The 60,387-nt window shown below is 41.6% G+C and overlaps 2 protein-coding genes and 1 long non-coding RNA gene across 14 annotated transcripts; 1 reads left to right on the top strand and 2 right to left on the bottom strand.

The window, feature by feature from the left end:
• The first annotated feature begins 2,725 nt into the window (after positions 1–2,725).
• On the top strand, positions 2,726–14,042 carry RNF146 (ring finger protein 146). 3 transcript variants are annotated; one of them, XM_037391196.1, is made up of 3 exons: positions 2,726–2,858; positions 8,529–8,685; positions 12,271–14,042. In XM_037391196.1, the coding sequence occupies exon 3, from the start codon at positions 12,272–12,274 to the stop codon at positions 13,328–13,330; it is 1,059 nt and encodes a 352-aa protein (XP_037247093.1). In that variant the 5' UTR covers positions 2,726–2,858; positions 8,529–8,685; position 12,271; the 3' UTR covers positions 13,331–14,042. The 3 variants fall into 3 exon arrangements, with proteins under 3 accessions (XP_037247093.1, XP_037247095.1, XP_037247094.1); XM_037391197.1 differs by lacking the exon at positions 2,726–2,858 and adding an exon at positions 3,651–3,767; XM_037391198.1 differs by lacking the exon at positions 8,529–8,685 and having other exon boundaries at positions 2,740–2,858.
• LOC119149669 lies at positions 10,061–12,279 on the bottom strand. The gene is made up of 2 exons (XR_005104806.1): positions 12,164–12,279; positions 10,061–12,029 (listed from the first exon to the last, which is right to left on the bottom strand). It is a non-coding gene; the product is annotated as an uncharacterized LOC119149669 (long non-coding RNA).
• A 1,652-nt stretch (positions 14,043–15,694) lies between the features above and the next one.
• On the bottom strand, positions 15,695–57,776 carry ECHDC1 (ethylmalonyl-CoA decarboxylase 1). Of its 10 annotated transcripts, none has more exons than XM_037391199.1 (8): positions 56,988–57,048; positions 54,996–55,098; positions 54,087–54,232; positions 49,308–49,529; positions 44,933–45,075; positions 40,268–40,320; positions 38,241–38,321; positions 15,695–19,445 (listed from the first exon to the last, which is right to left on the bottom strand). In XM_037391199.1, the coding sequence occupies exons 3-8, from the start codon at positions 54,103–54,105 to the stop codon at positions 19,040–19,042; spliced, it is 924 nt and encodes a 307-aa protein (XP_037247096.1). In that variant the 5' UTR covers positions 54,106–54,232; positions 54,996–55,098; positions 56,988–57,048; the 3' UTR covers positions 15,695–19,039. The 10 variants fall into 10 exon arrangements, with proteins under 10 accessions (XP_037247096.1, XP_037247097.1, XP_037247098.1 ...); XM_037391200.1 differs by lacking the exon at positions 56,988–57,048 and adding an exon at positions 56,863–56,968; XM_037391201.1 differs by lacking the exon at positions 54,996–55,098.
• Between the last annotated feature and the right edge of the window lie 2,611 nt (positions 57,777–60,387).

The raw sequence follows: 60,387 nt of genomic DNA on the forward strand, positions 1-60,387 counted from the left end.
GCAAGCAGAGGTAGAAAAGATACAAATGAGGTGGTGTCAACTTTAACAGACAGATATAAACTAATATGCATAAAGGAAGTCATCGTTGAACAAGATGGGTTGTGTTCATGCCAAAAACAGAAACACAAAAAAAGATATGCAAATAATACCCATTCTGACTGAAATAAGAGCTGTTAATAAGGATTGATGATAGTGTAGGCAACATTTTAGAAGGTATAATCTTACTAGAACTTAAGCAGACAATTTCTGATCCCCTTATTCCAATCTATTCAACTAGATATCTTTGTGCTTCTTATTTCTTTAGTCCAGTAAGGTGCAATGCATTTAATTTTTTGGTTACTAGCTTTGGCACTATCTGATATTCCCTTTAACTGCCACACTTGCTCCATAACTCATGGAGCATAAAATAAAATCTTGCATTCACTAGTTCATTTTCTCAGTTGACCTGCAGCTGCAGTCAACAGTCACAAACCTATCCAAACACAGGCATGGATTTCTTTTTTGCTAAGTACAGTTTTCCAAGATGCTGCTTCTCTTATGAAGCTGCATGCATTGAGAGTAACTTCGCTTGAACTCTTTGGATCCCTTAAGAGTCCAGGCCTGCATTCCTGTTTTAGGTCAGATTCTAACCAAACCTGACAGGAATTTGGCCTCAATAGTTTCCACAGGATCAAGGTCTGGTTCAGTAAAGGATTAAGCCTATTGTTGCTTACACATACTGCCAGTAAGGGACCTTTCCTTTTCTCTAATCCCCACTCTTTGACCCAGCCTCACAGACCTTTTCAGATAGCAGTATACGTGGTCATGTAAATGTTTTTCCTTGGATGCAATCATGTCACGTTTGTTAAAACCAGTGCTAATTATGGGTAGGTTCTTCCAGACTTGTAGAAAAACTTAGCAGTTTTACCAAATGTATTTGTTTTATTATTCCTGACTGCATTTAGAATTTAGTGTTCTGTAGATTTTTGATCTTTTATATTCTCTGATGCTTGTGATTTCTGTGTTGTGATGCTGATGATTAAGTGTTAAAATACCAAAAAGAGCAGCCAACAGTACTTCTAGATCCATCAAGCCCTTGGCTAGACAGTTTACACCTCTAGTCATGTTGAAATGCTTAGTTTTCCATTCCTGTGTAACAAGTACCTGGTCTTTCTTCCCTCATCTAAATATCATTCCATCTTAAATGATGTGTGGGTTATTGTTTCCCACTCTGGTTTACTCAAGAATTAATACAGCAGACTTTTCAATTGTTTGACAACAGCGGGCAACATAAGCCTCCCCCGTGCACCCCATCTCAACGGGACTAACTCAGCTTCTGGACTGTCCAGCTCCCTGCAGTTACGCTTGGGTCATGCCCAGGTCCATCTCCACCTGTGGGAGACCACCAAGCGGCCAGACCTCCACCAGCCACCCAAACACAGCTGGGCAACACACAGCACAAATCATTGGCCTGTAGTTGGAGCAGTGGCTTATCAGTGTATACAAATATCTTAAGGGCAAACGTCAAGAGGACGGGTCCAGGCTCTTTCCAGTGGAGCCCAGCGACAGGACAAGGGGCAACGGGCATAAACAGCAACAGAGGAAGTTCCATCTAAACAGAAATAAAAGCTCCTTTACTCTGAGGGTGACAGAGCCCTGGAACAGGCTGCTCGGAGAGGTTGTGGAGTCTCCTGCTCTGGAGATATTCAGAACCTGCCTGGACACGATTCTGTGTAACCTTCTGTAGGTGAACCTCCTTTGTCAGTGGGTTGGACTAGATGATCTCCAGAGGTGCCTTCCAACCCTGACCGTTCTGTGACTCTGCCTGGCTGCCAAGCCATAGAAATTTCCAGGCAAATGAGCTGCAGAATGTGCTCTTGGAAAGGCCAGCAACCCTTCTCACCTCCTGCTGGATCTACTCCCTGGCCTCAGCAGTGGGGACAGGTGCAACTGCAATCAGCCTTCAAGATAATCAAGCATGATAGAGCTGCGCTAGCTCATTTTTCCCCAGTGCTGTCACCAGCCCAGGTCACTGATGCCGTGCCACTTGAACGACAAACCCCAAGGAAGCGTGCCCGTCTACTGTCTGGGCAGAAAGGTCCAGAAACACGCATAGGGAGGCTCCACCACTTCCAGACCTCTGCTGCCTGGAGGGGTGTTTCAGGGCTTGCTGGCAAGCTTTTGGTAGCAGAGGGGATACCCCTACCGCGTCACGATTTACTTTTTATTTCGCATTATCCTGCTCTGACTGGATTGGTAACGAGGTAATTTCTCCAGGTCTAGCCTGTTTTGCTCCTGCCGGTAACCGGTGAGGGAGGGGAGCCCTCCCCGCCCTTATCTCGACCTCTCGCCGTTTTCTCCGCCCCGTCCGGCCGGGGAGGGCGGTGACAGGGCGGCCTCGGCGGGCACCGGGCGTCCGGCCGGGGCCAACGCGCCACACGGCGGCTTCTATCAGAGCAGGGGCCCCGGGAAGGCCGGGCCGGACGCCCCCACCTCCCGCCGCGCTCAGCCGTGCGCCGAGGCCCGCCGAGGCCCCCCGGCGCCCCCCCGCCCGCCGTTAGCCCAGCGGCAGCCGGGCGGCGCAGGCGCTGCAGACCCCGCCGCCATGGCGCGCCCCGCCGGCACCGGGCGAGGCGACGTCACGCCGTGGCGTCACACACGCGCGGGCGCGGCCCTCCCCGCGCCGGTGAGGTCGCCCCACCCTCTCCCGCTGCCCCTCCCCGGCCGGCGCGTCACAGTGGCGCGTTGCCCGCCCTCCCCCCCCCCCCCCCCAAGTCCCGCGCGTGACGTCGGCGCGTCCCGCTGTCCCGGCGGCGGGGCCGGAGGAGGCGGCAGGTGACGGCGGCGAGTTGAGCGGCGCGAGCCGGCCGGCCCGGCGGGTAAGTGCCTGACCGACCGACCGGGCGGGAGGCCGCGGCCCCGGCCCTGGCGCCGCCGCGGGGATGGGGAGAGGCGGCGGCTCCGCCGCCACCGACGGCGGCTCCAGCAGCGCCCCTCCGCCGCGGCCGCCCGGGGCGGCGCTGCCCGCGGCGGGGAGCGGGCGGGCGAGCCGGGGCGGGTGCCGAGGCCTCGCCGCGCGGGCGGGCGCCCTGAACAAAAGGCCGGCGAGCGGGGCGGAGCGGCGCGGGCCTGGCGCGGCTCCCCGGCGGCGCTGAGGGACGGCCGTCCCGGCGGGCAGTCGGGCCCGGTATTGTTTTGGCGGGGGGTGGGGGGAGCACCCGCCCCGCCCGCGGGGTCACGTGACGGGCGCTGGGGCCGCGGCGGCGCAGGGCGCTGCCGGCCGCCCCCGGTGCCCCGCCGGCGGGCCTGCCCCTGCCCCCGCCCCCGCCCCGCGGCGCGGCAGGGCACCCAGCAGGCCCCGGCCCCGCGGCCAGCCTGCTGGTCCGCCCGTAGAGCCTCGCGGGTCCCCTGCGCCGGGCCGGGGCCCGCCTGCGGCCGGCGGTTCGGCCCCGGGGGCGGTTCGGCGGCTCCCCGCGCTCGGCCGGTGCGTGCTGCGGGCCGGGGCCCCGGGGCCCCGGTTTCGTTTTGTTCGTTACTAAAATAGGTCAGGAGCATTAGCTGCGGCGGCGTCACGCGTGGCAGAATCCCCTGACCGACCGAGCTCAGCGCTTTAATTCTTAGACCGATGTGCAGCGCTTTAAATGATGGTGCGCTGGCCGTTGTCACTCGCCTTTCAAAATGTCATTGCCGCGGCTGGCGTGCCCCGCTCGCTGTGAGGAGCTGCGTGAGGCTGGGGTGGGAGTCGCACGAACAGGCGCCGGAGCCCAGCGCAAAGCCTGGAAAACCAAGTAACTGGTGTTTTTCACTGGAAGGGCTTTTGTTTTCTTTGTGGTTGATGGCCTCGGCTCAAGTGTTGGGGTTGCATCCCTTCAGAATGTTAAAATGGGACATGAAAATAGGTCCAGCTTGTGGTGCAATACATGTTGCCACCACTGAGAAATTATTACAAAATACTTAGTAAATACACGTTTTCTTATACAGATGGGAGAATCAATGTGGTAAAATAGTGAAAGCCAAATAAAAGCGTGGGGATTTAAATCTTAGCATGACTTTTCTGTGATACGAATTGAAATACCGTAGATTTTGATAATGCTGGTGAAGTGTGCAAGTGTACATTGAAGAAGTACAAGGAGAAGTAGGGAGTGGAGTTCTGAGATGTTCTGCTTTCATCAGATTTGTAACACTAAAAATACAGCCCTCCTGCTTTGGTATCTGCTGTCTCTGGACAGCAGGGTACTTAAAAATAGTTCCTAAAGCATCTCTAAAAATGCATTACCAAAAATTACAGTTTGTAGTAGTGTTGAAGACACAGTGAAATCTGAACATCGATTTGGTCATTCTGAGTAAATCTTAAATATTGAATGTTTGCAATAACTTACTTGATAGTCTTGTGTGGTTACCACTGTAGTTTCTTTCCAAGTGAATCAACATACCAGTTGTTTAAATTGCTATAATACAGAATATGTATGAGTGAAAGAAAAAGTTCTGTTGTTCTTGTTTCCTTCAAAAAATATTGCGTCAAGTAGATGTAATTGAATTGCCATTTATTTAGAGAGCTGGAACTGCAGTATTTTTAAAGGCTGTTGAATAGTAGATTCCTGGAATTAGTGGGGGAGAATCGTTTTGTTGAAGTTGATGCCCACCCCCGCACCACATATTAATCAAGTCTATATATATCTGAAGAAATGTTCCTGTACTTCCTTTGTTTCTAAAGCATTGATCACTTTAAGATGAACTGGTTTCTAATTAATTTTCCACACAATAGCATTATATTTCAGTGAGAAACTAGTATTTTGCGCTGTTAAATAAATTGAAATAGGCTATATGCTTGAAATGCAAATTCAGTGCTTCAATTGTAGCATAGGAAAACCACCTCATTTTGAATAAATATGTAGCAGTTCAGTACTGAAATGGTTGACTGTTCTGTTCTGCACTTGACTATTCCCCTGTGATTCAGTTCATATTGTGCATATAAGGGTTGGGGTTTTTTTATTGATGTGTAATAGCAAAGGATAAGGTATGACAGGCCTCATCATAATCAGTATTTCCTGAAGATATTCTGAGTTTAAGAAGCATACAGAAAAGTAGATGAGAACAGGAAACAATGAGGTTATTTATCTGTAGTGCTCTCCAGTGCCCAGGGACAGGGTAAAAAATAACTGATAGGCTCAGTACCTTGAGCTGATAGTGTATTGACAGTAGCAGATCTTCAGATGGGAGAGTGATTTATTCCCCCCTCCTGTTTAAAAAAAAACAAACAGCCACCTTCCTTCTTCCCACAGTGTTTGGCTCATAGTGACTTGTAGGGAAGGGCAGAATTCTGGGGTCCTTTTTCCCCTCCTGCCCCCCCAATAATTGAGTTACGAGTTAGGGAGCTTGATGGAAAAATCCAAGTATTTAATTGCAGAAGAGCATTTACTCTTTTTGAAGTAATACTGTAGCTTCTGAGTTTTCTATGGGGGGTGGGGTGATGATGATGAATTTGTGATAGCTATTTTAGAGTAGTCTGTACAGAGTTGCAGAATTTGTGAGAACATCTGTCATTTGCGATAAGACTCAAATAATAGACACTGGGCTGGTTTGGTTAGAAGCTGGTGTTAGCTGAATATAGCAGTGGTTTGTTCTTTTTTGTTTTTAAAAAGCTAAGCTTTTACTTGGAAGATTTCTTAAGACTGTAGGTAGCACTTCATCAACATTTAGGAGCTGGCTTCTTACATATTTACGTTGTTGGGATTATTTTTGTTACTGTTGCTGTTTTTGTAAGGAAATAGGAAAGTGGGAAAAGCTGTGTTGGGTCAGATAGTTTACTTGGGATCCAGTGGGCACATTTGATGGAACTGACAAGAAATGGTTTCATTCCATCTTGGTCTAGTAAAAGCTTGACATTCTTCTTAAGAAGAACCTGAAATCATTGTGGGAGATAGGTCTGGTAGGAAGTCCACAACTTCAAAAGTTTCAGGTTGCGTGGAAGAAGCGGATGTGACTTCTCCCAGCAAGCATTCTGAGAGATTTTCAAAAGGACAAAAAGAACAGTTAAATACTGGCAGAGCCTCCATTTGGGAGGGGATGTTGCCCAGTTTCAACGCTTTCTTCCAATCAGTGGGATTGTCTTTCATCTGTTGCATCTTGAATGAAAGATTTAAAATCAGTGTGTGATGATAGGATACATGGATTGTGAGTGTACACAATGAAGGGATACTTGCAAGTTGTTGTAGATAGCGTAACTCCTCATACTACATGCTTTTCTAGCATAGACAATTAATTGCCAACTATAGGACACAGCTCTTGCCCACTTGGCTTTAAAGGAGCCGTCATTGGCCAGGAAAGGGGGTGTGTGTAACCACAAGTGTCTTTTAGCCCATTTACTAAAATTTTCAGAACTGGCTTATTAAATAAATAACAATGTCATGAAATGTAGAAGTTACCTGAAGTCAGTTTGTGAACTAGCTCTTCTTAAGAGCAGTGCAGCAATTAGAAAGTTGCCTTACCATAATCCTATAATTACGCCCTAAGTGGATTCTTCTAGGTATAATTACATACCTTGGACATGTGCATGCATTTTTATTTCCTAAGAAATCTGTCAGAAGTGACCCAACTTTTTTCTCCCATCACCACCTAACTTTTGATTTTATGATGTGCTACCTCTAATAGTGTATTGGGAGAGGTAGTAGACTGCAAGAGGTAGTAGATAAAAGGCTTCAAGTGATACCTACAGAAATAACAGAAAAGCCAGCTCCTAAAATGAAGGACTGACCACCACACCCACAGCATCCAGTTTGTTGCAACCTTCTCTTTGATCATAGCAAACGTAGTATCTTTTCTGAGTAGATTAGAAGAGCCAAAATTTTAATGGTGATTGCAGCTCTTGGTTTCAGATTGATGTGTGAAGAAAGGGGAAGCTGCTAGAACGATGAGGGGAGAAAAGGTGTGGATAGGCTTGTTAATTTTTGCATTTTTCCTTAGGAACTCTTTCTAAAAATAGCTGCATGGAACGTTACATGGAGCTCAGCTATAAAGAAAATAACACATTTGAGTGATGTGTCTTATACTGAAGTCATCTGAACATTTCACTCTGATGTTAGTAATGAAAAATATTCAATCGTTCGATGAAGGACTATAGCACAGAATACTATGATACGAAATGCTCCATGCTCTTTCAGGGACATACCGCTCCTTGACTTTACTCTTACACGTCTGCTCTGCACTGTATTTATACAGAAATGATTCTTTCCTTGAGCAAATTGAAATCCAAGACCTTACATTCTTGGGTCGGCTTCAGATCATTCCTGTATGTAATGTTTTGCAGCAGCTGGAAATTGTAGTTAAAAATGCTTAAGAATCTTGAAACCTACGGCCCAGAAGGAAGATATAAACTCCGTAGCTTATCAAGTCTTTTTACAGAGGATTCCCAAATACTTCCTGTAACTAAGGGTGGCCCTTTTAGGCCAAGACCTTCATGTTTAGGGTGTGAAAATGGGACAGTTGAAATCTTGATGTTCCCCTTCTCATTGAGATTGCAGATTCATACTTCGCTACGGTAGAGTTATTTAAGTATTTGTTAGACACTTAATTGGTTTCTAGTGATTGCGATGTATTTGTGAAACAGCTTAGATTCTGCTTGATGACATATGCAAAATGTATTGTGACTGATGTTACCTGTTGGCCTGAAGAGGGGTATATTACCTCAGAGGTGTGGAAGCTGGGTTGCATCCTTGTCCACTTTTTCAAAGATCGCATGCATTCATTCCATGAATGAACCTCAGAGCCTTTCAGCACTTTATAAAGAAATAAAGGAAGATCCTAATTATTCCTTTTTTTGTTTACCTTGTAAAATATCAAGTCTAGGTCATAGAGTTTGGTTATAAGCCAGTATGAGGACATACATACGTAGATTTATAAATAAAAGTGCTGAACGCTTCTGAGGTTCGTTCATTAAATGAATGCACGTAATCTCTAAAAAAGAGGACAAGGATGCAAGGCTCGGAGCTACAGGCTGCTTGAAATATGAAGGACCTAGGGGAAATCACCTGTTTGCATGCCGTTTTCTCTTCAAGCATTTGATATTAGTCCCTGTTAAGAGACAAGATGACAAGCCTAGATAGTCCTTTGGAATTATATGATATTGATGATTTTATGAACAGCTTTAGGAAGCCATTGTGACTTTTTAAACTCTCTGAATATAAGGAGTAATTTATTAGAGATTAGATTTGCATAAACGTAACATGCTTTTAAGTTTGGTCTTGTTTCTCTTTTTGTGTACATGGTCATTTTATGGAAATAAGCTATTCACTTAAAGAAAATTGCCTTTTACAATACTTCAGAAAAAGATAATTTGCTTAAGTAAGACATCAAAATAATTGACATCAAAACTGTGGGCCAAAATTGATAAGTGGAAAAAAATAATTCTGATGCTATTTTTGTTGAAGATAGCCTGCAATCAGGTAAATGAAATAATAATTTGTTTTCTGTAACGGGACCATGGCATTGTGTTTTGCTTCCTCATACCTCTGTATGCAATTGTAATGGTGATATTATTTGCTTTCAATTAGCTTGCAGAGAAGCTGAAACACTGTAGTGTACCATTGGGCAGGACAAGTAAGGAATGAGCCAGCCTTGGGGAAGAGGACCTGCCGTCCTAGCTGGAGACATCTGAAGAGAGGACATTTTAGTCTTGTGGCATGCTTCAGTAGAAATTACTCAGAAAAAGTAAGCTGCTTTTTTGTTACTGGGCTTATACTTGTCAACCCCTTGACAAGACTGCTTAGTTGCAGTTAGAATTTGACCTGGAGTTTGAAAAATTACTCCACTTTGAGATTGAGATGGTTTTGTGGGGAATTACTTTTTGTTCCAGTAGAGTCATAGAATGCCTGGGGTCTTTTCATATAGATTTATACTTTACCTCTTCCATATTTTATGTGTTGATGAAGGCGCTCTAGGCTGCGCACCCTAAGCTTACAAATTAAATAGATGTTTTAATATTAAAAGATTAAGAAAATCCACAAAAGGATAATAGAGAGCGTGGATCTGGCAGGGTTGTGGACTAGCACCTTTTCAGTTGGCTTTAGGCTTTATTTATGTTAAAATGCAGTATTCAGATGCTTATTTTTCCCTTATTTATACCTGAATTGAAGATCTAAATACTTCAAATAAATTTATTTTTAGAACTTGTCCTTGAGTTTGATAAATTGTTAGCCTCACTAATCAATAATGTAATTTTCCCTGTTACCAGAATTGACTTAAGGGAAACCAACCCTCCAAGAAACCAGAGCTTTACTCTTTGATATCAGTTCTAATATGCAGCTTATTTTGATTAAACCTTGTTCTAAAATATTACTCCTAATTGGAGGAAAAATATTCTGTGATTGGTTTTTAGTTCTTAATACCATGAAGTTACAGTGAACATAGGCCTAGATGTTTTTCCTCCTTTCTGAAGGATTACCTCTTCAATAAAAGTCTACATACACATCCTCATACCAGCTTATAAACAAACTCTATGACCTACATTCGATACTTAAAAAGGTAAACAGAAAGGGATTAATTAGGATCTTCCTTTAGAAACAAAAAGTGAGACAGCATTGCCTTAGTTGATATGAATCTTCAAGTGCATAATTGTCCTGCATTCTGAGCACATGCAACTGCAGTTGTGCTTATCTTTTTTATGTTTTATGTTGCTGTGTAGCACTAGCTTAGAGATAAGGGTTTACTCCTCCAGCTGTATTCATTTTACACATAACATTTTCATCCGAGTCATTAAAAATCACATAGGAATTTCAAGATAAGGCATTTACTCCTTTCTTTCATTTATTGTCTCACTGTAGTAAGGAATCAAAGAACCCCCAAATTAATGGGTGACCTATTGAGCATAGTTCAAATGTTAACGTTTTTGTGCTTTCAGTGAACAGGTGAGGAGGTTCACTCTGCTTTTAGCTTATGAATAAGTTAGTTTATGGTATCAGAATTTGGTTTGTCAAAATGCATTGCGTTCTTAACCCCAGCGTTGCATTTTAATCCCCTCCAAAATCTTAATTACAATACGCAACTAACTGTATAGAAGTTACTTATCTACAGGTTGTTTTAATCCTTTTTTTTTTTCACTGAAAAGGATAACCTTAAAAAAGTATATTCAGGGAGAAGCAGCTTCTTGTAAAATTGTAGCATGGAAGTAAACATCTCCGCTGCTGTGCCTTTTTGCACAGTAGTATCTCATTATAGGAGCACTTGAAAATTCAGATCCTTTACCTCAGCTGTGGTTAGTGCAAATTAATCAATACATGGATTTCTCTTCTAATTCTTCTGTCGTGAGATACTGGTTGGGTTGTATTCATAGGTATTCTGAAATCTCAGTAGCTTTTCTTCTCCTCTTTTTCTAGCAAGTTTCTTATTATAAACCCCTAGTTTTGGTGTAAAATTCTGTTGCAAAATACAGCCTCAAAGATGCGAGGAAAGAAACGTATTCCAGCATTATTAGCATGGATCTTGTAGATAGATGTTTGTACAGTGAAAAGACTTTTACCAAGTGGTAGGTAATGCTCTGTCTGTATCTGGCATGCTGATTTAAGAGCTAGTATGCAGATTTGTCTTTAATCTCAGAGAAAGAAATTCAGATATGAAACTGAAACATAGGTGGATACAATTAATGTGCTACTTCAGGAAAAAATATTTGAGCAGTAGAGCTTTTACAAGAATGATTTGATAAAAAAGGATTAGAGGCATTGGTCTTTCAGGAGGAAATTGTAGTGATAGAAGGGAACAGACAGCATACAGAAATAAATTTTTAAGTAAACAGCACTTAATACATTATTCTAAAGATAAATACAGATACTGAAGCATAAATATTTTTTTTTGTCAATCCCAGCAATGTATTCATAAGATGTTTAAAGCAGTGGAGGCTTTTACAGTAACCCTTGGCGTTTTCTCTTAAGGTAACACATTCTGCTAGAAATGTGTGCAACACTAGAACAGGCCATCCAAGGAGGCTGTGGTATCTCCATCCTTGCACGCTTCAAAACAAACCTCAGCTAGACAGAGCCACAGCTGATAGTATTGGTGGCACTGTCATGTGGAGGAGACTGGACTACATGACCTCTAAGGGTCCCTTTTGGCCCACATGCACGTGTTACAGTTCTGCACAAACTGTTCCTAGGTGCTTGTACAACAAAAACTACTTTCACTGAAAGGGTATTTTGCCGAAGCCTCCAAGTTCCTTGGGGATTTAAATGAAAAAAGGCACCTCTTTAAGCCCCATACCCCAAATCCCATTCTTCACCCTCATTTGGTATCTGGTGTTTGGTTTTGATTTCTAATAAATAAAAACATGAAAAGAAAACTACCATGAAACAGACTGTGAAAAGATTCCCATGGCAAAAATGTAGTTGAGAAGGCATTTGCAAATTTAGACTAGAATTTTCAGCTACTGAAATCCTACACAACACCAAAGTGACACAGTTTTACATTCCCTGTTCTCTTACAGTTGGTTACAAAACCATCTTTAATGACAGAAATAAGATATGGCCAGAAAAGGTAAAGGCAATGACTTCACAAACTAAGCAAATCAGTTGTGTGTCTTCTGTGATACACTGCTCCTTATGCTGTGCTGCAGCGATTCCTTTTGAGATGCACACGGCTACATCAGGCAGTTCACTTGATGCTTTTGCCTCAGTTCTCAAATCTGGTTCTTTCTGCATTCCTGTGGTTGTTCTGAGCCCAGTTGGAGGGATGGTATACCATGGTGTATGGGGACTAAGAAACAGTGGAAAATACTTCACCCAGGTGCTGCTGCCAGGCATATTTCTTCTGTGGAAGCCTAGACTGAGGTACTGTTTAGGCAGTCCCTTAATCAAACGAGTTACCACCAGTAGTGTGAAGAGAGAGTGTTTTAAGTTCAGTGTTTGCAGCTGTATCACCTCTTGAGGAAAGAACTATAGCTTCTTTAAATTTCCTGAGGAGGCTCTGAAGTAACTGGCTGGCTGGAGGTTCATTAATCAACACTACTTTAGACAAAGAATAGAGGAAATTCCAAAATTTGCTTTCTGACTTGGCATGATAATGGGCTGAAAATTAAACAGATGAAGATTGGTCATTAGCAAAATAAATTCTCCCAGTACCCTATTTAGTCTGTCAGCTCAGGAAACGGAATGTTAACCTGTCAGTTTCTTTGAGTTGAGCTTCATAAATGATAACTTACCTTAAGGTAAGAGTCTCATTCTGTGGATGTGGAGGTCAAAAGTGATGCAAGGTGCCAGTTTAGATTACACAATTAGCTGATTTAAATCTGTCTTTGATCCTTTGCAGGATGGCTGGCTGTGGTGAAATAGATCATTCGATCAACATGCTTCCCACAAATCGGAAGACAAATGAGTCGTGTGCTAATGCAGCACCTTCCCTGACAGTCCCCGAATGTGCTATCTGCCTGCAAACATGTGTCCATCCAGTAAGTCTGCCTTGTAAACATGTTTTCTGCTATCTCTGCGTGAAGGGAGCTTCTTGGCTTGGGAAACGATGTGCACTCTGCCGGCAGGAGATTCCAGAGGATTTTCTTGACAAGCCAACCTTATTGTCACCAGAAGAACTCAAAGCGGCAAGCAGAGGCAATGGAGAATATGCTTGGTACTATGAAGGTAGAAATGGTTGGTGGCAGTATGATGAACGTACCAGCAGAGAGCTGGAAGATGCCTTTTCCAAGGGTAAAAAGAGCACTGAAATGCTAATTGCTGGGTTTTTATACGTAGCAGATCTTGAAAATATGGTTCAGTATAGGAGAAACGAGCATGGACGCCGCAGAAAAATAAAACGGGACATAATAGATATACCAAAGAAGGGAGTGGCTGGGCTGAGGTTGGATTGTGATGCTAACACTGTCAACCTGGCAAGAGAGAGCTCTGCTGATGGTGCAGACAGCACACCGACTCTGGGGGCTGCAGCTCTGCAGCCTCTAGCATCCATTTCTGCTAGGCCCCTGCCGTCACTAGATGGTCAGCTGGTGAGTCCTTCAACGCCATCGCCTGATGCAAGTAATTCTCTAGAGAACTCTTTTGCCCACTTGCAAATAAATGGAGACAGTATGGCTGAAAGGAGTCATAGGGGAGAGGGAGAAGAAGACCATGAATCATCATCTTCTGGTAGGGTGCCAGCCCCCGACACCTCTGTTGAGGAGACCGAATCAGATGCCAGCAGCGATAGCGAGGATGTGTCTGCCCACATTCAGCAACGCCCAACCTCTGTCCAGCAGAGACACTTGAACGCAAATGCAAGCCAGTCAGGAGCAGATAGACCAGTGGGAGGTGCTGGGGTGGTAAACACAAGTGTAAGATCTAGAAGGCCAGATGGACAGTGCACAGTCACTGAAGTGTAAATCTAGAGCCATGTGATTAAAAACTCAGTCCTGTATCTGTAAATTTTCTGTCCACATTGGCATTGCACTTAAACCTAGCAGTGTGTTTGGTGGGAGGGTGGGGTGAAGGGGAGAAACAGATTTGGCCTGTTTAACTTAAGTCTCTTAACATGTCTCAGCTGGAAGACTCTAACTGTAGGAAACTGGGTTGTCCTGTTAGTGGTTTGAAAGCTGCTTAGCAATGCCCAGTTTTCTTGGAAACGTCTTGTGTTTATTTTGTAGCATTTTCCCCTTGGAGATACTCAATCCCTTTTTGGCCAATGTATATCTACTGTACAACTTGAATTGTCTTCATTATCTGACTGTTGCATTAAGTGTCTTACTACTTTCTGCATGGATTGATGTATGAAAAGAACACTAAAGCAATGTGGGAGCAGGCAAGATGTTGGGTGTGAGCAGGATGCTTCATTTAATGTGAGGAAATAGATGTGAGTTTGGAATTAAAATGTGTTTTTACTAGACAAGAGCAATCATTTACCTTCCTTCAATGGAAATGTAAAAATGCTGTTAACTTTTGTTGCAAATCCTTACCTATATACACTCTTCATGGCATTTTCACTGGCTTTGCCATCTAGTCCTTGTAGTTTTGTTTTTGAGGTCTTTCTTGATCTGTCTCGTTTTTGTTACGGAATTTATAATTTAATAAAACTACATTTTATCAGTAATCATCTCAGATAAGTCTCCAGTTTAATTGACCTTCACTGGAGGAACTTTAAAGAAAACTATCATGAAGCAGCTTCCCGTGTTTGCCAAAAGGGAGGACTGGCTCTGGGTGGTATCTTGATGTTCTTGCATCCCTGACTGGCTGTCTCTCAAAACCAACACTGTAGAAATATGTCTTTCTACTGAAAAATCATGAGTTTCAGGCGTCACACTCACACAAGCTTTAACGGTCACTTCTCATCTGAAGAGCTGATCAACGCACTTCAGTGTTACAGCAGGCAGAAGTACCACACACAGCCTTATTTTAACAGCAGAAATGCTGAAATAAAAGAGTGTAAGGAAGTTATCAAACCTAACCCTATAACAAAGAACACTGATGTTAAGGACTGCATTGCTGTTCCTCTGTTCTTCACAGGAAAACTAGTCGCAGCCTAGAAAAGGTAGTTTTGTGCTTGTATTAGCAATCTTCCATAAACTGACTTCTGTGTATTAAAGAAGGTTAGAAGCCAGATCTTGAAAAGCACAGCTTGTCTTTTCTGTGTATAGCAGTTGTTGTATAATTTCTCAATTTGAAAAACAGCATTAGTTGATTTATGGACTCAATCTTTAAAATAAAGCTTATACTCCAATTCTTAGTATATGTATCCCTGAATAGAAAGGGACAGTAGCTGATACATAGGTAGTACACATCTTCAGACAAAAGTTGCTGTAGCAAACAATCATTTGAAGGGAATTAAAAGGGCCGATTTATAAAAATGGTAAGATTTAAACTGTAATGATGGCTGATAGCTCTACTCTTGGGCAAAGCTGTGCCAGCCCTCCAGTTTGTTTCCTCTGCCCACAGATGAGATCAGTCAACACAGAAAAATGCAGAGGAGATTAGGATGGAATAAAGAAGATTTCCTTCTTTCTCAGCTAGGAATGGATGCTCTTGCTCACAGATTTTTACTGTCATCTTCCAGTTCCATAAGGAGCATGGACTTAAAGGAAACAGGATGGAATGGGGTTTTTTTTTGTTATTTGCCAGCTGTCTTATTTCTCTGTTTCGAGTTAGCACACACAGTGACTCTCATCAAAGTCTGACTTCGTGCTGCAAAAGCTTTCAGTAAGAACACTTCTGCTGTGTGCACACATTTTACTTCATGTGAGGGTATCTGCTGTTGAAGAAAGCAAGAAGCAAAATACAAGAATTTGACTTGTTAGATACATCATTTCGTTATTTTCTGCCCAAATAGTCTACAACTACTTTTCAGTGATTATTCTTGGAGGTTCTTGACCAAAGTAGGCAGACCTCTTTAGCTAAACACCCGTGGTGCTGCTTTTGGCTCCTGCTGGCTGACTGCAGCTGTGAAGTACTAAAATTATTAAAGTACTAAAATTAGTTAAAAGTAAGGCTGGTGAGAGCTTAATAGCCAATCAGCAGAGCGGCAAATGCACTCCCCAAATCAAGCTAGCAAAAAGTAGTAATGGGCAATTCTCATATTTAAACCATTACCTTCAGTAGGAGACATCTTCTCCGTCAATTTTAGCTAAGCCACAGCCACATGGCATTATGTGGTTTTCTGTAACGCCATGCATTAAGTAATTTTCAACTTGTACAGCATAGCTAAGAGAAATGCACCGTGGAGCAGAATGGAAAGAAAAAAGGAAATTAAAATGCTATAAAATATACAGCACATCTTCATTTCCGGAACAGATAACCACAGATACAGGAATCCTATGTCATGGTAAAAAAACCCCAAAAACCCATGATGAACCAAGCATTGAGCAAGAACATCCAGCTTACCTAGATTGCCCGTTGGGTAAGTGTACTTCTGTCAGCAGCAAATACGATAAAATATCTATATGGCTAATCACCAGTGATCACCAGTATCCAGCCTTCAGATACTGGGTGCAGAATCCATGCCCCCATCGAGCACTCATGCTGTCCTGGGTCACAGGAAAGGGAGTAAGCCAGGCATTGCACAATGTCATAGGAAATCTAGCTCGCTGAGGGGGGAGCTGGCAAATGAGCCCCTAGGAAATACAAAAGCTAGCACGCCGTTTAATTAGGAGACTGGGAGTATATCAGTTTTGAGGTTTCTAATTTATTTTGTGCATTTAGTGCTTGCTTGTTTTTAGGTCATTTCTGAAAGGGCACAAAAGCTGAGATAAAGCTTACAGTTTTTAACAATTGCAAAGAAAATATAAATGCTTATCAGCTGCTGGTTACAGGTGTTTGTTGCTTTAAGATGATAAGCAAGTATTCTATGAAATAAAGCATTCAGGTTTTAAATTGGTAAAATGGGATTCCATTTCATCTCACTCAGTCTGGATCTCTTGTCCTAGCGCTAATGGTAATTTAGTTAGGCTTGTTTTCATACAAAGGGCTGTACTTTTTGAACAGAAAAGAAACCAGAGAATATGGTGTTAGGCTGCTCACAAAATCCTTGATCAAAACAAACACCTATAATTATCTTCAGAATCTCCTGTAGCTATGTGTGGTATATTTGTGATTCCAACAAAATTAGTTTCTGTAACCTTTTCTGAAACTTTTCCAAAAGTGCCTTACTCAGTGGGAGTTAATTTGTCCTATTCTTAGAAGCAAATGTTGGCCTTTGATACAAACTGATGAGGATGCCTGGGGAATGCACTTGCTGAAAGGAGAAGCAAGCTCATTGTCTACAAGTGAAAATGGAAAGAGGTCCCCAATATGTGTACATGCAGAGTTTCACTTACTGGCAGCACAGGTCTAGTTCAAAACATGCAAGTAAAACAGATTCTGCTTCCCTGCTACAAGCTCCTCCCTTTTAAATATATACCACCCAGCGCACAGAATACACTGAGTCTTACAGCCTGTCACCTGAAAAATAAATAAAATCATTTATGGGTCTTGCTCAGGTTCTAAGCAATTTTCACACCCATTTTAAAAACATAACCACAGTGTTAGTAATGGCAAGTTTATTCTCGTTACTAGCAAAGACATAACCAGTTGCCCTTTAAAGCACAACTTTTTTGACTCACAACAACATGATGTGCTGTTGCTTCAAAAAGTTTGATGAATGTGGACTGGAGTGTGCTTTGTAGGTTCAGTGATGCTGGCAGTCTGGAATCCCTTGTAAGTCTTGGGGAACTTCATGAAAAGCAGAACAACTTCATTAGGAAATGGTCAAATTCTGCCTGGCTATATTAAAACATCTGTACTTCAGAAGTAGTGGGTTTTGAAGTCCTTTAGAGCATGGGACAGAATTCAGCTGCACAGGGGACTAACTGAGCTACTGGAAAAAAAGGGGCTGGGCAGGAGGAAAGAGGCACAAACCAGAGCGCTACTCTCTCCTCGTGTTCCTGTTCCTGACTCTTCTCTAACCTGGAAGTAAAAACTTGAGTTATATTTTTGGGGAACAGAGATTTGAAATCTTCCTCCAGCAGCAGCTTCAGCTGTGTAGGCAAACACGCAGGACCAACAGGGCAGAGTAACCCCCTATTCCTGCCTGAGGTGCCAGCTCAGAACACATCTCTTTCTTCAGCATTTCTTTTGGTTGCTTCAGGCTATACATGCTCCCTGCTGCGAAAGCCATATAGTAAAACATCTCCAGCAGAGCACAGCATCTGCTTGAAAGCTGCAGAATTTTAACAGGCAATTCAGGTCTAATTCCCATCATTGATCTGTCCCAAGATCCTCACAGGTGTGTACAGTTACCTCACTGTCTAAAACTCTGGAATCTTGCCACACTGTAGAAACCATAACATGTATTTCCATCCAAGAACTGCCTCCTTTTCCTAAGGGATTTTGTTCCACATATCTTACGCTTGGTCAGAGTGAGAATGCATGTCAGTGGCACATAGCCCAAAGCTTCCTCCTTAATATGCTCCCCTAGAGTTATTCGGTCCTGGGCTCAGATCTCAGCCCCTTGCTGCATGTAGAGACAAGTGCATCCTAACTACCAGTATAGGAAACTCCCAGTCACGGATATGTCTGCATGTTCTTGCTCTCACAGATATTTCATTTTAAGAATAATCTGCCGAAGCAGGGACGCAGTGTCAGTTCCTCATTTCTAAAGGGAAAGCCCTTCCCACCGAGTTGTCTAATTACTTGCACAGTCACCAGCATGAAGTGCAGACTGAGTTCCAAATCTTCTGGTTTGCCCAAATATGCCCTACCAGTAAAAATACTCTGAAGTAAGACAGATCCACACACAAATCCTTCCAGAATGCTGAAGCACTCAGAGCACCCAGTTGGTCAAGGACATCCCATTTTGGGGCACGATACATCACAGCCTTCCAAGATTTCACGTAATCCAAGACTCTATGTAAAGAATCAGGTCAGCAGCTTTGCACATGCTCAGCAGCATAGGTCCAGGCTATGGGAATGTGTGGATGCATATGTAGGTTGTTGGTTCCTTGAGCAGTGAGAAGATACCTAAATACATTTGAGGACTTTAATCAGTGTCAGTGAACGAGGGCTGCAAGCTTCTCAGTAAAGTAGAAATTGTCCTGTAAAAATCACCATTAAAATTGAAGTATCATTGGATACACTCAGCAATTACACAAAGAACTGACAAGATGAAGAAATAAAACCAGTCATCTCACCATTTATCATCCCTTCCAAGCTGCTTAAAGACACTGGTCTTATGTGGGGGAACTCGGATTTTGCAGCTTTAGATGCACCTGTTTCGCAAATAAATCTCATATATTTCAAGCAATTCATTTCCTTACCAGTTAGAAAAACAAAATTAACTCCGAAGAAAATAATCTTCAGCCTCATTCCAAAAGAATTATTGTTCTATTCTCAGCACAGTATTTACCTTTACATAGTAATTTCACTAATCTCCATTCAGTGGGTAATTAGGAAGTAAAGAATGTGCCAGGGATTTCTCTGTGGTTACACACCAAATATGTCTGCCTGACATGAGCAAGAATGTTAATGCCCATTTAAATGAGCAGGTCCTTAGATGATTCCGTTTAATGCCTGCTTAGTGAAAGCTTTGTCTGCAAAAACATCAAGAACATTTCTTACGCATCTGACCATCATTTATGTTTTGGTCTTTTAAGCAATGCCTGCAAATTAGCAGGCCCACCCCATACAGTTCCAAAAATGTCCTTCTCTGTCCTTAGGGCAGCTTCCACTGGTAGCTCTCTTCCCGCTGACACCACCTTTTTCACAGCCCGAATCACGCTGGCTGGACCCTCTGTGTACTGACTCAGCCAGGCTTGGGCTTCTTCTAACGCTGCGGTTCCGTCTGAAGATGACAGCGTCTCCTCCGAGAGCCCAAGGCGCAAGGCTCCCTCGGGATCCACCCGGGCAGCCCCGCTCAGCAGCCGGAGGGCAGCCCCGCTGCCCACGATCCGCACCAGCCGGGCAGCTCCTCCCCAGCCGGGCACCAGACCCATGTGCTTGTGGACGAATCGAATTTCACTCCCAGGTGTCATCAACCTGTCAATGAAGAACAAACACGCAGAGCTCAACCCATGCACGGCTTCCGCTTTCTGCTCACCGGCACCCGATTTTCTATTTTCTCTTCCCCTCTGCTTCCAAAGGCTGATACAACTTGACAGCACTTCGACTACAGCCAGAGCTGGAGTGCCTCAATTTTTACGTCACCCAGCACCTTAGCCGCAGCTTTTTGGCACTTCTCAAAATCAGATACATAGGCTGCCACAAGTGAAGATGCTTAGTGCCCACACTGATACCTGCAGTCAGTTCTAAACAGCATTTGAAAAGAGAATTGCAAGCGGAGGGTACATTACACTTATTCACAGTGTCAACACTGCCTTGTTAATTCCTGTCTAAACCAAAAAGGGTTTTGGTAAACACCAAGCAAACTAACGCACAAAACTTAGTTCTCAAAGGGGTGGATCATGATCTTAGTACCGATCTGCACCAGGAAGGTTCTGTCAGCACCCTGGTGCTTGATTAGCACAATCGGATTTTTTTGTTGTTTTTTGTTCCGTGCTTTAGAAGGTCCTTGAGAGTTTGATTTCTAACTGCTCACTACAGCAATGCAAGTCAGGAGGAATGCTCGACTTATGGCTCACAATGTACAATAGAATTGCTTTCTATTCATGCTTACAGTGCGTAATAGAATTGCCCCCCTCCAGAAGGTAAAATCACGTTTCTCTTTTCAAACATTTCACATCTTTGCTTCTTCTCTACAGCCTGTCACCTCCCTTATTTAAGAACACACCCTAGGGCTGATTAAGCTATCTCCCCAGAGGAGCTCTGCTGCAGCAGATTGTACTGTCTTCACATAGTGTTCACACAGACACGCATTAGGATAGTAGAAAAAGCCCCTACAAATAGAAACATATAGAAAAGATGTACAGAAATAGAGCAATACTTGCTCTTTCTGAAGATGATGTTCTGTGGTGTGGTTTCATGCTGCTGTTTATAAGGCAAGGGATGTAAATTACACTTGTGAAGTAGATCAGCTTCTACTTCAAGCACTAATTGGCTTTCTGAAGATATATCTTGTAATACTGAGATCTACACACAAGTGTGTTTCCTAATAATGCAGGTTTCCATAATGAAAATACCAAGGTGAACAACTTTAAAAGGGGAAAGAAAAGGAAAACCTTTAAAAATGCAACTACTTCTAGGAACTCACTTCTCAAATCTGCTTAGTTATTGTTAATTGTAAGTTTGCTTGGTTGCTTTTTACTTAACCAGAGCACCATCAGCATTCATGCCGTACTACAAATCACCAGGGCTGAAGAGATTAGGCTGTATCCCAGACCCAACACAATGCACAAAGGCAACAGCTGACATGCCAGATTGCATGAAAGCCTTTTTGTAGAGATAGTGGAGGAAGGTTGTGTGACAAAAGGAGGAGAGCAGAGTACTGCAGGGGAGGAAAGGCTTTTAGCTAACATTATTAGCAAGTGCTTCCCAAACCCAGCAAATCCCAGGGAGCTCAGGCCTCTCCTCTCCAAAAGGGCTCTGCAAGTATTCCAGAACTCCTTTACTGGCTCAGCTCACTTTGCAATTTGCTAATACTCAGTGTCCCACTGGGAAAGCAGTAATGAAAACATTATTAAGGGTTTAATTCTAACTGTGCTGAGCACTGTGAAGCATTAACAAAGGAGCGGTCATACACAGCCAGGTATCCGATGCTAGACAGTCTGTAGGCAGTCTCCTAAGGCAGACGCCAGAGGTTGGTAAGACAATGTTGTGTTTATACATTGAATCTGAGACTGTCCCAGGCACCTGGGTTCAGGCCTTAAGGACGGGCATTTCAGGGAACATCCTGAGGGCAGTCCATGGACTTATAGGGGAAGCTGGGTCAACACAGTCTGAAGTTTGCATGGGAAGTCCAATTTTACGTTAGAAACACAGCCCATCCCTCAGCACCAACATGAAAAAAGTTGAAAACGCGCAGTATGTAGGAAAGGCTCTGTTACCCTAGAATGTCTTCACCTCCCTCTGAGAAAAATGGAACCAAACATGATGAAAGGAGAACAAACGACTGACAGCTAAACCCAGAGAGGCCATGAGACTGTAACTTCTAGAATAGGATCTCATCACGATTCACCCCTCCCTACAATGCTCCTTTGAAAAAGCTCCACAGAAAATACCGAGGTAAGTGGTGATCAGTAGAAGGTATAAAAGTAGTCTTGGACTGCCTTCAGGCTTAAGAAAGGTATCTGTGTTTTTTCAGACTTCTCAACTATGAATCCTCTCCTGAAGTCACACCACACACAGAAACCATCCATCACTGTCTTAGGTATACCACTCACTTCCAGTCCCCATGCCCAAGGAAGCAGTGGAGACCTGAGCTCAGATCTGAAGAGGCATACACTGCTGCCAAGCTAGCCCGGGATCAGCCTCTGAACATCAGCTGCAGCCTTGCATAAATGTTTCCCTTTTCATTTTATGAAATTAATTGAGTCTACCTTCTGAGACATAACAGATCCGATCTCCCATTAGATGAATTTATGTAAGAAAAGTACATAAAGCATTACTAAACCTAAAGAGGCAGACATCAAAAAGCTGAAAAGACCGAACTACTATTCTATTCCTGAGCTGTTTATACCTTATTCACCTTGTACTGGCCCTGCCTGAGACAGAATAGTAGATGAATACAAAATGAACCCCGATTTGACTCAGTATGCCTGTTTTTGTCTTCCAGGTCAAGAGAATTAAAATCTGGGTCTCCTGTATTCCAGAGGAAGGTCATACTCCTAGGCTCCTAGACACATGCCATCCCTGCCCTTAAAAAAAAAATCTGTTGCATGGCAATACTGAAAAAATATGTATTAAATGTAATTAATGTACAAAGTAACTGAAGACTTAACAAGCAGAAAAAATTTAGAAGTTTGAAGGGCAGCAAAATCCTCACAACTTAAATTGGAAATAAGAGGTTAAGGTAGGTAATATAAGCACCAAAGTGTAGCTGAAACCTTAAGAACACTTTATTTCCACGTTACAACCACAACACCACCCCTAGTAAGAAATCACAGCCACCATGGGCCACATCCAATTTTGTGTTAGTCATCCAAAGCAAACAAGAGCTACAGCAAATGTTCTTGCTGTACATTTTAAAATGTTCTCAGATGCACTACATGTTACAAACCCTCCACCTTTGATCAGAGGATTCCTTCGCTCTGTGACATCTCACTGCGCCCACAAACTACCAACTGTCACATCGCATCACATCACCAGCAGCAACGCACATGAGAAGAAAACCTTGTTTGCCATGAACAATGCAACCTAACAAATCCCACCCGTTAAACATGTATGCTTGCTTCCTCAAAGGCAACACTTGCTGTGAGCTAACAGTTACGCTTTCCTTTGCTAGCGTATCTCACAGCTACTTGAAGCTGGAGCAGATACAGTGAAAGCGGAAAATGCAAACAAAAATGTAATTTCTCAGTTTTTCATACCTGGTTTTATAGTACTCATGTTACTGAACTGTTTCAACAGGTATAATCAGTTCCCTGGGCAGAATTAAGAACTGTGCTGGCCCTTACCTCATCATTTCCTGGACTTTGGGGTTTCAATTATATTCAGCATTCTGACAAGGCAAAGGCACTGGTGAAGTTTACTAGGGAGGAACAAATACCATCCTCTATTTTATGCATTTTAAAAGCTCCTACCACTATGCTTCTGAAACCCATGATGGAAAAAAAAGGATGCCTAAAACATTAAACATGCTGTCAGCAACCTGGAGTTTATTCCCATCCCTGTTTGACTCCCAGTGTCACATAAGGACACAGCTCCTGACTTCCAATCTTCTTTTGGCTGGCGTGAGACTGGCACACCACGGAGGGAGGCAGCCGGCATCACACAGTGGTGCAGAACCTGGTTCTCAGCTATAGTTATACTGAGAAAGGGCAGCCAGAACTGCAGATGACTTACCTCCCCAACAAATACTTTGGCCTCCTGTTCTCAAGCCACCAATCAACATAAATAATAAGCAAACCTTCTGCCTTTGGGTCATATAAGTTCCCACACCAAATCTGCTACCTTCTTCTATAAATTTTGGTAAATATGAGGGGATTGAATCAAAGCAAAATAGAAAATTCTCCAAAAACAAGAGCCAAAGGCCTTGGGATACAATTAGAAGACATCCATAATTTTACCACGCTGTAGAGAAAAGTTATAGAAATAATAAGAAATCTTCAAATAGAACTAGACATTCTTGCAAAACATAGATGCAAGACATTCAGACACATGAGAAGCAATGGCCATGGTCAGCCTCATGTGTATTTTGGCCGACTGCCATGTCATTACTTAGTGAAGACAGCAAGAATACAGTATCGATATTAAAGGCTTTCAACCAACCATCCAGACCAAACATGCAATTATTTTAGGCACAGGAAAGAAGAGACGTTAAAGAAAAAAGAAAACCACCAGTAAAATGGTAACAGAAAAAAGGTTGTCAAGGGCCAAACCTTTGTTTTAACCAGCAAAGAAAAGAAGAACAAAGTTGACGTACAATCCCATCATATACTTTCCCAAACATATGTTTTTCTAATATACTCATCAATATGGCATCAGGTTAATTAACTTGTTAAATTAAGAAACAGCCATGCTATGCTGACATGTGGCCAAACCAGCTTTTTAAAACAATCACTGCTGGGGAGTGCAAGTTCAAGAATTTGTTAGAGGTCAGGTATGACACTGCCTGTGGATACGTGTTTTTATCACACACATGAAACTGTCAGCTGGGCATGAAAATTTGATGATCTTGCTTGCAAGTAGCAAAAGCTCAGGTGTAACTAGTTTAGGATTTTAAAACTTTGCTTGGTAAGTTCTGCCAGGACAATCCACAGTGGCAGCAGCTCCCAAATGCATGCTGGATCTTAAGTGAGCAAGAAAGCCAGTCTGTTGTCCACTTCTTCCCTGTCTTCCTACTTTACCTTCTCAACACTCCAAATATAATCCCTGTCCCATCACTTTACCTGCACGTTGCACCTCATTGTCTCACTCCATCTTCCTTACACTTCCCCAGCATCCAAAGGGGCACAGGAGATCCCAGTGTTGGTGGTGGGCTCTTGCAGCAAGTGACTGTGACTCGGGCAGCTGAGAGAGAGTTACACAGGTAATAGCTAGAATCTGATCTCCCTTCTCCTCTTGCAGATGCATGCAAAACCCAACTGAAAAACCAAATGTGCTGCTCTTATACACAAAGTGCTGCTGAGCACATGTAGTAGATGGGATGTTTTCAGTCAACTAAAGTGTTACAAAAAGTTAAAATCAAGCAAGGGAGAGTTGTGATTATTGAATTTATTGCATCAGAGTAAGAGCTACCCATTCCTTTATCTGCACAACAAAAGCCCTGATTTGTGATTAAACAGAAGTCTATTATTTCAGGTTGGTTCAGTGTACCACAAAAATGAAGTAATATTTTCTAGACAGCATACTACATCTCTGGCTTTGGAGCAAAAAAAAACAAACCACAAAAAACAAGCGTGACAGTGTATGGCTGAAACACAGTAATTGTTAACCGTTCAGATGAGGCAGAAGTGGGTAGCTGGATGTGAAAGCATTTCCACAGAAGTGAGAAGTCACCTTGAATCTTTCACTGGAGGCAAAAGTATTGCCATAGGCATCTAGAGTTCAGTACAATTATAGGATCTGAGTAGCTGGGATCCCCTGTATTGTCCATCATGGCACATGAAAATCAAAGTCCATCTGTGCCTGAGGAGATGCAAACCTCTGAAAGCATCTTCAGCCAACAGCAGGATAAAGCTCTTCCTACAGCCACAAAAAGCCTAAGCAAACCTATGATCAGTGGCTGCAGCACATGCTGGGAGCGCCTACCCTGCCCAAGAACCCAAGTCCTGGTGGTGTCCTCTGATGCTTCCAGCACCTGTGCTGCAAATGCAGCCAGCCAATTAATTCTAGGACCTTCAGTTCCTCGGCTCGGGCAGGGGTGCTGAGGGATCATGCCTCAGGCAAGTGGGAGCCCTACAAGCTGGGCCATAAGAGCATTAACTGGGACTCCAGGCGCTGTTAGCCTGCAGCTTGGGCAAGGACCATTGCACAAGTAGTCAAGCACTGCTGCACATGCGTGCTGTCTTCAAAGGTTCTTGCGGCACTCGCTGCTGTTTGGAAGTCTCCAGGCTCACTGCCTTCTCCCCATTTTCTTTAGCATGGCAGGTGGCCCTGCAAGTTTTGAAATGTACTTAATGCTCAATCCAGCTCTGATAGCTGCATTCTGAATCTTAAGAGCCAGAAAGATATACCAGATATCATGTACCTTCCCATTTAATATATCTAAAACGTATCCTCTCCACTATGCACAGACAGATGTTAATGTATGTTTGAGAAACTGCAGAACTTCCTTAGCATTAAGATACAAATTTGTGAGGCCCTTTATATGAATGCTCCTTGGCCATTTGCTGCAAAACTCATCCTTACCTTTTCAAAAATCTTTTAACAACAAAAGTAACTCCTGAGTATAGCCTTGAAAACAAGACCTGAATATGAACCACTGCCCTGACACTGTCACAAAGCCACAGAAAGCCTGAAATTAAGAGTACCGACTAAAATAAAGGCTGCAGTTCATCCCTGCAGAGACCTAACCTGGAAACCTAAATACTGATATTTAATTACATGACAAAATTGTGTTCTAATAGTGACAACTTGTCTTGTGCAAGTATTTAGTCTCTCAAAATATTCTTAGGACCATAAATCTTATTGGAAAGGCTAGGAATACTTTCATTAGTCTTTAACTGCAAAGTGTACAGGGGTTTATTTTAATTAAAAAAAACCCCAGTTCTAGCCTTGTTCAATATTCCAGTACACAAGCCTTCCATGGTTATTACAGAAATTCATCTTGAAACAACTGCATTAACCAGTCATTTTTGCAATAAAAATGAATTTTGAAGCAGCAAGGTACTGTGGGAAGAACGTTCTGCAGAAGAAATATGCGGTACTACACAAAAACAATTTAGCTAGTCAACAAAGCTGCTGATGAGCAGTTCCCAGTCCTTACTTCAATTTTCGTGACAGACACTGTTGGAATTAGACCCTCAAAAATAAGACAGCATCCTCCAAAAAGCAAGTTGGGATTAATTAATCCATCTCTGGCTATCCAGTGCAGTGTCTCATCAGTCTCTTTTTATTGCTATACCATCAAATAATTAACTCTGTAATCCATAAAGGGATTATCTAGACAAAACAGCTAAAGATTTTTCTGAAGTTCAGCTATGTTACTATATCCTCTGTTGCTGAACTCTCTCCCCCGCCCCCAATTCTCTGAAAATATTAACAAGTAGCTTCATCCAGAGAAGAGTTAGTCATCATTTCACTTATCTTTCAATCTCAGATTAATTGTATAGGCCTTAAAGGATCAAAAAACCCGAATTAAACATTTAATTGATAACTCCTTGCTAATTATATTTAGCAGATTTTTGAACTGTAGCAATGCAGCGAATATTGGCCAGCCACAACTGTTCTGCGCTTTCCCAGCACATCTTGCTAGTGTTGATTCCCCCTGATCCTCTCCCGTATCTTCTCTCTCATGGAGAGCTGCTCATGTTTCTGCTCTATGCAGAGAAAGAGTAAGACCTTTAGACATCACAGCAATTGCTGCTTCAGAGCTGTGGCACCATGAAATGAGACCTCCAAATAGAAAATACTGTAAAACCAGTAACACTAAGGATTTGTCCTACATACTTTTGGTGATAGTCTGTGCAGACTGGCATCATAAAAACAAACCCCCAAATCTTTTCTCTTCCTGAAAACCTTTTAGTCAAAGATATTCACTTGACAGATGCTTAAATGGTAACCACTAAAGAATATAAAAATGAAGACAAAATGGTTTAAGTTTCCTGGGGAAACTACGTCCCTTGTCTTAAAATATCCTAGATGCATTGCACAAAGCTGCTCTGCAATCCCAAATTCCAATAGGGTAAGAGAAGACTCTGCACATTAATGTTCTTTCCTATTCATGATCTTTAATTTGTAACCTTTGTGACAGGAACGTAATGCAAAGAAAGTCCAGTTACTATCTTAATAAGCCCATCAGAAATTCACTCCTTTCAAATCTTTTCAGCGATTAAAAAAATACCAAACAAACCAAAACAACATACCTTCTTTACTTGAGGTTTAAATTAATCAAAATTATACTCAAGAACTAAAAATAATAATAAAATCATCCTACCAAGCCTCCCAAGTACAGAGTGTTCTAGGCACACTCTATAACTCTGTGTCAAAGGAGTAGGCTTGATGCCAGCCTTAAAAAATCCCACCAAGAGCTCACTTTTCTCACAGCTCTTTTCAAACTGCCTTACAGATCATATGGATTTTTATTCACAGTTACTTAATTATTTTATAATACTCTTAGTGAATCCATCCCCCCCCCCCATTCCCCCAAAAAGCTAAGAATCAAACTCTACATAAAATAGCATGGACAAATATCTCAAGTCTCCCTTGCACGTCTTGCCTTTACCACCTGTGTTCGCTGCCCTCCAGCCCGATTTACCAACGCATTTTGTGGAACCCTAAAGATCAGGGTCAAAAGCAGATCCAAGAAATAGACTCCTAAGTACAGATGTATTTTCTTTAGCTGGAGTTAAATGTTCTTCTGGGTTGGCTGGGAAGCTCCAGGGCCCCTTCCAGAGGGGAACAGATGGACCTAAACAGTGAGAGATGATCTCTTCAAAGGAAACCTTAAAATAATCACTTATAACACAACTCCATCATGCTTTCTCATATCACCCAGAGTCAAATGAAATGCAGAAGAAAGAACGACAAACTCTTATTTTCATCTAAAGACACAAAACATTTGGCTGATGCTAAAATTCTGAGAAGTGGAGCCCTGAATCAAAAAGGGAAGATGTAGTAAAAAGAGAAGAGTTGGAGGCAGAGATGGAATGCAGGGACATTGGAGCAGAAACCGCTGAACAGACATGAGCCGTTTAAGGAGAAATATGGTCTCCAAAAATAAACAGGAGCTTCAAGTGTGGATAACTTCACCGTGTGTTGCCCAAACACCAGGACATTCAGTGGAAGATGAGCCTCCAAAAGCGACAGTGTCAGTTCAAACAAGCTGCAAGATTATCAGTTTCAAAAGAAGCCACTCCAGGGAAGAAGAACAGAAACAATACTGTTACTAGAAGATCCTTTGGATAACAGGAATTGAATTATAATAGGTACAGAAATCTGCATGCCCCAAGAAACAGCACCTCACCATCAGCAAAGTCTGCACTGAGAAAAATTAAGAAAAGGCCTGTCAGCAGCAAGCAGGAGCACGGTAAAGCAGCAGAGCACACCCTCTGTGATCTGGCCAGGCCCAGACTAAAACTGGTCCAGGCATGACTGTGTAAGAATAACCAGAGAAGTGAAAAAAGGTTTATTTCTTAAGCACTTCCCTGATCAAAGGATAGGAGCTAAAAGAGGGCCAGAAAGACTGTTAGTTTGAGAGAGGGATTATGGAAGGAAAGAAACACAGGGAAAGAAGCTGTTGCTAGTACCCTGCAAGGGGAGCAGGGCAGTCTCAGACAAGACAAGGTAGGTAAGGCCCCCCAAAAGGCTCCTGCAGGTGATGCTTGCTGTCATACTGACTGCCATCCATGCAGATGGCTCTTCCAATCTCATTCTGGACCAGAATCTCCCAGAAGTCAGCTACAGATGGAGGTGCACCCAGCAGACCTGGATTAAGGGTTTTAAATCTAATTTTTTACCTCAGGCTCGACACTTTCCCACTGGTGGCTTCACAGAAGCTGGAGAGAGAAAAGCATGCTATAAAAAGCTACATTTCTTCTAAAAGGGATAAACAAAGCTGAATATTGGAAATTACAAAAAGACTTTTTCTGTAGCAGGAATGAAAAATTGAATTAGACAACAGAACACAGGGAAAGAAACAGGGGCCCAAAACCGCATGACTGCTTAAAACTCCACAAGCAGTATTAAATGGAAGTAAGATGAGCCTGGTTTTTTTTTCCTGGTTATTTTTCAACAGACTGACAGGAAAGAAAATTATTTGGCCAAACCGCAAAGCAAATCTGTCCGTTCCCAGGATGATGCATCCCGAGGTCCACATGTGATGCTCACAGGAGTTCCCGCAGCCAGGGGTACTATCTGCCCCACAGTGGGCTGGGGGTGCATGGGGGTGGGCAGCACAGCACAGGGGGACTGCAGAGATGGGGACAGGATTGGCCGGGGGGCTCATGCAGACCCCCACTGCTGGCACATAAGGCATGCACACACTGCACAGCCCCTTTGCAAGCTGCCAAGCAACATAAAAGCTATGTGAGCCACACACGTTCCCTTGTCCCCATTCCCGTGCCTAAGCATTCCAGTGAGCTGAGAAGACCCAGAGAACAGCAGAAAAAGTAAATTAAAGGCCTTTCCCAAGTGGGAGAGACATGGACTTTTTACAATTACACAGTTTGCAACAGTCCCCAGTCTATGGATGCTGCCTTGGATCCATCTGACAACACCCACTGTGCACACACAAGGAAGGAACAGTATGGCTTTACAAAGGCTAATGAATGCACACAGGGCTCATATCACAATTTAAGAGTACAGAACCAAGAGAATAAAGCAGACAGCTACACCAGGGAGCTGTAATTCCCCTGAAGTGTGTAGTATAAACTCTGAAAACGGCATGAATCACCAGAGCCATAAAGCGGGACTAAAGCCCCATTGTTCAAAATATAGTGCTTGGATCCTCCTTTCTCCCCGCAGTTGTACGACAGCAACCCACAGGGTACCACTCCATTTCTCTTCCCCTGCCAATGACCGATGTCTTTCTTACATCCTCCTCCTCTTCTGACTCCCAGCCATGACTTTATTTTGTATTACCCTAGCACCAATGGGTCCCACGCACACTGCAACCTCCATTACCATACACTTATTTTCAGAGTAGTTCTCCTCTTGACATAGCACTTGGGTCTTACCCATAAAGCAGGTTTTAGCTATTCTTTACAGACTGCCAGATTCTCCATACACGAGTGAGTGAACGCCAAAATAATGCTCACATAAAAATTACTCATGCTGGAAATCTAAAATGTTACATGAGTCCTTCCTTCCAAAAAAGGAACTACAGCTATTTGGATTTCATTCAAGCAAACAGTTTCAACAACAGATATCACTTTTAGACTAAAGCAAAAATTTCCATTAGAAAAGATCAGTGATATTTTACCAGATTATTCAATGAAAAAAGGTAGAGGTTTTTTACCTTGGAGGTAAAGCTGTTTGATAATTGAAATCTTCAGTCAAATCTGAATGCCAGTATTTATCTGGAAATCAAAAAGTACACTGGAGCTTCTTTCAAATGGAAAATAATGTGTTTTTTAAATTATGTGCACACTTGCATGCTGCATATACACCCATGTTTATAACTTCAATTTCCCATATCTTTATTTCCATCACATATGCTTATCAAGACCAAAGAAAACAACAAAATTCTGGACCAAATTCAAGAGTCTCTTAAAGCAGCAACATTTCAGTCATGTTCTCTGCTCATCTCTGCTGCTGATACCGAAAAGGGAAGGGAAGCTTCCCAACACTGTCTCAGAGCTTGGCATCTAAAATGTCAAAAAGGCAAAGATTGCCTCAATCATCTGAACTCAGCCAACTGGAAAGGAACTGCCTTTCCCAACATCAACCCTAAGAGATGCAAGGTTCGAGTTGCTCTAATACTTTATGATGGATTTGATATATCATATTTCTGCAACCCACAGCATTAAAGGATTTTAAATACATCATAACATCACACTACCTAACAACCCTTCACAAGACCTAGGGTAACAAGACACACTTTGAAATTCAGCTGTCTCCGCACGCAGTGCTACTGATGCTGCATTTGCACATCCTACATAACTTCTGACTAAAGCAAAGTGAGATCATACACTTATTTGAAATCACTGGTGATTAAATTATAATGAAATGTTGCCATTTTGTCAGGATACCAGGTTAATAGTTTCAAACAAAACATGCTGAGGGTTGTGGGGGTTTTTTTGTAAATTATCACAGTGGCTGTGACCTAAGGTTTAAGTTTTCCAGATACGATACAAGATTTCAGAACTCAGAGCTTTTTGTTGATTTGGTGTTTTGGGGGGGGGTTGTTGTTGGTTTTGGGGGGGAGAACAATGAAATATCTCAAAAAAAGACATAAATAGGATAGAGAATTTACCATTGAAATTCAACATTTAAATCGTAAGTTAGCTTCTTCACCGCTTTACTTTTTAATACAGCACATTATGTTGACAGGGAACTAAAGCCAGCTTCAAATCACTAACTGATAGTATGTTCAGACAAGCTGGACAAGAAATAGGAACATTTTCATCAAACTGTAACAGATTCTCCATAAATATGCCTAAGAGTGTGACCAGTTATCACCAAAAATATAATTTTCCCTGGTATCTTTTTATTTACAATCTTTCTCTTTCACACACACACACAATTCCACACTATTTGAAGTTATTGTTTTTTCCTCAGTCTATACATTTGCTTTTTGTTTATGAATATGAATGCATCAGCACACAAAACAGAACTGGAGAATAACACCTAGTAACAGACCATAGATACAGTGGAAGTTCTTACACATACAACAGTTTAAGCACAGTAGGAATTTAATGCAAGAATTCATAATTTGATTTATTCTTACTGTGACTGCAGAGTTACAGCAGTAGCAATTCATTTCTTACTAACTACAGAATCCAGGAGGAAGTAGGAAGTTGAAGCCACCAGGGTTTACAGGTTCGAAGTCTGCAGTCTTGTTTCACACAATTATGGCCAAGTCTGGAAGGAAAAGGAACACAAAGATCCAGCCTGCAGGGCTCCAAATACTCACTAAGACATTGAGTTGCTTTGGATTAGACGGCAAAAATGATACAGTGGGTGAAGGAGAAGACTGGAAGTTGCAATTGTGAAGGCAATGCTTACAATGAAAGTAGGTTGAGATCCACAGAGCAATGTCTGCTCACACTTGCAAAAATGCAGGAGAATTAAGTTCTTTGGGCAACATTCAGTCACTTCAGTGAACAGTAACTGACATGGAAGATTACCTACCCTTCAGGTATCTACAATGTTAACTACATTGCTACCTGGAGTGATAAAGAGAGGAAAAGTTCTTTTCGTAGTCTTCAATAGCACGTGACAGGACTGAAAAAGGAGATGGTTAACAGGGACTCTGGAAGACGTTCTCCAGAAGCTGAGCCAATGCAAAGTCAGGCAGTTGAAAGCTGTGGCTTCAGGGGAAACTGATGCTATCAAACAGCTCCCTAGAGCCAAAACGAGAAGACTGTATTCCCATCCCCTCCTGTTATCATCTTCCTCCTTTACTCTAGCTCTAGCCAATACTATATCCCTTTACAAAACACTCTAACCCGCTGTACGAACAAGAAGTATCTGGGCTTGCTGTTGCTTTTTAGTGAGATAATTAACTCATACAGGCACCTTCACTGGTGCTTGGCAAACCAGGGGTAAGCAGTGAGATGGGAATGGGCAGCAGAGACACCCTTCTCCCACATAAAGGTGAGCTGTACGCAGGACAGCCAGCCAGTCTGTCCTTCTCATGAAGCCACAGCACAACATAATCCCACCTCAGAATCAGCAGACTGGAATACACACACCAGCTTGTGGAGCTAGCTGACTATACAGACATACATTTTAAAAAATATTATTTTGGTAGCAAAGATCAGCAATGGAATGTCAAACTCAAATACCTGCAGGCAGGTTACCTAAACTGGGGATTAGTCACTTTACAGATGCAAGCATAAGGGATATTTTCAGTACATTTGTACTCTTCGTAAACAAATTCTCCTGGAACCTTGAATGTTTCCCTACAGTGTAACAACAGCCCACTGTCTCTGCAAGAATCGATGTGGGTCCAGCTTTGCGTTCCCTAAAATCTGTCTTATCTAAGTTTTCCATTATCTGGGCTATCTCTGTTTATTGTTACTGTGTGGTACAGAATCAGCTGCAGACAGGATTGTTCAACAGAAAGGATGTAAGACTACATGGTAGAAGTTGTCCGAAATGTAGACAAATGCTGATAACAAAAATCTCATTCATCCAAGATAAGATGGTTTGGCCTCTCAAAGAAAAAAAATAATTTGGAATTAAGTAAATTCCTACAAAAAGACAAGCTCAGAAGGAAAACATCAACTTAAATTCATGCTTTGCTGCTGTTATTTATATTTCCAGTAAAATCAAACAGTAATAAATTTGAACCATATAAAAAATCCTCTGCTTGGAAGGCTGTAAACACATGAAATTCAAACCCAAATGAAAACTGGTAATTCAGAAAGGAAACAATACTAGTCCATAAATACAAGCCCCAAAATACAAGCTCTCAAGTCCATTTCTAGTAGTGCTGCAATTACTTAACCAGATGTCAAGTGTGCTAGGTCAAAAATGAGAACAGCCTTCTCAAAGGCAGGCAATGGGAAACTTTAAAAACCATAATCCATCTCCCTGAAAAGCTGTCAGAAAATTGTACTAACAAACCTCCCAGGCTCTAAAAATGTGAAGTGATGCATGACTGCAATGAAATTCTAAAATTGCCAGCTGATTTGAAGGTTTTATATACAGGTATATACATACAGACACACACACACATACATATTTTAGAGAGGAAAATTTTATATACTTAAAAAAAAAGTGATCTGTGGCATATAGCAAGCACCTGAAGCTGTGAGAACCCACTCTCAGATCTGGCTGCTGATACTTCTCCTGATGATGTGTAGCAACGTTACGGAGTTGCATCTAATGAAAAGTGCTTTGTCAGCCTGGACATTACACGAACTCACAAATATGTGAATCCCATCCTGTTACATTCATATCATGCTTTGCCCAGTGAAAGGAGCTACTATGTACTGAGGCACCCTTACTTCAAACAGCAGCAGCTCATGTACCAAAAAGCTCCTCCTGATAAAACTAAAAGCCCAAATCCTTGCGTACAGTGAAATATTTCTAAAGAAGCTAGCATGTTGTGCTCTATGTTCTGAAACCTATTCTTGGAAAGCTTACTGTAGAATACTAATATCTTTACAGCTTCGCCCCCCCCCCCCCCTTTCTTTTTGAAAGGAGCAACCAAAAAGTTGGTCACAGTGGGCCTACACCTATGTAGTGGTTATATTATCTTCTGCTCATTTCATTTTATATAAATTACATTTAATGCACTAGACACATACTTGTAAAAGTAAATAAAGACAAGTCATTACAAGAACACACACAATAAGCTCTTGAATAGCAGTGTATTTCATTGTATCTCTTATTAGGCATTTTATGGAACATGCCTAACACCTTAAAATGGAACACTAAGCATGCCTACATATTTCACAAAAATATAGAAAACATCCAAATAAAATGCAGCAAGGCCAATCTGATGAATGCAGTATTAGCAGTACAAGCTTTTTCCCTTGTTAAAAGCTTGATTCTGCCATTCCTACAGATACAGGGTAGAAGTCTCCTCAGAAAGCAAGTACCTCTAAATCAATGGTGCTTTTTATGAGGTAGGATACTGCTCAGCAGCAACAAGAGTAATGAAACTGGCCCTTTGCATTTTAACTCTGCGACATCAACTACAGCTGAAGAAATTATAGTTAATTCATTTTCTGAAAAAGAAAAGGAGCTGCTGCCTTTACCTATAAGCCCATTTTGAGGTCAGTGGTAAGAGAAACAGGTAGCTTTCCATCTTTGCAGTCTCATCCTTTGCCTGGAAACACCACCTTTTAAACTGGATTCACATCGCAGCAACACACACCTGTTTTGACTGCAGCAGCAAAGCTGTAGATGTGTCTAAAGGACCTACACAGACGCTGCTCCAGTGAGATTTCTCAAAGGTATCAACATGAAATAGAAGAAAAGACAGCTCAGAATTCAAAGTTAGTTATTCTGGCTATTGGCTGGTGGCACACTGCAGATACTGCACTCAGAGGTTACTGTGATCTACTAATTGCACAAACAGATTAATTACCAAACCATCTCTGCCCCATATCTAACTGTTAGCTTACTGCCCAACAACCCACTACAATTCTTATCCAAAATCCTTAACCAACCCTGCCAACTCAATTCTACTTAACTTTATGCATTGTGCAAGTACAAGATACACTTCAAGATTCTGCATACAGGAAACTGAGAACAGGTACCTCAATTATTTGTAAAATTGCATCACTGAATCCAACATCACACTCATTTGTGCACTTCATTGAAATGGCTGCAGTGTCATGCAAAACCACAACATGCACTAACATTTGGCAGCAGAACCCACGAGCCATCTTCACAGGCACAGAGAGAATATTCATCTGCAGCACACTGAAAAAAAATATCTAGTTTTCCTGAAACTGTACTAAAAAGTGCAGTTGTCCAAACAAGTTTCATACCCACATGGTTTTACATTACTCAGTTTTACAGAAATAACTGAGATAAATAATTACAGTGTCAGAAGCCTTATCTTCCCAATTTTCATGTCAGAAAAAGTCTGAAAGGATTTTAATCACCTTGCACTTGTCTGGACAATGATTTATTCTGTTTCCACTCAGATGTTTATGATCATTATAAGGATGTTGCTCCTATAGAGACTAATACTGCAACAATCCAACAATCCATAAAGCAGCTAAGATTGAAGATGTTTTAAGACCTCCTCCTCCAGATCCAAGGTCGAGTGACCTAAGATGCTTTCACTTTTCACCACTGCCCTTACGTCAGCAATAAATGTGCAAGAGTTCATGCAAGCCCTCCCTAATCCAATTTTAAATAAACTGGCTTAAAACAAAGTAAGGGACAATTAGCCACAAGAACTGCTATTGGAAGAATAAATACATCAGTATTGTCTTAAATCACCTGTGCTATTTTAAAATCGGATTTCTCCACACCTCTGCTTTAGTAAAGATGCATCATGCTGCCAGAGCACATTTCAAAAAAAGTACGTAAGCCATTTTGGTTTAAGTGAATCACTTCAAGAATATCAATATAGTTAATGCAGTACAAACAGGCAGAGAGAAAAATAAGAGAATCTTTTGTGGCAATACCAAGCAGTTTGGTAGTTTACACAGTAACTGTGAAAAACAGAAGTGGATTTGAAAATCTAGAATTGAAAGCAGCCACAACTCATTCATTTTGTTCTTAAAAAATAAAATAAAATAAAATTTTTCAATAAACAAACAGTTTATTCAAGGAAGAAAACAAACCTCTTTGATTTCTGTTCTCACATTCCTTTTTTAGCATCTAATGACTCCGGACAGAATACCTGTTCCACTAGTATCGACTCGCAGACTTCAAAAAAGCCCAGATTTTGTCCCCCAGTATTAAAATCATCAAATTCAAGAGCAATAGCAGCACAGAGTATGTTTCTGTATCTTGTTGTTGTTATTAATTAAGTCCCATTTGCTGCTCCTGAATTGCAATTATTTAGTTGCACTGGATGGGTGTGTTCGAAAGTAATGGAAGATGGATCAACAGCTGTAGTTATTATGAAAATTATGGCAGTACATCAGAGGAATTGCAGCTGCTCAATTCATGCAAATAAGAGCTACTTGACAATGACTATAATTACACAGTATGTCAAACAGCATAGCTGAAGTAAAAGTAGAGACTACATATTTTAGGAAGCCGAAAGATTTCCGTTTCATTTTGTTCACATTCCCTACACTCCTGTTTAGGGATAACAAGATTCAGTCAACGGACCTGCAGATACAGAAAGGTCTGCTATGTCTCCCAGGTGCATTCCCCTGTCAGCACTGCAGCTGTCAAACAGGGCACCTCTCCGCATGTTTACTAGGCACTTAATAGTACAGCCTGTATTCGGAGGCCATAGTCAGGGCTGAGGTTTCAGCTCACCAGGTGCTGTGTAGATACGAAGAAAGATCTGGCCACATCTAGTTTTGAAGCAAAGGAGGACTGCTTCTGAGTGGCTCAGACAATGCAGATACCCTCTCCTCTATCCAAACCCTGTTCCTGATACCTGGAACAGCACTGTAATAGCCTAGTTTACTTTGCTTAGTATTACTTTTCAATGCAAGTACTTCCAGCCTGCTCTGGACAATTCCCTTCTCACTTCAGATGTTAAGGCCCTCTTAAAGAGCCCATTTTCTTCTCTTAGAGAAAAACTTCACTGAAAACTCCACATTTCCAGAGAGGCTGCGCACAGTGCTTATCCTGTTAACATCTGTAAGCTGTTGGCACATTAGCAACTGTTTAAATAAAGTGATATTTTATTATTTTAGTTTCTTCCAGTTCCTGTTCTGCATTCAGCCTCCTTAATTAAAGCCCTCTGGTTTTTGCTAGTTGTTTCATGCTGGCAAATCCCTGCACCTGCATGGAAAAAAACAGGGAAGAACCCCATTTGCTTTCCTCTGCATCTCAAACTTTTGTTTCAAAAACTGTACAGCATGAAGTTATATCACAAATAATAAACCCAGAACATGAAATACGAGACTAATAGAGAGTTTTATTTATTTGTTTTTACTTACGATGGCCACATAAATAGACATAAGGGAATACACAATTTTGCAGTCCTCCTACTTCTCACTTAGGGGTGAGAAATTGGACCCACCTAGTATATAACAAGGTTGCTAAAGCTCCTTACTGCTCTTGTTTTACACAGTGATTCAAACTGTATAACTGGCAGTAAATAATCTTTCCTCTGTACTTTCAGGAAACCCAAACTTATTTTCCTGTGAAGTCTGCTGACAAAACTCACTTCTAAATGCCTTGGAATTCAGGGACATGACTCCTGGTAGAAGTGGTTCCTCTAGCTTCCCACATTTCATAGGTAAAGTCATTAAATCACCAACCCAGCATGACAGCTACTCAAATCATTGATCTTACCTGAAATCACATGCTGTGGTAAGCTCTGCTCCTCCTCCAATAGCTTTTCCTTGTACTAGTGCAACACTGATCAGAGGCAACCTACACAAGTGAGTTTTGTAAGCAAAATTCATGCTTTTAGTCTTTTAGAAATGACAAAAGAATTCAAGTAAACCACCTCTACAGTAAAAGTTCAGAAAAATATACTGTTCCAATTCATTCAAATAACCACATCTTTGTGGGTAACCAGCACAAAACCAATTTTACTTATGCCAAAATGATTATTCCATAATTGAAATGGAATGCCAAAATGAAACAGCAAGACAGATATGTCAAACAGAATCAAAGTAAAGAAGGTCATGTACTGTGTTATGAAAAATACCTGCTATAGATTATACCTTAAAAAAGACTATCTGCAAGGAGTGACAGGACAGCAACACAAGACTCTACCTTAAGCCAGTACACTACAGAAAGCAGTGGAAAGGGACACAAAGAACTGAAGGGCTGGGTTATCTAAAAATAATGAGATTTAGCAAGACACCTTCAGCAGCTTTGCTACCATGTCAGTCATCAACAGAACTTCTTTTCTTTTTCAGGACAAAAACATCCTTTGAGGATAGCAACAATCCATTACCTTTGATGGTGTGGTATTTAATCATGCTCAAGGTATTTAATCATGTTCAAGGTAATTCAAAGGACAGAGGGAAGGAAGAGTATGTAGGGAGAATCTCTTTCACCACAGCCACTGTGAAATAAATACTCACGAATAGTGACTGACTCAGGATAAACCAAGTTCCCTAAGAAATTAAGACAATTGGTTTGTCCCAGAATCTGCAGGCTGATAACAGCTGTTTTGTCTTTTACTACAAAGAGACATTTAACTCATTGAGCAGTTTTGAAACCGCATTCAGAAGTCAGCTTCCCAATCAGGACCACATGCTTGGTTTAACTTCAACAGAAGCACCAACAATTGCTTATGGCCCAACTTCACTTACCAGCTGCAGCACACTACACACAACACATAGCACAACTGAACCCGCTGGAAGAAGGTAACCTTATTTTTCCTGTGGTCCACGGGGATCTAAAAGATAAGGGTACAAGACCCACACACCCACGCTCTGATCCATTTGAGGCATCTCCTTCAGAATCACAGTCACCTTCCCTCTGAGGGAGGCTGATCCCATCTGCAGTAGACGTTCCCTGACAGAAGTTCAGTGCTCCCCCTGAACCATAGCTTCAACATACTCTTAAGACAGCTGAGGTGATGGCTTAATTTTCATACATCCTCCTTGTCTTTGCTTTGCCCCATCAATTTTGATCATATGGAAACCAACTCCTACAAATGGATACCCATCCTAAGGATTCCTTACAGTATTACTACTATTTCGGTCTCCAATCTCATGAGCAGTTTTACAGAATAATATTAATTCATAATACTTTCTCATATAGATTATATGAAAACAAAGGCTATTTATCTTCAAAGAGCTATGAGCAGGAAAAAAAACAAAGACAGACTCTACCACACATGGATTTAATAGAAATGTGATTTCTTAAGGGAAGCTAAATCTAAAGGAACAGAAAAAATGTTTTTCAGAAGTACCAGATGGTAAAACTGAATACATTCCTCTTATGAAGTGGGAAGATTAAATAAATATATTAAATCAATGTTACCTGCGTAGGCTGCAAAAGCTGGCCCTGCTTGTTTTTTAAGAGCTACCGATTTCCACTGAGTAACAGAAGCCAGCTTCAGACATTTCAAAGGCCTAGATTTCCTTAACTGTATAGGTACCTCCTGGACCTCCACATATAAGCCTTTACATTTTTTTTCTGTTCTAGTTTCTGGAAAGTCTAATAGTTGCAAAATGTCAAGGCCTACCTAACTTAAATCCATAAATACCTAATTAACATGTGCAAACACAAGGTCTGGGATTTAAAATTACATACTTAAAACTATGCATTTAACTTTAAACATCTTGTTAAAGAGTTAGCCAAAACATATTCCAATACTTATAATTACTTCATAAAGAAGGATAAATAAAATATATTACCTCATAAGTCTGGTTAGGGTGTTTTGCATAAACATGCACATATTCATCCCATCCTACAAAGAATAGGAAATTAAAAAATGTTAATTGATCCTAATGAGAAGCAATTAAACACACAGATGGAGTACACAGAAGTATTCATTGTATTTACTCTAGCTGGGGTTTTTCTCTTTGGTTAATCTTGCCTGACTTCCAGCCCAACCCCACTATGCACAAACAGAAAACCTAGTATAAATCAGATTAAAATAAAAAACAACAAACAAACCAAAACACAGAACTCAATCAATTTATATTCATTTCAGTTATAATTAAGCCACTGTTAAAGTAATCGCCATATTGAATTTCTATGATGTGAATTTACATAGATTCCTCCTAATTTCCTCTTCTCACTCCCAGTTAAAACACCCATAAAGCTGAGTTTTAAGAGTCTGTGCAGGACCATAGAGTGCTGCTGGAACTTTTGCTGTTCCAAATCCATAAAGTCTTAGACAAGATACAATTTATCAACTGCATATTTTATTGTTTGGGCCAAAAGCATTTCAGCCAAAAACCACAGCAAGAGCAACAACAACAAACGACCAAAACCTCCTCCCCTCCATAAAAAAAAGAAAGAATATTTTTATTTCTCTCCTCCATGTTTTACATCAGCTTGCAAACAATAGTGAATAGGGTACAATTGTTCCCTTCTCTTCCAGTACAAGAACTAAGGGGCTCCAAATAACATCTGTTGCTGCTAGGTTCAAAACAAGTATTTCTTCCTACATGTCGTTAAGCTCTGGAATGCTTTGCAGCAGGGCATTGCAACCCCTACACAAATTCAAGAACAACTAGATAAACTCATGACATGAGAAAAATCGACACGAGGACTAAGAGAATATTTTAAAGCAAAATCATTCTCTTTCTCAGACATCTAGTATTGCCCAGTTATTTGTTGAGTTCTTGGTCTAAATGACCCAGCACGACCATGTTCATATGCATACTGAACTGCATACACTGAACTACATGTGATGTTTAATCCTGATCAAAAAACAAATTAAATGTTTGGACACCACAGAAATAAAAACCCAATAGGTAACAATTTGAGCAAGTTCAAAAAAAAAACCCAAAACAAAACCACACCAAAAACCAAACCAAACCGAACAAACAAAAAAACCCTCCCAAACAAATGGTAGGAAGAAAAAGAACAAATACCTCTTTATTAGCATTTACTGATTTCTAAAGCACAGTTTTGCAGGGGTTGGCAAGATAAAGAATCTGCCTTAATTAGAAGCTTGGAATAGGACCTTGAAATAATGGTAGGTCAACTTCAGCTAATTTATTGTCTATTTACTCATGCATTCCTAAGACCTGCTCTGCCCAGGCAGATATAAACTGCCATGACAATCACTACACAGGAACCAGTGAACTCAGTTTCATTACATTAAAGGCCTGCTTGAAAATTTCAGTACATCTTGATTTACAATGAGGCTTTTAGTAATCACTGTAGCCCCTTCCGACATCTGTTTAGACCAACAGCAATATTTCCATCCCAAATTAAAGAACATTCAGATCCTCCATGATAGCTGTCTTAGCAGCTAAGTTCAAAACCCACACAAACATACAAGGTATCAGTTCTCAGACCTGGACTTGCACAATTCCCACACTATGATCATCAGGATGAAGCTGCAAAAAAGCTCTTCAGAGAAAGTAATTTTTCACTTCATCACAGCAGAGTCCTTGCATTCAAACAGACTGTCTCTCAATTCACAACAAAATCCAAAATGGTAATTAAAGATTAATGCCAGAACAGACCAGCTTGACAAATACAGTTATGACTAAGCAGACCAAAAAAAAAAAAAAAAAAAAAGGTGTATATATTCTCAGGTGGTAGAGAGATTACTGTGTTTCACATGGAAAAAATGGCTGCACAGAAAACATTCTGAAAAAAAAAATAAAATCACAATTACGTGTGTCTTGGCCAACATACCATTCAAACCTTCCCAACAAGCAAAATAAGGCTACTAGTCAGAGTATTTTATCTGAATAAAAGAGGTGTTCACCGGAGTCTAGTGGAATAATCACATTTTCAGCTCTAATACTGTCCTTGGAGTAAGAAGAAGTCTAACAAACAGAAAGTAAGGTAAAATACAGTATGCATTACGTATGGAAGGAAAGGATTAATAGTTTGCCATGAGGCTAGGGGTGCAGGGAAGAAGAAAGTCACCTTCATAAAGTGGAAAACTGCACCACTGGCTCTTTTGGCTGCAAGAGCTTAGACTCCACATTCACTACAGACAGAACAGTATTTCCAGACCACCTCCAACTGCTCAGAAGTCCTCCCTCTGCAGCTTACTGCTGCAGTCTGTCCTAGGGCTTCTGAAACCTCTGTCCTAGGGCTTCTAGAAAGGAACCAAAGAAAGTGAAATTCTTCTGTGTGTCTCCTTCCTCTCAGCTGCCCTTTCAACAGCCTCTCCTGCTTTTCAGCTAGTCAGCTTCTCAAGTCTCGCTCCAGACTGGGGTTATTGCTTTTGGGAACCAGGCTTACAACGACAGAAAGAAAAACACTTTTTTTTTTTTTTTTTCTAGTTTCACTATTTGCCTTCTGTGATTTGGTCATGTAATGTTAGCACTTGCCAAAGGAGAACAGGCAAGGGACCTGGGTTTGTTTCAGCGTTAGGAACAACTGAACATGAGAGAGGAAGAGGAGGAGGAGGAAGAGGAGCCACTAGAGGGCATGAAAAACCTTCAGCACCTTGGCCATTATTCTGCTTTTCCTACACCACAGGGAAAGCCAAAGTGTATGCTAGATTATGAAAAAAACAATCTTCCCTCAACCAACTGGTTGAATAAGATAAAAGTGTTTACTGTAATTACTAAAAGCTATGGGCTAAAGCAGCCTTGCAAAAAATAAAGGAAAACCACATCAGTTCAGGCATGAGGCTATTCACTTTTTTTTGCCTTAGGCATGCCTGTGGACAGAAAACTTAACCTAACGCTCTTTTAACCTGAAACCAAACAAAACTCTCTCATCTGCAGTGTGTCAGAGCACAGAGTTCTGCAAGACTAAAGAACAACAAATGTTATTCCTTATTCTATTAAAGTTTTATTTAATAAAGACTATTAAATCCCACCAAACAGATGGTTTAGGAGTGGCTATTGTAAAGAAACTCTCAGTTCAGGATAAATAGTTTGAAGTCTCCCAAGGAAATAGAAAGCAACCATATTTAACTATTCTTGGAGCATTTCTGGTGACTTTTAGACTTACATTTCAGTACTAGCATAAGATCTAGATTCTTTGCAGAGAATTTTTGGCAAAATTATAATTAATACCTACAAATTTAATTCTGCTCAGTATATCTGTTATGGACCCTAATGTTTACAAGAGCCCTCTCTGCCACTGCAGTGGCTCCAAGTAATTTGCATAAACATACAGAATACTAAATGTCAAACAAAGTATGGAAGCAGAATCACTGAGAATTATTGAATGCAGAACTCTGAAGGAAAGCTTAGACTGCAGATAAGAACTGGCCCATGCTTGGTTTCAGCTCCTCTTCTGTTCCTACCATGCTAAAATACGCTTAAAATTTCAGATTTAAAAATAACAACAATCAAATACCCACGCCCCCAAAATCAGATACATCTATATTTTTTAAGTAACCAGTGCTTATAAAGCGTCCAAATGAAAACTCCCCCAAAAAACTTATATCCATAAAGCATGCTGTCTGCACGTTAAGGAAAGCATACCTCTCATGGTGTTCCACATAGGAAACAAAGCCTCTCATACCTTTTGAAAACTGGACTATCGTATTTGTTTATCAGCCCAGAAATACTTAAGATTATGTTTTTAATGAAATTCAGTTTCATCAACAGAAAGAAATTACCACTAGTAACAGATTCACCAGTTTTTGAGTTGGCATTCTTACTGGAAAGCTCAATGAAATGTTTAATTTGTGTGGTTAAATCCTGAAACTTGAACTGACAACAAAAAAGGATGCCAGTTACCACAACTGCAACCCAGGATGCAGGAGCAGCATAGGAAGACCCTCTTCCTCTGCAGTTAACAAAGCCCTATTTCACACATGGCCAAGGAACACATGTTAATCCATAAATAGAATTGCAGCACATGTGAAAGTTGTCAAGAAGTGTGGCATGAGTGAGAAATTGCCATCAAACCCTGACTTCTTGCCCATAGTTACACAATACGCACCTGACTGGACCACAGCACAAAAACTGCACCTGTCCTTCCATTTTATGTAGCTCCAAACACAGCTTTGACAAAACCGAAACCTTTCTGGAATAGCAGTCATGCTACTTAAATTTGTTTCTGACTTTAGAATATATGAGAAATTATTACTTGTATCTGTTTCTAAAGGTCAAACTACTGAAGCACAGCTTATTTGATGTATAAATTCACCATATACTGCTGAGAAACTGAAATGACGTTTTTAAAAGAAAAGGCTGAAAGAATATGTAATGTAGAATTCAGAGTTACGAATCAATTACAGTAACACCTGAGCCACGGTTTAAAGGGGCTGCCAGCATTTTTTCAACCATTAAAAGCTCCATTCTGTGACTTGCACGTAAAATTGTAGCAGAAGCATAGTGCAACACCTCTGTCTGAAAAGCTCAAAACTCAGACTATCAGTAAGCCCGTTATTCTCCAACGCCTTGATTTGTATCACTACTTGCCTGGGAGTTAGATATTGCTTTGACGGCATTCAAATCAGATCCTGAGCAGAAGGTGTTTCCTGCACCATAGATGATAAGGCCTTTCCCATCCTTCCAGTTTTCCAGTTCAGTTACCCTCTCCTGGAGTTCTAGCATCATAGTCCCTGTCACAAGAGGGGAGAAGCAAAATTTTTAACAGGAAATTATCACCACCATCATGTTTTACATTACATTTTTCACCACCAAAACGAAGTTATCATTAACAAGTGATGAGCTTAAAAACACAAGGAAAAGCATCACTTTAGATGCTGCACACAAGCACTGACAATACATTTTTTCCTGAAGGACGCACTTCCCAAAATTCTGAAGGATATTCTCTGTGAAGAATATTTATGTTACATTCAAAAATATCCCCCAAAACCCTCATGGGCTCTTTCCTCTTCTGCCAAGAGTGTTGTTCTTTTGACCCTATGCCTGCATGCACAGAATGCATCCTGTAGAGAAACTGCCTGTTAGCAGCCGTGCTCACATGGGTGATTTTTTTTTACCCTTCCTGCTTTTTTTCCTTGAAGTTTCTTATGACATAAGCTTCCCAGCACCAGGCCAAAAGTGAATGCTCACTCAAGCACTTCATCCTTCAGCTTGGTCTCAGCCAGTGAAATAGCACATTTTGACAATGTTCCTGAGGAGGCCAATAATCAAATGGACATTTCATATTATATATCTAAGAATGACATTGGGTTGATTTTTCCCACTGTCAGGTCCAGACTATAATCCTCTAACAAATCCTAGCACTTTTACTGGTTCCTTTTCCTTCTGTATTTATAATTTGGTCATACTTTCTGGGCATCACACATCACTAATAGAATAAGGAATAACAACACCTTGTTGATCTTGAGCTCTTTGTTAATCAAGATCACTTTGAATCCCACTCCTCTGCTCCAAATAATGATCTTCTTGACAGCTCTCCAATTTTAGGTCATCTGAAAATTTCAGCAGTTCACCTTCTATTTCATCATCCAAGCCATGAATGAAAATATCGAGCAGAACGAGGACTAGGTAAGATTTTTGTGGTCTTCACTTGAAATGCTTTCCCAGCCTGACTGCACACTCAACAACGACTTCTCTGCAAATGATGCTGTTTAAACAGATGTACATCAACCCTGTGGATTTCACTTTTTGCATGTTTGTCAAGTTTTCTTACAAGAAAGGTATTTCAGCTGGCATCCAATCTATGCCAGAGTCAAGAGCACAACCACTGTTTGTGGTACTTTTAACAGTCAAAGCAGTGAGGTATTGAAGAGTCTTTCCACAGAGTATATTATGAGCCAAAAATCTAGACAATTTGAGTTTACAAATGAGTTTACAAAAAAAAAAAACAACCATATGAGCCAGTTACATGCAATATCAGGGGACAAGAGACACTAGCCAGATCCTGTCCCATCCTCCTAGAGAGAATCCCTTCCATTAATAACAACACTGAACTATTATTTTACCAACCAAGATTGTCCATGATGTTTGATATAATTATAAGCACACAATACTAAAGCAAATCCTCACTCCATCGGTTTTGGTCCTTCAGTATTTGATACCAGTAAGTTTGTGCTCTTCACAGAACTAAATCTACTTGGAATACTAATTTGCTTTAATCTTAATTATAATCTGAGAATAAATGCTTCAAAGTCAATTCTAGAAAATAAAATTATCACCATTATTATCTAATTTCTGCAGGCTGGCTTCCTTCTTTCAAATTAAGTTCAACTTCAGTTCAGTGAGAGGTTGGGCTGCTGAAATTGGTTCCACCAGGCTTAAATGGACATTATTAGCATTTGTTTCCAAAGAGACCATTTTAAACAGGTGGCTATCAGATTCCAGTTAAGAAGAGAAAAAAGGCATAACAATCTCCACATTGCCTATTAGCAATTTGCCAACAATTTTTTTCTGCTTTTAGTTCCACAAGTTGCTCAAGCTCAGAATAAACATAATTCCTTTGAGAGAAAAAGCTGCTGTGTAAAGTAAATGCCTGGCAAATAGGATCTCTCTTAACAGTTTAATGATGTTTTGCAGCTTTCTAAAGGCAGTGTACATGAATATATAAATTCACATCTGCCACTATCCAGAAGCTCTGAGACACAGAATCAATAGAATTTATTTGGGGCAAGGGGGTGTATCTACAAGCTCTGGCTGATGAAGTCAACCAGGTCCTGCTGAGGCAATATAAGGGTTGCATATCCCATGCCTTTTAATACTGCTCCTGAAGGATACTTTTTGATACACGACAAAAGGAAAAGGATCAAAGGCTTGCTAGTTCCTCAGCAACTGTGGTTTACAGACAGTGATGTTAAAGTGAAATGAAGAGCAGTGTAAATTAATATGCCATATCATCTACCGCACCAGCCAGCACAACCACTTCTGCTCTCCCTCCTCTAACAACAAAAGTCTCTAGCAGAGGTGCACAGTAGAAAGAAGCAGTAATCTCTTGAACTGCCATAGTAAGATTTTCCAGAACAAGTTTTTGTGGCTATTACCTAGCAAAATGGAGTACTGCTCTCTACAGGGCTCTGCACACTACCATAAAACAGAACTGCCTGATCCCACGGCTCATTTGCTATATGCTAATCAGGGTCTGCAACAAAGACAGAACTACTAATTTCCTCACAGGTTTTTGTAGCTCCTCTTTGCTACTACAGTATCTAATCCACATACACCAGTAAGTTATTTTCACAGTAGTCCTATAAGGAGAGGAGAGATTATTTTACAGACCACTAACTAAGCCAGAGAAAAAATATTTGCTACTTTTGGGTGCTCAACTTGAGATAGTGGTATGATTTCATGACATTAACATTATATAGTGCTTCATATAGTCAAAGCACAGCTACCAGTGGCCTAAATAGCAGCTGCAACAGCTCAGTACTTCAACAAATCAGTTCCGAGCCTCTTCTGTCAAGCACCTAGAAAACAGAGAACATAATTGCAAGTTTTTATAAAAGTTTCGTTCAAGCAATTTGATTTGTATTACATCTGATCTCCATAGCAGACTGGGCTTATCTGTCCGTCCTCCTTTTGCCATTACATCTCATTTCTCATGCTCCTTCCAACTTCCACAACAAATAAGCTAAAAGCACACAGTCTACAAGCTGTACATTGCACAGCTCTGTTTTGAGCCAAAAATAAAAATCAATATGTACAAAAAGAGGAAACAATGTAATTACGATTGCATAATAGCAGGTATGCTGACAGTGAGGCGTTCAGATGGACAATGCCTATGCCAACATGTTTTAGCCACAACTTCTCAAGTTAGGTAATGATTTTATACGTCAGTTTTTAAAGAGAAGCAAAAGAGTAACCACAGACACACCTATGTGCATTACCACTAATTCTGTTGTTCTGTTAGGTTCTCTTCCTTTCAGGTAATAATCGTTAGCGGAAGGAGTAGACTTAGATTCTTCACACAAACAACTCTACATTTTGCTAGCGTGTTGCAAACATGCTTGCTGACAGCAAAGGAACAGTGAGAACTGGGCAGGAAAATAGAACAGCAAAAAAGAAATTAAGAAGGTGACACAAATGTATCCATTTCAAAATATTAGGAGATAAAGGCTTTCTTAAAGGCTTATGCACAACTCCAGCTCAGGCAGATGCACACCCTGAACCCGTGCCACTTCTGTCTGAAGAGAACAGCATAAACTGAAATATTCTAAACAGTTAAGAACAGACAGCAAATATACCCATCTTGGAGATAAAAAGCTCTCATAATACAAGATTAATAAAATAGGGTACTTGGTTTTGATAGCAAAGCATTGTCCAGTGTGAAAGCATATCAAATTGATCCCTGATCTGCAACAGCTGAGAACACCCAGCTAATCTGACCTTTAATTAACCAGTCAATGGTATTTCAGACACAAGGCAAATGAAGAAAAAATGGAAGCCAGTCTGGGTGACTGGAAAAGACCAAATTACAGAAGCTTAAGTTACAGGAAGGGCTTTAGGTAAAGAACAAAGAAGTAAAATCACCCTTCCTACACCACTTACAAAACAAAGATGGAGTCTTCCCACCCCCATAAAAACACTCTATATGTTTCTAGAGCAATAGTGACAAAATGAAAGGAGATACAAGAGCACAGTAGCAGAACTGTGCTGACTGAAAAAAAAGAGGGGGAGAAGTATGTTCTACCAGACAGTCCCTGTATCACGGAGAATTTCTTACATTCTTACAATGTTTATGGCAAAGTTACTATGTAGAATACTGGGCATTTGCTGCACATCTGAATAAAACTTAAACATTTCTTCTTTTAACTAAGGAATGGTAAGGCAATTTTGTTTAAGCAAAACACTAAAATGGGTAACTGAAGGAAAAAAGAAGAAAAAAACCCCCAGCAATCCCATCAACAAATACCTGTAAAGGCATTCATTAGCTTTGGGTTGTTCAAAGTAAGTATTCCAATGCCATTGTCTTCTTTGGAAAGGTTGATGGATCCACCAGCAAACTGCTGGAGTTTCTTCTTTATCAATTCTTCCTCATAGCCATGAGCACCATTATACAGTGACACCCTTCTCCGCTGAAGTATCCTTTCCCTTGTAGTCTGAAGTAAGTTCTTCCACAGAGAAATGGCCATTTCTGGAAACAAATGGGGTGGGGGTATAGTAATCAGGAAATTTCCACTAAAATCTACCTCAGTCCTCTGACCGAGAGGGAAGCGTAACAGCAGAAACTAAAATAAAGGTGATGCAATCATAAAAGTCTACAGAAATCATTGCAGACTGGATTTGCAAAATTCTTAGTTTGAACCTACTCCCACACAAAGTTATCAGGAGTTTTATGAAGTTATTTTAGTAGTTAAGCCAGAAATCAGCATCTTTTAAAATCTTTTCTTGTAAAAATTACCCAAAAGCATTTGCACGCAGAACATGAAAAAGGCTCAAGAACTACAGTAAGACTCCTGCATGTTCCATTGAGCCATCTTACTCTGTACTAGTCTTCCAAACACTCCCTCATCCTCCCCCCTAAAATAAAATACCGAAACTCCCAAACCCCACACGTATGTTGGAGGAAACTCCACAGTTTTCAGGATCTGGATCTCCTGCTTTTCTGTAAGCAACTATTACAGCAAGACCTCCCTGAGATAAATACTTGAGGAACTCAAAAATTAAAAACTGAAGACCATTCCTGTATTGAGGTCTGTTTCCTCACATTACCACACGTTTATCACAACCCATCTTAAAACTAGTTAGTCTGCCTAGCCCCTGGTAGCTATACGCTTTTGTCAGTCATTCCAGTAGCCCTTTGAATTCATCTCACTTGGACACAAAGCACCAGGACCTGTGCAGTACTCCAAAGGATGAAAAGTGTACAACAGTATTATATATTGAGCATCACACTTGCCTTTTATACAGGTACATAATATTGGTAAACTATTTCTATGTACCAGCATACCCATGGCTTATTCCTCTGCTATTTCCACTCTACACTGCATGCTATATATCAGGAAATGACAAGAAAGTAATTATCAAATACTATTCTTAATCTGTGGTTCTGCCTTATTTTATTTACTTTGGAAAAGGGTCTCCTGGAGAAAGTGGTTTACATGTGATTTGAAAGAAACAGGGTACAGCCTGAACTGGAGACAGCTGAACTGAAAAAGAAGTTATCTTAGAAGCCACTCAGAGTGGGAATCAAAAGAACCCCCACAGGACACAGGAAAAGGTTTGTTGTATTTAAATCTTGCAGTTTGCTAGAGTACTCCAAGCTTTGTTCCAACCCACTTTTTAATGGATACAGCTGTTCAGAAGACACAGTAGATGCTTTTTTTTTTTTTTTGAGAACTGGGAAAAGACCATCTTTGTTTCTTAATCGTATTTGGCAAAACCAAGATTCTTTCAAAATTGGCATGAAAGTCCTGGGAAGTTTTTCTAAGGTGAACCCAGAACAGAAACATATTCACGAAGATAGAATTTGGTAACAGCCATATTTTATGCTGTGTTCAGGGCATCTTACAGTTTACAGACTCAAAATTTTTAAAACTTTTATTATACACACACAAACAAGCAAACACACATTAAAAAAACCCACACTGAATTAGTTTATAACGAAAGAAGTGAACTATCCTGTCAGGTGAACTCTTACTTATCATGTCTCTGGCTGTACCATCCTACACTGAAGTGGAAAATGCTTCTCTTGGGGCAGGTGTAATCCCCATCGAAATGGAGAAGTCGCCTGCACAGCAATGACATTATGGGATGTGGAGGAGTATGCATCGTACCAGGCAATTTTGAAGAGCCACCTATGCCAGTAGATTCACACCTGTCCTGCCACATTGCATCCATCAATACAGCACTATCTCACAAGTTCAATACAAAGAAACTAGTAAGTAGTAACGAAGTAACAAATTATGCATTATAAGGACATATTCACTGGAATAGGTAAAGGGATCATTTTTTAACATCTGGCGAGACACTTTGAAGGGTCTTCTGAGCTCCTAACTAAATTTAAGGTTCTAATCTGTCACGATCAACTTTTCTACACTAAAGCACAAACCGATAAAACTAATTAAAATTTAATCAAGTTAAATCTTGTTTCCAATTGGATTTTATTACTTCATAAAGTGCACCCCAACACTCTCCCATCTATGCACATTCTAATATCATCTGTAACAGTTCAGCCATCACCTTCCAGAGTTTTTAAAATCACTTTTCTTTGTGAAATTTCATTTAAGAGTGAAAACAGGTTTCCAAAGCTCATTTCTCAGCTAAATTATTCTTTTTATATTCAGGCTCTCAGAAGAGAAATGGCCTTCCATTTTCTCTTAAACCTCAGCAGTCATTCCCTAACATACATTCATGCAACAAAACTTCCCACCCAGCTCCTAGTTTTCGCTCAGAAGAGAGCCAACATTAAAAGCGGATAGTGCAGGCTCTTGTTGCAAAGCATAGCTTGAACAGTTAGCTCCCAATTTTTAATGGCTACAAAGCCCCCCCCAGTCCTTGTAAGAAGACAGACTGGATTTAGTTCTCTAGGAAGCAACAGTGATTGGCCTGAAAGTAAAGGAGGAAGGGGGAAGTCTGTTCTGTTAACCTAACTCACTGCCAAATTATACTTGTTTGATCACTTCGATACTACAGAGATTTTTCATGTCAAAAAATGTACAGAGCAAAACAGATTTAAGATATGGAAATTTTATTCTAAAAAAAAAAAAAGTCTGCCATTTTCAGCTGCGTGGTTATATGCATTAACAGCTCTTTAATATTATCACTATGGTAATAAAGAGCATCAGCAAGTGTGGGATTAGAAAACAAATTGGATATCACTGCCTGCTGATCATGACTCATGATTAATGACTCATGCAAGGTATTATCTTTGAATTATTATCTTTAAAACCATCTCTTACAGCACTGGTCAGTACCCAGTAGTTTTTTTAATAAAAACAAGATTATTTTAACAGCTCAGTCTGAGAAAGCTAACCACTCAGGAAAAGCATGATATTTAAGCTACAGCTCTCTCGGACTAAAGGGATTTCTGCTGATCTCTGACAAACAACATCCAAAATTTCAATCAGTACAGAAGACTTGCACGACTGAGATTGATTTTTTTGTACTGTAAGTAAAAGCAGTGCAAGAGAGAGATGTTGCAGTAACCTGCACAAAGTTGTATCACAAGCCAAGACATACTTATTACACTAAAATTTACAGCTTAACATAATTACGTCTATTTAGATACACTTACAGAAATAAAGTCTCATTCTAATTTTAAAGTCAGACCTGCTATACCCATTAACATCTGTAGCACAGACAGTTTATGCACAATTTCTACAGTGAAAAAAAAATCTGACAGTATAGGGATAACGGACACTATGGGCAATCAGCATCTTTCAAATGTTTTAAGTGCTACAGCTTTACTTACCACTGGTGACAACTAAGAGATAAGCCAATAGTATGGACATCAATAGCTGTTCATTCCACAGTTACTATACCTCTTACATAAAACAACAGTTCAAATCCCATTTGGCATTCAAGTGATTTTATAACAGCCTTGCCTGTGGGGCTAGCAGACAGCGGGTTAATATGAACACTTATCAAATGTCAACACTTCAGTATCAAAGGAATGACACACATTATGCAAGAGCAATATATGCATCTACATGCAGACACTCACACACTTACGTATTTTTGTGTTTGCACATGTATCAGAGGCCTTCCGAAAGCCTCTAGTAACTGCCTAGTTAAAATTCAGTTCTCACGGTGTTAATAAAAAAATCAGTAATTGGGATTACACCGCATCAACATTCCCTAACTGAGCAGATTCTTTGGGAAACTAATAAATCCCAGCTCTTGAACAAGCATATTTGCCCTTGCCGTTCACCACTATTCTGCTGCAACCCGTTTTTTTCTCTTAAAACATGCTGTATCAAACAGCAATCATCAACAGCATTGCCAGTTGCTATTGCCAGAGAGCACAGACACAGCTGGCCAGAGCAATGGGTAAGGGATATAGGTAGCAACTTCTTGGATGGGTAGAAGAACTAAGACAAACCAGAGAACTAGATCTTGGGAGCCCAAACAAGCATTAGAGCTGCATGCACAAATAAGAAACACTGCACTACAGAGCAGCTACACAGAAATAATCAGCAAGTTAAAATACATGAGCTGAGAAAATTCTGACTCAAAGATGGTGCCTGAATTATTGACACAAGTCAGGGAAAAATGAAATGGGGAGAAAAGATGCAGGGATGTGTTTCCAATAAATCAGAGAAATAAGTGTGCCCTTTCACGTAGGGCAGGAAGTGACAGTTGTGATGTGCAGATACAGACTTGTGAGTCACCTGCAAAAAAAAATCAGCTGATTTTCTGCTTTTGGATGAAGGTATCCTGAGATAAAGTGAAGCAGAAATAAAGGGATCCAATATACAAAATCCACAAATGAAATCTCAAGAAGGAGAAAATATTCAAATGACATAACAAAAAACCAGTAAGACAGACACTTCTGCGACACTGACAAAGGCATCAAGGGCAGCTGACAGGTCAAGAAGCATAGGAGAACTTAACCTGATGAAGACCTCCAGCCACTGCAATTGCAGTGACAAGCATCAAAGTATGAAGACAGGGTGGAACAAAGGGTAGAAGATGTGAACTGAAGATGCTGATGATATGATTCACATTCAACTCTGTGTGGGCGTCTTACCATTCACTGTAGAAGGCATTCATCTGTACTAGAGAGCAGTGACCATGACTGCTGGATGCTTCACTGGGTTCCTGCAGCACCTGACTAATGAATGGAAAGCAAGTAGTAACCCAATGCTGAGGATTGGCACAACTGACCCTGTAACACTAAAACACATGAAAAAGCAGAGAGTGAAAGAGAAATATAACCAAAGCATGAAAATAGTCCATCTATTTAAAAAAAAAAAAAAAAAAGTAGGTTGAAAATGAGTGCAAATCATTAACACCAACTGACTGGAACCTGAAACAGAGGGCTGGTGGGTGACTGGCGGGGGGGAGGGGGGTGGGGCGGTAGAGGAGAAAAGAAATTCCAGTGTTGACAGACAGAAGGAATTCAGAAACAGCAAGATCAAAGGGGGTCAGCGCCTGGATGCAAAACAAGACAAGAGCATGGGTCTCAGTGCAGAGAAGTCATTTGGACCCTGCCTTCAAATACATGAAAGGTCTAGGAGGGAGGTCTCACCTGCAGGGTTCCCAGCACTGGCTGAATAGGCCACTGTGGCCAGCTGCTTGTCACCACCATTCAGCTAAAGATTACTGAGCCCTCCATCTACCTCATCCACTTACGCATCTCTTTCATTCAGCAATGCGTGGGTTAGGTTAACTTAAACACCTTACCTGACAGGTTCTTCCCACTCTAATAGTTATCAGCTGAAGTAAGCTGAGGGCAGTCCCCTCTCCAGCTGCCTTTCCTTCAGCTGGAAGAAAGCAGCGAGCAGATCTTAAGGGTGCTAAGGGATTGGCAGCAGAAAACCTACTAACAAAACATAACTTCAAAATACAGAAACTAAACAAAGCTTGGGAAATTCTACCTCCCCAAGAAGGAAAATGCACCTCCTCTATGCCATCTCTACACAGCAGTAACACTTACCAAGTTCAGCAGGAGCCACCTCAAGTTCATGCCTTTCTCAAGATGTCATGGCTCTCAAACTTGCTGAACACTGTTCAAATTTTTAGTACATTGTCTCTGGTACCTGCATGGTAGACAAAGTAGGTGGGGTCAACAGTCCTCCAGTTCAGTGCAAAGATACCTAAGAGTTTTGTGTCTCCTCTAAAAATGGGCTTTAGAAGTAGCTGGTATGATAAAGGACACGTTCTTTAGCCACTATGTTACTGTTGAGAAAAGAACAAAAAGTTTTGGCCTCCTAGTTACCTGTCCAGAAGCTGAGAGAACAAGAAGTGAGAAGATGTCCAAATTAACTAACAGAAATGGCTTCAAATCATGTACATGTGAAACAGAAATAAAAACGGGGGGGGGGGGGGGGGGGGGGGCGGGAAGGAAGTGTTAAGTAAAAACCCTCTTGTCTTTGGTTCCAGTTTTAAGCTGGCTTACACTTTACATCTATATTCTGCTTCTATCTCTCTTTTTTCCCTTGTTTCTCAGCAGCTCAGCTCCGGAGATAGCAAGCTATGTGTTTTCCAAATTATTTGTCCTTTGTTTAGTTTTGCATTTTTTAATGGTCCCTGCAGGCTAAGGTTTAGATGCGAGCTGTCTCTCTGTTCCTAACCAATTATATTCTCTTTTAATCACATTTTAATTATTTTGAAGACTTAGTAAACAAATCACACAGAAGCATATCCAAGTTCAGTGAAAAATAACGGCATTCAAGGATGCAAAACAGCTGACAAAAGAAGACTTGCCACAAATACGTGACACTACCTAAAACCACCTGATTCTGGTCAGATGGCGAGTACAAGATCTTGAGTTTCACAGCAGAGGGTGAGAGCAAGAATCCGTTATCTTCCCCAAATGGACGCATGCCCTTTATTTTTTAATGCTTTGATCTGAAGAGGTTCTTTTTGCCTTTGTTACAAAAGACCCTCTGTAACAGTGACAGAAAACACTTTTAAGTTCACATAAAGCTCACTGCCTGCTAGGTGTATTTTAGACCCCTTCAAAACAAATAGATGTGGTCACTCCCATTCCTGTGAAATAGTGCGACCAACTCACTGTTTGCTTTTTAGTCACCAAATCCTAAGCCATAAAAAGTGCAAGGATGAATTTGTTCTAGCTGTTAACTGCAGAGCTTGATACTTTCCCACAGATCAATTTGCCTTGAAAACTGTAAAAAGTTTTGCAGTCGAGCAGTGCTCAGAAGTCCATTTAGTACTCTGTTCCTTACTATTGCTCTCCTTACCACCACCAGCAAATGCTCTTGCTGACAACACAGCAAAACCTCACCCAATGTCAGAACTGGCCGTAGCACGGTTCTCAGGGGTGCACCTAGTGTTCCCATGTAACAGCACTGGGAACTAGCAGCAGCGCACCAGGACAGCACCTCACCTGGCTCCTTGTCTCTACAAACTAAATTTCAGGAAGCAAAGGCATCCTGCATGGTATCACCTTGGGAAGACCATGATTACAAGAGGGCAGGAGAAACTCCTTCCCCAGCAGAGGTTCCTTGCTGCTGACCTTCTGCAACGCCAAAATCCCAACAAGTGCACCACAGCACTCGGTCTGACCTAGGCAAACATTTCTGGCATGGCCTATTCTTTTAAAAAAATCATTTATTTTACATCAACCGGCAAGGGAGGGCCCTATGCCAAACAGGGCCGAAGGGGGCGGTAACCGGCTGTTCCCAAAGTAAGACCCGAGGTCTCCGGGCCGAGGCCGAGCAAGCGATGGGCGCTCATAGCGCCTAACACGTTCAGGCAGAAACACCCCCGGCCGCCCCAGCAGCGGCGAGGCCGCCCCGCCTCCGCCCGCCCCGGGGCCCGGGCCACACCGCGCCGCCCACCTGCCACCGCGGCAGCTGCCGCCACCGGGCCCGCTCCTCGGCCCCGAGCCCCGGCCAGACCCTGCCCCTCCTCTTCGCCACCGCACGCCCCAGGGCCCGGCAGAGGCCCGCGGCCGGGCACTGACCTGGCTCCGCCGCTCCCCTTCCCGTCGCCGATCGGGCACGGCAGGCGGGTGGTGCCGCGGGGAAAACGGCCCCGCCGGGAACCGCCGCCGCGCCGGGCCGGGCCGGGGTGGGGCAGGCCGCGGTGCCGGGCCTACAGCCGGCCGGCCGTGCGGGGCAGCGGGTGCCGGGGCAGCACCCGGAGCGAGACTACGGCGAGTAAAGAGCATATTGAGCCGCTGCGAGCTCGAGGGAGCCGTGGGGCCGACAGCCGGGTGGCCTCCGCCGCGGTGGGGCAGCCGTGCCCGTTGCTCCGTGCCACGTCTGCTTACGGGTGACCCCAGGCACCAGAAACTCGGTCTAAATTGAAGCAGTTTTGCCGCAGAAGGTGCTTGTTAGATCCAAGGTTGCTAAACACCACGTGAACAGTTCATTATGAATTTTGTTTCCTGCACCGGCAGCCTACGAAGCAAGCCCTGTGTTTCTATCCAAGCCAGTGTAATTAAAGATGCTAATTCATCTGCCATGCCAGAACAACGTCTCGCCTCAGGTTGAGAAGGGGTAGGCACCGCTGCCGGGAGGATCCAGCCTGGAACAGAGCAGCTGCTCCGGCCCCACTTGCTCTCCCTGGTGTTGCGCTGCCAGGAGAGACATTAATGGCCTACCCGTGCCACCACAAGGACAGACGCGGGCCCCCCATGTTCACATGTATCCACGTTACCTGCCAGCCCAAGCGCAAGCCCTTTCCCGCAGGCGTGCTCCCGGCCACTGCCTCCCCAGCTCCAGGTGCTGCTCACCTGTGCCCACGCTCTGGCAGCTGAGATAAAGTGCTGAGCCAGCTGCAAACTACCCCGGCATCAAAAGGGAGTAATTCTTAAGCTGTAATTTTTTGTAAACTTACAGCTGGCATAAAATGGCATCAACACACAGAGCCCTGCCCTCTCTGCCCTTCCCCAGCCCTTGGTTTTCCTCCTTGAAGGAACATACGCTGCCATGCCAGGAGTCAGGCCAAGGGAAATAAATGCTTGTTTCAATCCAGATCACTTTCTGTATTCAAAGCAATATGCAAATATGCGCCAGTCATTATTACTATGTCATTGTTAATACACATACATAAGATGACTCAGTTCTAAGTGTTTGTAGCATGGCTGAAAGACGTAACTGGAAATACATCTTCTCCACCTTTATTAAAGCTGGTTTTCAACCCAGCTGTCAATACATATGTCCTGATGTTGGTTGAGCTGATTAAACATTTTGATTGAACATGTAGAGGATTGCAATTAGTCATACATTTGGAAATAAAATATCTTTGCACTCTGAAAAGATATTTTCTATTTTGTATTCTTAAGAGAAACCTGTGATTATACGAAATATTCTAGTCCAGATGGCAATATCTTTATACAACAGAAAGATTCATTCCCTTACAAAATGCCCCCAGTATAAACAGAAGTATTGCAACAGGCAGGCTTGCCTCTTATTTTTTCTCTCGGGTTCACAGAGGAGACATTTTTTCCGGTAGGATTCAGTCCTGCATTTGTTTCTGGAAAACCTCAGTACCGAGTTAGAAATCTGTGTGAGTGAAGCAGCTCTCCACCAGGTCCTGCTCCAAGGCCTCCCTGCCTTTTTGAGCCAAGCAATGCCCGGACACATCCCAGCTAGGTCTGAAGCTGAGGAGATTGGTGGTGGCTGGAAGCTCGTAGTTTTCTAGGTAACATATTGCCACCTAGCAGCACTTAGCAGGAGTAGCACAAACCTGACCACTTCCATGAACCGCAGCTTGCCTCACTTTTGGTTTCATTGCATTGTATCGTATACGATGTGATGATTAGAATAAGATATACTCAGATTGCAGAATGAGAACTGCAGGAAAATGAACAGACAAATGGGATTCTCTCTAAAAACAGACACTAAATTTCCCTTATGGGTAGTAACCTTCAGCAAGATGGTAATGCTAGTCCCTGCATATTTCACTACAATAATAACAAAAAAAAAAAAAAAAGCACTATCCTTGAAAGTTTCTTATTCATTAAAATCATCCCACTGATTTCAGTAACACTTCCTCCTTGCACTGCTAAAGCACTGCTGCCCTAGGACAGTCAGGTCACCACCTGAATTATTTAGTATGTTCCCATTCCCTATCATTGACCCAGAAGCTGGTGACGGTGTACTGGCTAAAAGAGCAATGCTTCACTCTCAGATCCAAGGCTGCCAGACTGAAATATTGAATTCCGATAGATATAGAGCTCCCTGGTGCTATTTTTACAAACTCCTTTCAGAGCCATGGAACAAACTGATGACCGATCCGGGCTTAGATCTCAGAAATTACTCGATACTAACCAACACATAACTCCACAGTCAGTTCATAAAGGGTCACTTGACTGCAATTTTTAGGAGGCAAATATCATCAATTCTGTGTGGAAGTGTAACAGGCTAAAGGATGGCCTAATGCATGCTCCAAAGACTAGGTCTATAAAAAAAGCCCCCCAAAACACAGATACCTGCATTCTATTTCTAAATTTCTGACGTCTTTCTAAAATTTAGATTTCTGGACCCAAAATCATGATATTCAGTTTCTCCTCACAGTCTAACCCTCGAGGTTCCCAAATCCCATTGCTGCCTGGCAGCGGTGATTCATGGGAAGAGACAATTTATATCAGGCTAGCTAACAAGACTACCACCACAGCTGTCTCTCCTGTCCCCACTGCAGATATCTGAAATACCCCTGAGCTGCCGCAGCTTTCTAAACACAGCCCTGCATGTCAAGATAAATTTGATTTTGTTAGGCAGGGGCTGGCTGGGGACAGACAGTCACTGTGCATGCCTCAGGACTGCAACCTTATCAGGCACTCGTACGTCAGCCCATGAATTGAAGCTGCCAGTATGCAAGACTGGGGTTATTTCCTACACAATATTCAGTCACTGGACATGTCTGCAAAGGGCTCTGCTCTTCCCAGGTAGATCCATACCCATCCCACCACCATGTGTTGATTTTATGTTCTCTGCCCATGTTGTTTAGAGGTCTCTTCCTGCAGGCCCAGTGAGAACCAACACAGCTGACCCCGGGCTCCACCAACACATGGCTGGAAGAGGAGGCAAAGAAACACCCGCCTCTCTAGCACAGCATGGGAAATGTCACCCAGATGGGCTGAATGCCCTCTTCTGCCCAAGCAGACCAGCTCATTTCTCTGGGGAAGGTGCTCTGACCAGCAGGCTGTGTGGTTGTATTCTGGGGAAGCTGAGGGAAAGGAGCCCTGGCCCCCATACCAAAAACTGTTTCACTGGGTATAGCATAATGAAATATTCATCAGGCTAGAGAGCAGGAAAGAGGTTCGGCATAACCACAGCTTGGTGTTTGCTCATACTTTCAGTGACCCAGCAAATACTGATGTATTTAAACGTTAGTGGCTACTTGAGTTGTTGCAT

This window comes from Falco rusticolus, chromosome 6, assembly GCF_015220075.1.
Source record: "Falco rusticolus isolate bFalRus1 chromosome 6, bFalRus1.pri, whole genome shotgun sequence".
Taxonomy (NCBI): domain Eukaryota; kingdom Metazoa; phylum Chordata; class Aves; order Falconiformes; family Falconidae; genus Falco; species Falco rusticolus.

Coding starts and splice junctions, on each gene's coding strand:
- RNF146 (XM_037391196.1), top strand. CDS start 12,272: ATGGCTGGCTGTGGTGAAATAGATCATTCGATCAACATGCTTCCCACA.
- ECHDC1 (XM_037391201.1), bottom strand. Junction 40,321..44,932: donor AAGCAATATCTAACTCCCAG/GCAAGTAGTGAT, acceptor TATTCTTTGTAG/GATGGGATGAATATGTGCAT. Junction 19,446..38,240: donor ACCACAGCATGTGATTTCAG/GTAAGATCAATG, acceptor CTTCATTGACAG/GTTGATGACACCTGGGAGTG.